The sequence below is a fragment of the Anomaloglossus baeobatrachus genome, chromosome 12 (genome assembly GCF_048569485.1).
Source record: "Anomaloglossus baeobatrachus isolate aAnoBae1 chromosome 12, aAnoBae1.hap1, whole genome shotgun sequence".
Classification (NCBI taxonomy): Eukaryota; Metazoa; Chordata; class Amphibia; order Anura; family Aromobatidae; genus Anomaloglossus; species Anomaloglossus baeobatrachus.
Window position 1 is genome coordinate 12,646,866 of NC_134364.1, and position 72,089 is coordinate 12,718,954.

General features: G+C 51.7%; 1 protein-coding gene and 1 long non-coding RNA gene across 2 annotated transcripts; one reads left to right on the forward strand and one right to left on the reverse strand.

Moving 5' to 3' along the window:
* Nucleotides 1–9,919: 9,919 nt before the first annotated feature.
* BTBD7 (BTB domain containing 7) lies at nucleotides 9,920–56,019 on the reverse strand. Its single transcript, XM_075330548.1, has 11 exons — nucleotides 55,903–56,019; nucleotides 28,444–28,630; nucleotides 25,419–26,498; nucleotides 21,595–21,803; nucleotides 21,218–21,293; nucleotides 16,782–16,942; nucleotides 16,437–16,580; nucleotides 14,950–15,139; nucleotides 14,360–14,538; nucleotides 13,851–14,282; nucleotides 9,920–12,945 (listed from the first exon to the last, which is right to left on the reverse strand). Exons 2-11 carry the CDS (start codon nucleotides 28,523–28,525, stop codon nucleotides 12,157–12,159), a joined length of 3,342 nt encoding a protein of 1,113 aa, XP_075186663.1. The 5' UTR covers nucleotides 28,526–28,630; nucleotides 55,903–56,019; the 3' UTR covers nucleotides 9,920–12,156.
* A 9,150-nt stretch (nucleotides 56,020–65,169) lies between these two features.
* On the forward strand, nucleotides 65,170–70,444 carry LOC142257970 (uncharacterized). The gene is made up of 2 exons (XR_012727685.1): nucleotides 65,170–65,324; nucleotides 70,109–70,444. It is a non-coding gene; the product is annotated as an uncharacterized LOC142257970 (long non-coding RNA).
* Nucleotides 70,445–72,089: the final 1,645 nt, after the last annotated feature.

A 72,089-nucleotide genomic window follows, 5' to 3' on the forward strand; every position in this document is an offset into this window, starting at 1 on the left:
CAGCTGGACGGTTTATTTCAGTGGTTTTATCTGTGTGATCTCATTCCAGAAGCTGTGAGGAGGGCGCAACAAAGTAGCTTAATGAGACACGGACGCTGCGCACACCCCCCCCACTCCCGCGGACGCTGCGAGCGCCCCCCACCCCCACGGACGCTGCGTGCATGCCCCCCACTCCCACGGACGCTGCGTGTACGCACATGCGACCCACTCCCACTACACACGCCCAGTGGTTTTATGTGTGATCGCTCATTCTCAAAGCTGTGCAGCTGACCCACTCCTTTGGAAACAAGTAATTAAAGAGCATCCCCTAAGGCCTCCTTCACACATCGATATCTCCAGTCTAATGGATGCACCACTCGTGGTGCAGCTGTGAGCTGCTATTTTTAGGCTGGGGAAACCCAAATAGCCATAGACCTTCCCAGACTGATAATATTGGTCCCCAGCTGTCTGCTGTACCTTGGCTGGTTATATATAATAAATAAAAAAAAAAATGGGGGGGTTGGGCACCCCCTCCATTTTATTCAAGTTATTTTTTTTTTTTTTTTTTTTTTGAAGAATTGAAAAATGTGTGTGAGCCCCTCTTTTTGATAACCAGTCAACGTACAGCTAGATACACACACAGTACAGACGACATATGGATGTCCAAAACTGACTGTGCAATATGTGCATTTTTTCACGGACGTGTGAATGCAGCCTAAGGGGTAGCAGATGTGAGCCCAATCTCAGCTTGAATGGCGAGATTTATGACCAGTAGAGATAAGATCAGCTAGACTAGAACACTCCAGAGCACATTAGAATCCCTTTATCTGCCTTAGAGAAAATTATGAATTGAGATTTTATGATCAGCAGTGATATAAGATAGGAAAGACATTTTCAAATTTGTGATCAAGTGCTGAACATAAAACGTCATTTTGAGGCTCTGGACAATGGCTGGGGTTCTGACAAATGGATATCGGCCAGATAGAGGACAATATCTGTGTCATGTCTCCTATCTGTGAACAAAGAAAACCATGATAGGAAAGGTGACAGTAATATCTCCCACCTGGGAAATTCAGGAGCAAAGATACCGTAAAAGTTGGAAATCTCAATTTCCAAAGACAGAGACACATCTTATAGTTCTCTGAAGACCAGACCTGTTAGGAGTCACCAGAGGGGAGGTATGAGGGGACAAATACCAAATTCTGGTTCTGGTCAGTCCTGGAGGTGCAGCTTGCTGTGATTCTGTCCAGTTTTGTGAGAATCACCTCCCTCCACTAAGCTCTGATGCCATCTCCGTGACACAGGTTTAGTAATTTTCCTTCATTATTCCTTTCTATTCTATGTAATTCTATCTGCGTATTCTGTTTGTCCCCTTTGTTGAAAAGCGGTAGAGAACAGGAGAGACAAGAAAAGCGCATAAAGGATCTTATCCAGGTGGCACGTACAGAGACCAAGGTAAATGTGCTCACCTTTCATGGTTGTGCAAGTCACCGCCACTGTAATAGCATGAGAACAGCTGCAGCAGCCCCACATGGAATAAGACGCTGAAATGAAGAAGGGGTTAATCCATGGTGCCGTAAAAAGAAGAAATGATGAGACCAGGATCCTTAACTGAGGAGCTGTGACTCCAGAAAACCGTCCATCCAAAAATATAGCCAACTGTAGATATACATTTTCGGACTAAATAAAGAAAATGTAAAAGCTTAATTCCTCTTGCTCTATAATTCACATCCCTGAAGCCGTGTGCTGCCTGTAACAGGAGAGCAATCCATAGTCAATTGCGTATTGCCCTGACAACTGGAGGCAGCAGAGCGCTTTCCTCGAGAGATCCGTGTAATCTTCCGGGCTGTGCTAGTGACTTTCATACCCCAAAACTTTACAATCCTATAAAGGGACTTAAGTGAGATTCCTCGTTGCACCATGACCCAGGGGCGCAGTGCATTGCTCCGCTCCCTCAATCTCCTTGCTACACCTCTCATGTTGATTGACAGTGCTCGACTGCTCATAGCAAACATCGGCAGCAATGAATCCCAGGCCCTGAGTGCGCGCTCATCCTTCACTCCTACCTTCAGCTGTCACTCATTACATGAAAGTGTGGCAAACGGTCTCTGCAAACAGGAGGAGGGTGCACTCACACGGACACTGTTACCTATAGACCAATGCTATTATAGACTTGCAAAAATTTGGGCCCTTATTGGGTTTTTGTACTGGGGCCCAGGAGCCTCAAGTTACGCCCCTGGTAATCACTTCAGTTTTTTATTTTTCTAGGGGATAAGTCCCCCATTGGCAGTTTAATTGTGAGTTTTGGGAGTTGAGACTGTTTTTAAAGTTGCTGATCCTCCATGCTTTACACTGCAGCTTTCCCATTAAGGAATATCCATGTTCTGAGAGTTCAGCGCTGCTAATTTTTCTATTGGATCAGGAAGCTGTCTGACGTACTTTTCTCAAAGGTTCAATGTGCTGCAGTTCTCAGTACTTTACACTGCAGCTTTGCTTGTTCAACATAAACGCATGTGAGATTAAAGTTAGCTACTTCTATAATAAATCTCACAGTCACACAGAGGGGAGGTGGGTGGTGTGTGTGTGGCGTCTCGGGGAGGTGGGGGGGGGGGGGGGGTGGGGAGTGTTTTCTGGGGGTGTGGTGTCTCAGGATGCCTGAGGGGGAGGGGAGAGGGATGCCTCAGAAGGAGGGAGAAGGGAGAGGGATGCCTCAAAAGGGGTGAGAAGGGAGAGGGATGCCTCAAAAGGGGTGAGAAGGGAGAGGGATGCCTCAGAAGGAGGGAGAAGGGAGAGGGATGCTTCAAAAGGGGGGGAGGGGAGAGGGATGCCTCAAAAGGGGGAGAAGGGAGAGGGATGCCTCAAAAGGGGGGAGAAGGGAGAAGGATGCCTCAAAAAGGGGGGGGGGGGGGAGAAGGATGCCTCAAAAGGGGGGGAAGGGAAGAAGGATGCCTCAGAAAGGGGGGGAGGGGAGAAGGATGCCTCAGAAAGAGGGGGGAGGGGAGGATGCCTCAGAAGGGGGGGGGAGGGGAGAAGGATGCCTCAGAAAGGAGGGGGGGAGAAGGATGCCTCAGAAGGGGGGGAAAAGGATGCCTCAAAAGGGGGGGAAGGGAAGAAGGATGCCTCAGAAAGGGGGGGGAGGGGAGAAGGATGCCTCAGAAGGGGGGGGAGGGGACAAGGATGCCTCAGAAGGGGGGGGAGGGGAGAAGGATGCCTCAGAAAGGAGGGGGAGGGGAGAAGGATGCCTCAGAAAGGGGGGGGGGGGAGGGAAGAAGGATGCCTCAGAAAGGGGGGGGGGGGGAGAAGGATGCCTCAGAAAGGGGGGGGGAGAAGGATGCCTCAGAAAGGGGGGGAGAAGGATGCCTCAGAAAGGGGGGGGGAAGGGGAGAAGGATGCCTCAGAAGGGGGGGAGGGGAGAAGGATGCCTCAGAAAGGGGGGGAGGGGAGAAGGATGCCTCAGAAAGGGGGGGGGAGGGGAGAAGGATGCCTCAGAAAGGGGGGGAGGGGAGAAGGATGCCTCAGAAAGGAGGGGGAAGGGAGAAGGATGCCTCAGAAGGGGGGGAGGGGAGGATGCCTCAGAAGGGGGGGAGGGGAGAAGGATGCCTCAGAAAGGGGGGGGAGGGGAGAAGGATGCCTCAGAAGGGGGGGAGGGGAGAAGGATGCCTCAGAAGGGGGGGGGGGGGAGGATGGATGCCTCAGAAAGGGGGGAGGGGAGAAGGATGCCTCAGAAAGGGGGGAGGGGAGAAGGATGCCTCAGAAGGGGAGGGGGGGGGGGGGAGAGTGATGCCTCAGGACCGGGGGGGGGGGGGAGAGGGATGCCTCGGGCGGGGGGGGGGGGGGAAGGAAGAGGGATGCCTCGGGGGGAAGGGGGATGCCTCAGGACCGTGGGGGGGAGGGGGAGAGGGATGCCTCGGGGGGGGGAGAAGAGGGATGCCTCGGGGGGGGGGAAAGAGGGATGCCTCGGGGGGGGAAAGAGGGATGCCTCGGGAGGGGGAAAGAGGGATGCCTCGGGAGGGGGGGGGGGGAAGTGGGAAGCCTCAGAATGGGGGGGGGGAGGGGAAGAGGGATGCCTCAGAATGTGGGGGAGGGGAAGAGGGATGCCTCAGAAGGGAGGGGGGAGAGAAGGATGCCTCAGGACGGGGGGGGGGGAGGGAGATGGATGCCTCAGGATGAAGGGGGAGGGATGCCTCAAGGATGGGGTGGGGGGGGGAGAGGAGTGATGCCTCAGGACCGGGAGGGGGAGAGGGATGCCTCAGAAGGATGGGGGGGGGGGGGGAGAGGGATGCCTCAGGATGAAGTGATGCCTCAGGACCGGGAGGGGAGGGGGAGAGGTATGCCTCAGAAGGGAGGGAGAGGGATGCCTCAGAAGGATGGGGGGGGGGATGCCTCAGAAGGGTCATTATTTTTTCATTGTCCTGAGGAAGGGGGCAGAGACCCTGAAACGCGTAGAGTTTGTTAATGTTCCCAAATAAATGACTTGGAATAATAATTCTTTGGATTGAATGGTGACTAGCGCTGCGATGATCCCCGATTTCCTATAGAAGTCTCTGTTTCCATTTTACGTGGTCCGCAGCGGTCTCCTCCAGCGTTTATGCTTCAATTGGTGTTGTGACTTCTCACATCTATAGGTGCGTGCACCCTATTAATCCTTTCACTGTTTTTATCAGTTAAGACCCTATATGTGCCTGTTTTTTCCTCCACAGTCCTTGATTTCAGAAGTGTGTGGGGGGGGGGTGATGCTTCAGAAGGGGGGGGGAGGGATGTTGTGGGGTCTGGAGATTGGCCGGAATGAAGCGCGGAGACGCACAGATTTTCTATACAAGCCATTTATTTCTGAAATGCCAATTATAATGTAGGATAAAGTCGCCGTTACATGCTTGTCAGTAACCGTAGAAAAATAGAACAAGTGAGAAAACCTTTGTACAACAGCAATGACAGAGAAGAGGCGTCGTACTACGTATCATCATCATCATCATCATCGTCGTCACACGAGACACGGATTCAAGTCTGGAGGTACCTAAATAAAAATACTATTCGTTAAAAACCCCGTTATGTACAAGAGTCATAAACAAAGCGTAGAAAGTGACGGGTTATGCAGGTCGTAGAAAACACTTGCATAGGACGTGGAGTCTGACGGTCGCTGCGCGCTGGATCGCGCTTTCTGAGCCTTTAGCGGTGAAGGCACTTATAGACTTTTAGGTTTTTTTATTTTTCTTCGTTAATGAGATTTACAAAAACTGCGGATCGCCACGAACATTCACAATGGAGACGCATCGCCGCCCCGGACAGACAGATGGTGGCAGAGAACGGAGACAGACGTCAGAGGCGGAGACCGAAAGAGGGGAACTAAGGGAGGCCAAGAGCTGCACGATTAAAGGGCCGGCGACCGAGCAAAAGTATTCCCCTACCGCTCAGATACAGGTCACCGGTACATTATCATCTGATCGACTTTCAATCTCCTGAACGGCCGAGACACGAAAAACGAAGAGGTAAATTATTCTCCAAGCTAAGACTGACCGTGTCATCCATCACATGGGTATTTATGCGCTGTTCCCCTTTAAAATGTGCCGCAACATCAGAACTATAAAACCCCAAAAACCTTCAGAACTGAACATTTAAACAGCCGTTTGGTGTTTCCAGCTGCGGTGCAGACCTATGTGTCTCCATGGTAACAGACCACAAACAAAGCTCTGCGTAGTCTGACCCCGCAGTCTCTAACTTTTTTTTTTTTTTTACTTCTTGCCAATAGGTCAATGTACATTAGGCTAGTTTCACACTTGCGTTGAACGGCATCTGTTGCATTGCGTTGTGTGACGGATGCAACGGATGCGTGGCATGCAACGGATCGTACAAAACAACGGAAATTTTTTTTCTTCTTCTTTACAGTTTTACCGGCAGCAGACTATTGTGAACGATCAGCTGATCGCTCAGCCGCCGAGAATGTGTGCGGGGGCGGAGTGCGGAGTGGGTGGAGCTGAGCGGGCCATGGCGCTGAGGACAGCTGAGTGTGTGTGTGTGTGTGTGTGTGTGTGTGTGTGTGTGTGTGTGTGTATGTATGTATGTATGTATGTATGTATGTATGTATGTATGTATGTATGTATGTATGTATGTATGTATGTATGTATATGTATATATATATATATATATATATATATATATATATATATATATATATATATATATATATATATATATATATATATATATATATATATATATATATATATATGTATGTATATGTGTGCGTGCGTGCGTGTACGTACATACATGCATGTGGAGTGCAGGAGGGGGTGGACCAAGCGGGGAAGTGTCGGGCTCCCTGCACACGTAGCGAGGGTAAATATCGGCAAAGCACTTTGCTTGGTTACCCGATATTTACCTTGGTTACAGGGGCAGGGAGCCAGAGAGAGCATGCGCAGTGAAATCCTACGGATTGCGCTGCTCAAAAAAACGTTACATGCTGCGTTCCTCCTGCCCGGCGCAGCGTCAAAATAACGACGCTGCGTCGTCCAGCGGATGCAACGCTGACACTTGCGTTACAGTGCGTCGTCCATACAAGTCTATGGAGAATAGTGCAGTGCGTTAACGGACTGCGCTATTCTCCATAGTGACGGACTGCGCTGAACGCAAGTGTGAAAGTAGCCTTAGGAAGAAGTAGAGGACGAATGTGACAAGTGCACAGGGCGTTTGTTGTCGGTTACCATGGAGACACATAGATCTGCACAAGAGCTGAAAACACAGACGGCTGGGAAATATCTCATAACGCTGCAGGGCAGATGCATTGGGGGCAAAAAAAAAAAGCGGTTGCAAATGTGTCATCTATTATGAAGGGTTAAAATGTGCAGGAAACACAAGACTCTTCATGATCTGATTTTGCTTTGATGTTAAGTTTTTAAACTTTGTAAAACTCTTCTCACTGTTTAAGATCTCCAATGGCTGCGGGGCCGAGGCTACGTCCACATTTGCAATTAATTTTGTTTTTTATATTGTTCAATGCATCTAAATTGAAAAGTAATTTTGCAAATTATCTTTGTAACAAACATTTTATATTACATTGGAATGTTTTTTTTTTTTAGAAGGAGAATTTGAGCCGAAAGTGCAAAAACCAGAGGGGTAGGAATAAATATATATATATATATATATATATATATATATATATACACACGTGGAGGAATGAGAACACGTCCTCGTGTCCATCGACAAGCATGCGCTTCACTTCCGAGCAAACACCAAACCACGTGCATCACATTACAGCCCCCCCTTCCCCGGGGAGGGAGGAGACAACAGCGTACGGATTCATCAAAGCTTTTTGTCCCTCCGGGTTTCCGTAGGGAACTTTACATCATCATATCTCTAAACACGCACAATCCTATCACGAGAACAACACAGTCTGAAAACGGCCTACGATTGTCGGCGAGGACCTGATTGTCGGGGGGAGGGTCCCGGCTGCCCCCTCTTGGAGGGAGGTAGCAATGCAAAAAAAAAATAATAATTTTTTTTTTTTTAAAGAGACAGGCACAAAAAAAAATCTCATAAATCACTGTTCACGTACAGCACCAGGTCACGACACACACGGGACACGACAAAACGCCACAAATGGATCAATACTAGATAAAGCCGACATGAACGATAGCAAAAAAATTCTATAACTCATTGTGTTACTGTACTGAAGCTGGACGGGGACGGATGGAGACGCCGCCATTTTGCTGGAGTCCAATGAAGGAGCGTTGTCAGGAAAGCAGCGGACGGGACGAACGCTCGTTACATGGGGATGCAGGAGCCCTTTATACCTCCCCTCCCCCCACAGCAGCAGGAATAGTGAAGGCAAGGCAGGAATGTTAGCACCTCGGATGAACGTGATCTGGTATGAAGCACAGCAGACGTGTCGTGACAGTGTCACAGAGAAGATCTACAGCTCTGCTGCAAGACGAGAAGCGCACGGTGCAACAAGCGAGAACACAAGCGAGTGCGGCAGCTCGAGGACGGCGACGGAGGGGGGGAGGCGCCCGCTCTGGACGCCATATTTGGTCCATACGGAGGAAGGATACAGCAATTGTGTGTGAACGAGGCCTAACTGATTACACAGGACTTTGCCCGGACGCATCAAACCTCCCCTATTCCATAAGTTTCCCCCCTGTAATTCCTCAATGCGGGACTTTTTGCCTCTCCTGACACTTCACTTTCAGTAAATACTTTATTCTTCATGACATATCAATTCTGGATAATAATTCCTCTATTATTCCTCCTGGAAATATATAAATATAATAACAGAGGGATCTCTACATAGCCAGACACAGTCCAATGAAGGCAGTCTGTGACAAAAGGGAGAGGGCTGTCTATTCATTCATACATTTCCAGGAGGGATAACAGAGGGACAACACAATGCATAGTTCTAAGATCTACAAAACACAACAGGTTGGGGGCCGCCATACCTTCCTGGAAAAGTAGAGGTGAAGCAGCTGTCCCTTTAAATAGCATGCAAGAAAGCAGACAATCTCCAGTTAAGGACCCTCGTGCTCCCTAAAGATACAGCTCCGTCACCCAAAAACTCACAGCAGATCCAGTCTAGAGGCCAAGTACGTTCACTGGTGCGGACAGGGGGGCACAGAGCGGCTTTATACATACACATGCATGGCGGCCATCGCACCAGGAGGTGGCACGGACCCCGGATTAGGGTGACCGTCCACCAATATGAGGAGTGGTACTGAGGCCGACATCAACATCAGTACTGAGGCAGGTGATGGACATGTCGGAGCACTCGCTGCTGTGGATCCGACACATAGAAAGGGGCTGCTACCATCCCGAAACGTATGGCTACGGGACACGAGGCTGCACGGGGGTCTCCCCTCCCCCGGCTTGTGCTTGGATAACACAAACCCCCCCCAAAACAGAGCTCATAGGAGGTAGGTGATGCGGCTGCTGCTAATATCGAGGATCTCATGGGTGACTGGGACCACCAGGACCCATGTAAAGTAGAGGAGCACCAGGAGGGGTGCGGTGAATTCAGCGGCCTCTGTGCCAAGAGCGACTTTCCCACACCGCCGCCCGGTGCCGAGACTTTCCCACACCGCCGCCCGGTGCCGAGACTTTCCCACACCGCCGCCCGGTGCCGAGACTTTCCCACACCGCCGCCCGGTGCCGAGACTTTCCCACACCGCCGCCCGGTGCCGAGACTTTTTCATGGCCCAAACTGAGGAAGAAAAACTTGCTGACTCCACAAAAGTATAAAAGGAAAAAAAAAAAAAATGATTGTGGAATATTTGGAAGGGGCGCATCGGACAACGGGTGGATTTGTTTAATAATAAGTGTTGCCCTCAAAAACGTTGCAGCTTTTGGAGCAACTCCTCCCCCGCAGATAGGAAGAAGTGTGGATTTCACTTTAGGGAGCGCAAAATGCATCAATCCAATTAGAATTGTGCAAAAAAACGTAATAAATCTTCCCCTTGTGTTTCCATTCCGTCAAGATCTCTGCTTGCTGCCAATTCTTACCCACATCCAGGGGCTAAAAAGCTCTTATAGAGCTAATATTTTTCACAGCGGAGGGTTTGCTACAATCGTATCTGATCTAGGTAGGTAAATAAGGCGGCTTTCACACTACGTTTTTTTAACATGCGTCCTGAACGTTTAACGCAAAAACGGATCCAGTGCAAATGCATTTTCATTTCAATGCATTTGCAATGGACTCGCGTTCACATGCGTTTGCATGCGTTATAGTGAGGATCCAGCGACTTGCAGTTTTTTATCATTTTTCAAAAACGCTACTTGTAGCGTTTTTGAGCTGCGTCCAAATACTGCAAATTGCTGGATCCTGACAATACTGCACGCAAACGTATGTGAACGCTGGCATGCTGATAGACAGGATCCTGCTTGCTCTACTGAGCATGCCCAGAAACCAGCCTCGGGTGATCAGTCTCTCTCTCCAGCTCCCCCTCCCTCTCTCCCCCTCCCTCTCTCCCCCGCCTGAGAGCTGCGGACACTCATAACCAAGGTAAATATCGGGTAACCAAGCAAAGCGCTTCTCTTAGTTACCTGATCGTTTGTTACGTGTGCAGGGAGCCCTGCTCCTAGCAGCTGCGGATGCTCGTAACCAAGGTAAATATCGGGTATCCAAGCAAGTTACCCGATGTTTACCTTGGTTACAAGCCTCCGCAGATGTCAGATGCCGGCTCCCAGTCTCACGTTCAGTTCCACTGACTCCCGATCACATGACTCCAATGCCCGCCCATAAACTTAAAGTGACAGGATCCTGCAAAATAACACATGCGTTTGCATGCGTTATTTTGCTGTAAATGCAGGATCCGCTTTTACAGCAAAAAAAGTTCATGACGCATGCTAAAAAAACGTAGTGTGAAAGCCGCCTAAAACAAATAAATTGTTGCGGCTTATACATTGCATCTTATATGAGGCTATTGATGTATTTAGCTCAGAGGATTGTCTAGACTGGACTGTGACGAACCCTCAGCAGTGAGACATGTTAACTCTAAAGCGGTGTGCACACACTGTTTTTTGATGCATTTTTTTCTTGCAAGGGATACCGCATCCCAGAAAAGTCTAAGAATCCTGAAGTGCTGCGCCGAAAAAAATCTGCACCAAACAATTGACATGTCCAATTGTTTCAGCTTTTTTTTCCCACGATGCATAAAAAAGCATAGAAAAAGGCATTAAAAAACAAACGCATTTTTTCCGCAGCATTTTTCTTGCCAAGAGATGCAGTTTTTTTATGCAGAAAATCTGCAACGTGGGAACGTACACGAAGGGTGAATTCACACTGAGGATTTTCTGTGCAGTTCTGGATGAGAGGAAAAAAAATAAACAAATAAAAATGTTTTTGTTTGATTGTTTTTTTTAGAACAGCAAGTAGACATCTCAAAAAAGAGGAGTAGGTATATTAAAAAAGCTGCAGAACAATCCCTTAAAAGCGCCAACAGTTGGGCCGATCCTCGCATGCCCCGATTCCTCTGCATCCTGGGGTCCCTACAACCCGTCCAGTCGCCCTCTAAGGAATAAAATATCACACGAGTATGGCAACCCCCGGGGTACAGCACAAATCGCTGCTGTAAGCAGTCACCAAAACTCCATCTGGTCCAAAGGAGAGTACAATCTGCTGCGTTTTACTGACCATTGTGGTCAGCAAATTATGTGCATCAATGCTTGTTCAACCAATAAGCCGTCAGTCCTTCAAGAATCCCCGCCCCCGAGGAGCCACAGACGATACACCTGCAATGAAGACATTAAACAGCTAAACCTTGGACGTCATCTCCCAAAAATCACATCTTGTATAAGAGCAATTGACCCGTCCTCCATAAATTAGAAAATGTGGCTGCAGATGCGATGCGACAGTAGTGCCATACGCGATGTAGTAAATTGGCAATGCTTGAAATCTACAGTCAGTGCTGTAAAAAATAAATAAATGCATGTTATACGCGGCCACTATAGACCCTATCGGTCGGGACAAAGCGCTGTACAGATGCAGCAGGCCTAACATTGTCACGGAACGCTTAGTTGCTAATGCGTTGTAGCAAATAAGAGTTTATGGGGGGGGTACAATGCACAGAGAGGACGGGTCCCACCAGCTACGATCTGGTCTGTTTGTATTGGGAGGTCAAGACCTGTCCCCCACATGACAACCTCAGCTCTGCTACTTCAGGTATGTCGGCGGGAATGACCTTTTGCAGAGACGTGACCGGGGGTCAAGACGCGATTCTAATGCCAAACAGGAGACATCGGAGCTTATCTGGCCCCTGGCGGAGGAGACACTGAACCCTACGTGTGCTTCTTTGGATTGCTCGATTATTACAAAATAAACCCTTTTCTGTCTCGTATTAAAATATCGTTAGTGAAACCCAAGACAAGAGCAGAAATAAAAAATAAGAATTATACAAATACGTTGTTCCCGTAAGTAACCGGCGCGCTGCAAATCAGAAGAGGCAAAGAACGTATTCAGGTGCAAAAAGGCTGCAAAATAAAAGCAAAAGGTGCCAAAGAAAGAAGAGCAACGTCCATCGTATATAAAGGAAGCCGCCATGGAGCATGCAGCCGCCGTGACGCAGCGCAGAACGCAGGCCGGGGCACGTGCCCGGTAAAGCATAGATTGACACGGCTCAGAAAAGTGTTGTACTCCACAAGTTTTAGGCACAGAGATTATGTTGAGAGGTTACTCCATATTTTTGTATGTTGTCCTCAGAGAGCGGATTTCTTGTAGAGAAAGTCGGGCTTATTGGGCGACCGTCGCTCCCGGCCCATGGTGTCCTCCCGCTCCAGGTCGGCGCCCCGCTGGTCGCTGTCTGCGATCCTCCGGAACACGCGCTCGTCCTGTCGGTCGGAGCTGTAGGCGGAGTGCGAGGGTCTGCTAGAGGTCAGGCCGTAGGTCAGGTCCGATTCCATTTTCGTACGCCCCCGGCTGTGGTGAGAACCGTGGCTGGTGCCCTCCTGGGCGGCGAGGGCGAGGTCAAGTCTTTGAGGAGGCTGTTCTAAGACATCGAGGTGTAAGGGTTCATTCTTTTGCCTGTGCGGGTGGCTGTCCTGGGAGAACAGGTAGTCTCTCCGGGGGTCGTCTTGCTTTTTTGGAGACATCTGGTTGGAAAGATAGGAGGACTTTAATCCACTTGGAGGGGGTTTGCTGTGACTGTACAAATCCGGGCCAAAATAAACACCCTGCGAGGCCAAAGGCGAGTGTCTGCTGGGGACCGGCGAGGAGGGCCGGCAGGCGGAGTTGGAGAAGTCGTAGAAGTCGGGGTACTCCGGCTGGCTTTCGCGGGAATCTATTTTGGGTTCTGCAGTTTGTTTCTTCCGTGAACTGTGCATATGTCGGCTGGGGATGCAGGCGTGGTGCTGCGGGTGGAGCGGCAGCATGTCCGTCACTTGCTGGCTGTCAATGGTCAGCTCCGGCAGCCTCCGATCCTTCAGCGACATGGACGAGACGCCCATTGCTATATCTGGCATAAATTCATTCAGGACCGGTTCCCCGCACTGCCGGAGAGAAGAAAGAAGGTAGAATAATAAGATTAGGCGATAGGCGAGGTAGAAATCACTGAAATTAATGTTATTCATGATGCTACATTGGGGGCGGACTCGTTCCCTATCCCCCAATCTGGAAATTTGGGCTTACTTGGTAAGAGGGAAAAAAAAAAAAAAAGTTTACTACGAGACCGGGCCATTGTACTGCACCACTGCCCGAGTCTGCATCAGCCACGGGATGTCCCCCAACAGAAGAGAAAGTGAGGATATCAGGGGGGAACCAGGCAGTGGTGCAGGAAACAGCAGGGAGCCGATAAGTACCGGATTTTTTCGCTATATAAGACGCACTGGATGGTGTCTTATATTATCTCACCAGGGGCAAGCGGCTCAGAGGGGTCACAGGAGACCGGGTCGGCAATGCTGCGGGCTCGGAGAAGGGGGTGTCACGGCTCAGGAGGGTCACAGGACGGAGGGTTAGAGATACTGCGGGCTCAGGGGTGTTGGGGAGCCGGGCGCCATCAAAACGGCCGTGGTTGATGAGATGGACTTCAAGAAAATGGACGCAGAGGAGACGCATGCGCAGATAGGACTTTGCGGCCATATTGTTAAAGTCCATTGTGTCAATCATGGGCGAGTCAATGGCTCCTGCCGCCGCGACACCCTCGAGCCCTCAGTATCACCAACCCTGCCTCCTGTGACCCCACCACTGCCACCCTGGTTAGCCATATCTGGATTATAAGACGCACCCCCATTTTTCCCCAGTTTTTTTGGGGGGGAGGGAAAGTGCATCTTATAATCCACAAAATACGGAAGTTAAAATAGGTTATTAAAAATAAGTGTTTTTAGAAACAAGACACGAGAAAGCAGAATATACAGGGCAGGAGCCACGGGATACTGCCCACGTCACACGGACTCACCGCCTGCTGTTCTGCTGCCAGGGCGGCTGCTGCGGCCGCTGCTACGGTCTGCCTTCCAAAGCCGGTATTGTTAGTGCAATCAGGGGGAACAGTTTTGACACCGGGTAGGTAGGAGGGTGGTGTGGCTTTGGGGATGGTCCTGGAGTGGAACACTGTGTGGTTGCAGGGGTAGGAGAAGGAGCGGGCCGGGTGTTGGCTAGGCACGCGGTGCTTCCAGCCCACCTTGAACTGATTGTGAATGGGTGTAGCCGGCGGGTGATAAGGGGGCGGTGGAGGGGGCAGCGGAGGATGGAAGGCCACGTAAGAGTCTATGTCTGTAAACATATTTTCCGTAGCGGGGGTGCTGTTGATCCTGCACCTCCCAGACTGGCGCAGGGTCAGGAGCGGACTCTCATCACCAAACCTTTCATCCGGGAAGAACTTGTGAGGATTCTGCAAAGTACAATATAGGCTGTAAGTATTCTGCCCCAGGGAACACGAAGACGGTGTAACGTATAGACGTCACTGACCTGTAACAGCTCCGCCGCAGAGTCCGACAGCCCAAACTCCCTCAAGACGCGGATCTGGATCTCGTAGCTGACAGTAGCACCTTCTCCACAGTTTAAGGCGTACGCGCGCTGCACCTGCTCCGTGTGCCGGAGCTCCTGCAGGCGTCGGATCATCTCCTTCACCACCACCAGAGGAGGAACTGGCGGGACAAAGTGAGTGGAAACTGTCAGTAAGGAATATTGTGGGGGGGTTCTACCTTAAGAGTTTACTATTAAAGGTTATTATCCAGGAAAAAAGAAAAAAAAAAAAAAGTTGAAAAAAAAATTAAGTTATCCCCTATGACCAGGGTAGGAGCCCCCCAGCCATTGTGAATGGAGCGTGCACACATGGCTGGCCTCTGCTCCATTCATTGTCTATAGGACTGATGGAAGTCGCAGAGTGGTGTGATTGCATTCCCACTGACAATGAATGGCGCAGACTCTGGTCATGCACATCTCCGCTACATTCAGCACAGAGTCGTTCTCAGATTCCCAATGCTCCATCCTCAAGATCTGTGAGAGTATATAATATATATCTTACAGAAGACCCCCATTATGGGATTATGCATCACCTGGGATTTCATTGGCTACAACGGTGGGGGGGCTTGCTTGGCTGCTGCTCATTTGCTGGTGATTGATCATGTGACAGCACTGCGGCACGGCGTTGTTCACCATGTACAATGTGTCGGGAACGTTGGACATTCGCACCATCCTCAAACGAACCAGATCTGTCTGCTCCACCATCATTTCATCCAGCACGGACTGCGAGGAGGAGAAGGAAGGAAAGAAAAGGAATTTATTTTTTTCTGCAATGATAAAAAGATTTCCTAATTCATGGGGGTTCTCAAGGTCTTCACAATTAATGTCGGACCCCGGGGGGCTTCTACCCCATTATACAGCTGATGGGCCGGGGCGCAGAGTTGGCTGTCAATATGGAAGTCCTGGATAAACCTTGCGCTGTTGATACTAGTCGAGCTGTAGTCCAGAAGAGCGACATATAGGGCTGACTCCACACAAATCGTGACTGTGCTCTCATTGCGACTCTCGGGTAACCGCAGCCCAACAGCAGCACCCCAACCCTGCTGGATTTTTCACCACATTCACAATCATTACTTTTGGCAGAAGTCGCTGTGTAGTCCTTGCCTAAATGTCAATGTCTAATGACAGGCTCTAGAACGTTCATGATTTCTACTTCATGTCTGTGAATGGAAACTTCCAAAAGTGAAAGGCACTGTCCAAGATGAAGATATTGATTCCCTATTCTTAGGAGAGGTCATCAATATTAGGTCGCGGAGGTGTGACACCCGGTATCCGCACCCATCAGCTGTTTGCAGGCTCCATATCGGCGGATGTGCAAATTTTATGATGGTCGGACACCCCAGCTCTGTAGACTGTAATGTCCGCATTCTGGATACTGCAGCTCCGATCACACTGAAATGAATGGGAGCTGAGCTACAGTACCCGAGATTTGGACACGTATTTTAGCTTTGGACAAGCCCTTTATTGCTATGTGCATATGTATCCGCTGGTACGAGCGCATGTTTCCCGCAGCTGCCCGCCGGCGTCCGCAGCTATTTTTAGCTGCGAGATTACAGCGGAATAGCTGCGGGAAACATGCGGACATTCATGCGAATTACCTGCGGACGTTCCAGCCTCTATCTCCATAGCAGAGGGCCGGGACATCCGCAGGTAATTCCACATGAATAATTGACATGCAATTATACATGCGGATGCGGACATCCGCAGCATGTTCGGCAGCCGCACTTTCCGCAGCGTGGACACCGCACTCCCCATGTCCCATAGGATAAAATGGGGAGTGACTGTACATGCTAAAACCTGCGGATTTATCTGGAAAATAAAGAAAAATCCGCAGGTTTTCTGCAGCAAAATCCACAGATGCAAGCTCCCATGGGCAAATAGCCTATAAATCTGGGTTTGCAGAAAGTCTGGAAAGACTTGTGATAACTAAATGCATCAGCAGCAGAGGGTTTGTTACAGTGTACCAGCCTTAAGTCCAGTCAGTTTCAGCCATTGATGAGGGTCGGGGCGGCGGTGTTACCTTTGCTTCCTCCACGTACGGCGAGAACAGTCTGGGCCTGACGTAAATGCCGGCGTTTTTTTGCCGCAACCAAGAGTTTGACTTGCCGCTCTCAGACGTTGGTAGCATATCCGCAGGGGGGGTGCTGATCAGACCCCGCTTCATCTACAAATACAACAGTAAACAACATATCGCATATAAAAAAATCAAATTACAAAAGTCAAAACACATATACAAGGTGTCGTGGTCCCCAAGGTCTTGAGGCAACCGCCGTACAGCAAGACGTGAGGGGTGTACTGAATTCTGCACATCCATGGGGCCCCCCCCAGTTCTGGGTAATCTGCTGAGTAAAGGTAGGATACTCACAGGGTCGCTCAGCACGTCGCTGTTCATGGGTAAGATGTGCTCGATGCGGACGAAAGGCAGCAAAGGACACAGGATCTCCCTCAGCTCCTCCACGTCCAGGTCCCTGCGCTTCACCCCTCGCTTGTTCACACTGTGCGCCGTGCCGCTCAGCAGATTCGGCTCTGAAATAGAAAAGGAAAAAAAAAACATTTTACTTACTGCATGAAATTGAGCTTTAAAGTTCAAAAATTATTTCTAAAAAAAATAAATAAAAAATATACATACATACATACATAGTGCCTTTCGAAAGTATTCGCCCCCCCCTTGAATTTTTCAATCTTTTCCCACATTTCAGGCTTCAATCAAAGATAAAATGTTAATGTTCTGGTGAAGAATCAACAAGTGAAGGAAATGTATTGCTTACTTTAAACTTTTGTAAAAAAATAAATAACTGAAAATTGTGGCGTGCAATATTATTCATCCCCTGTAAGTGAATACTTAGTAGCGCCCCCTTTTGCTGCGATTACAGCACAAGTCTCTATCAGTTTTGCACATGGAGAGGCTGAAATTCTCGCCCGTTCTTCCTATGTAAACAGCTGGAGCTGAGTGAGGTTGGATGGAGGCGTTTGTGAACAGCAGTTTTCAGCTCTTTCCACAGATTCTCGATTGGGTTCAGGTCTGGACTGTGACTTGGGCCATTCTAACACCTGGATACGGTTATTTGTGAACCATTCCATTGTAGATTTTGCTTTATGTTTAGGATCATTGTCTTGTTGGAAGACAAATCTCCGTCCCAGTATCAGGTCTTTTGCAGACTCCAACAGGTTTTCTTCAAGAATGGTCCTGTATTTGGCTCCATTCATCTTCCCATCAATTTTAACCATCTTCCCTGTCCCTGCTGAAGAAAAGCAGGCCCAAACCATGATGCAGCCACCACCATGTTTGACAGTGAGGATGGTGTGTTCAGGGAGATGAGCTGTGTTGCTTTTACGCCAAACATATCGTTTGGCATTGTGCCCAAATAATTCAATTTTGGTTTCATCTGAGCAGAGCACCTTCCTCCACATGTTTGGTGTCTCCAGGTGGCTTGTGGCAAACTTTAAACGGCACTTTTTATGGCAATCTTTGAGAAATGGCTTTCTTCTTGCCACTCTTCCATAAAGGCCAGATTTGTGCAGTGTAGACTGATTGTTGTCCTATGGGACAGACTCTCCCACCTCAGCTGTAGATCTCTGCAGATCATCCAGAGGGATCATGGGCCTCTTGGCTGCATCTCTGATCAGTCTTCCCCTTGTGTGAGATGATAGTTTGGGTGGAGGCCGGGTCTTGGTAGATTTGCAGTGTATGATTCTCCTTCCATTTCAATATGATCGCTTGCACAGGGCTCCTTGGGATGTTTAAAGTTGTGGAAATCTTTTTGTAACCAAATCCGGCTTTAAACGTCTCCACAACAGTATCACGGACCTGCCTGTTGTGTTCCTTGGTCTTCATGATGCTATGTGTGCTTTACACAGAACATGAGACTATCACAGAGCAGGGGCATTATACGGAGACTTGATTACACACAGGGGCTTATATTTATCATCATCAGTCATTTAGGACAACATTGAATCATTCACAGATCCTCAATCAACTTCTGGAGGGAGTTTGCCGCACTGAAAGTAAAGGGGATGAATAATATTGCACGCACCAATTTTCAGTTATGTATTTTTTACAGAAATTTAAAAGAAGCAAAAAATATCATTCACCTTCACAATTGTGTCACTTGTTGTTGATTCTTCACCAGAACATTAACATTTTTATCTTTATGTTTGAAGCCTGAAATGTGGGAAAAGGTTGAAAAATTCAAGGGACTGAATACTTTCGCAAGACACTGAGATATAGAGATATATATATATATATATAGAGATATATATTATATATATATATAAATATATATATATATATATATATATATATATATATATATATATATACACACACACACACACATATATATATACATATATATATATATACACATATATATATATACACATATACACATATATATACATACATATATATATACACATATACACATATATATACACACATACACACATATATATATACACACACATATATATATATATATATATATATATATATATATATATATATATATATATATATATATATATACACACATATATATATATATATACACACATATATATATACACACATATATATATACACACATATATATATATATATATACACACATATATATATACACACATACATATATATACACACATACATATATATACACACATACATACATACATACATACACACACACATACATACATACATACATACATATATATATATATATATATATATATATAATCCCTCTATCCATCTATCTATCTTTGCTTACATGTTATAAACCATAAAGAAAAATTTAAAGGAGTTGTCCGACATAACAAAAATGTTTGAGTGTAAGCTAATCTGTGCTGTATTGTCATATTAATCACCCCTACATTGTTATTTTTTGTTTTCTAACTTTTGTTCCTCTTGAATTATACCTTTATTCTGTGCAGCTTCTTGTTTACATTCAGCTCCAGCAAACATGACCACTTCCTGTGCAAAACCTCCCAGTCACAGCTGGCACCGCCCGGCCCAGTGTCCAGCCGCACCCCAGTGTCCAGCCGCACCCCAGTGTCCAGCCGCACCCCAGTGTCCAGCCGCACCCCAGTGTCCAGCCGCACCCCAGTGTCCAGCCGCACCCCAGTGTCCAGCCGCACCCCAGTGTCCAGCCGCACCCCAGTGTCCAGCCGCACCCTCTGCCCGCCCCTGCACACACATTCCCTGTCAGTATATTCTGCCCCAGCACTGACCTCTCATCACTACACGGCAGGACACTACACGGCAGCACACTACACGGCAGCACACTACACGGCAGCACACTACAGGGCACTACAGGGCAGCACACTACAGGGGCACTACAGGGCAGCACACTACAGGGCACTACAGGGCAGCACACTACAGGGCAGCACACTACAGGGCAGCACACTACAGGGCAGCACACTACAGGGCAGCACACTACAGGGCAGCACACTACAGGGCAGCACACTACAGGCAGCACACTACAGGGCAGCACACTACAGGGCAGCACACTACAGGGCAGCACACTACAGGGCAGCACACTACAGGACACTGCAGGACAGGACACTACAGGGCAGCACATTACAGGACACTACAGGACAGGACACTGCAGGGCAGCACAGTACAGGACAGGACACTGCAGGGAAGCACAGTACAGGACAGGACACTGCAGGGAAGCACAGTACAGGACAGGACACTACAGGGCAGCACAGTACAGGACACTACAGGGCAGTACATTACAGGGCAGGACACTGCAGGGCAGCGCACTACATGGCAGATCACTACAGGACACTACAGGGCAGGACACTACAGGGCACCACACTACACAGCAGCGCACTACACTACAGCATTGCAAATAACAGCCCCACATCGGGCTCTGCACCCCACACCACATCGGTCTCTGCACCGCATACACAAACATGCATACACATACATACACACACACACACACACACACACACACACACCACCCCCATAGGGAGTACATACTCACCCGTCATCGGTCCCCCGCCGCTCCTGCACGTTCGTCCGCTGTCTGTGCTCTAGACATATCAGCACAGTGGTGACTTCACCGCTGTGCTGAAGAGAGCTCAGACAGCGTGCAAGATGAGAAGCAGCGCTGCGCTGCTTCTCATCAGCACTTTCAAATGTACCGGCATCTGTGATGCCGGTATATTTGAATGTGTGATCCTGAGCAGGGGGCCCGGTGCTGGAGCTGACACCACGGCAGCCGCCGCCAGGCCCCTCCCCCAGGTCACGGACCCCCACAGCAGTGCAGGGGGAGGGTGCAAGGGAATGTGTGGGAGGGTGCAGGGAAGGGGGCGGGGCTCATCGCACTGTACAGCCCAGCAGGGAGGCGACATGCTGTTCCAGATTTGCATGTCAACATGGCCCTGCCCATGTAGACATGAAATGACCGGAAGCAGCAAAATCGCGGCAGGAGCGGTCACATGACCGCTCTGAGCCGGGGGAGAGGGGCTGACAGCAGGGCAGGTAAGTGGTCTCTATCTACTTACCTGCCCCAATGTAGCCCCATAGGGAAATAATTAAAAAAAAAGCCATTAAGCCGGATAACCCCTTTAAAGATATGTTTAACCCTTTCACTCCTGAGCGATTTGTCTTTTTTGTGCTTTTGTTTCTCCTCTTGTTGCAAGATGCATAACTTTTTTTTATACTCTGCAATGTTGACTATTAAATCAATTCCTTGCATTGTGAAATGTCTCAGCTTAGCCGAGACCTAAGAAAAAGGATGGGATGAAATATCTGGGCTTTCTTTGTGAAGGCCCCGGGCAGGCCCTTACCTCGGTCCGCTATCCTCCTCATTAGCTGGTATTCTCCCCACTTGATGAGATATTTCAGAATATCCTGCTCACTTGACTGGAAAAGAAAAAAAAAATAAGAAAAAAAATTAAACATTTTTGCAGGAGGCTCCCAGTAATGTGCGACTTGCATTGAATTCTGTTGCCAGGCCTCCAGCAGAATGCCCTGCAGGCTGGTAACGTGCCGACTGCGGCAGATCACAGGACGGGTGCGGGTCCCAGCAGTCAGCTCCCGCTCCTATACCCGGGTGCTCACTGCATTTTTGGTACAATCCCTTTAAGAAGCGTCTGCATTTTCAGTTTGATTTCAGACTAAAAAGTGGAGAATCCCATCGATGTCATAGGGAGACGAGCGGTACCTGCAGATAGTCAGACTGGATGACGCTCAGCAGATGGTCCTTATTCAGCTCATAGAAGACGTCTGAGGTCATGACCTGGCTGAACTCCTCGCACAGGAAGTGCAGCGCCTGGCGGTACACCCAGCGCGAGCCGTAGGGCTGCGAGCTCCACTTCAAGATGGCGAGTAATGTGTCTAGAGAGATGCTCTCCGCTATGATATCCTCACAGCCTGAAAGAAAGGAAAGAGTAAGGCCACGTGCGCACTTTGCTTTTTCAACTGCAGCGTTTTCATGCCAAAATGCTTGCGCTATGCTTTTCAAGCAAAGTCAAGTCAATGGTACATTGAGCTTTCTTGTGCACGTTGCTGCGTTTAATTTGCATACATTTGGGCAAAAACTCAGCGTTTAACACTAGAACTACTGAGGTAGTCATTTTGACTACTTTGCACCATGTATTTCTATATAGGTGTCACGAGTCCAGTAGTTCTAGTGTTAAAGAAGCAGCATGTAAATTGTTTTTGCCATTTTGGCTGCATTTCCCATCCATTCCATTTAATACAAAACTGCAGCGTTTCTAAAAGCACCGGAAAAGCACTAAAAACAGCAAGGTGCGCATAGGCTACTTTCTTTGTGTTTTTCATGCATTTTTAAAGCCAAAAGCTGCCAGAGGATGCTTTTTGAACTGCAACTACCTCAACGCAAAGTGCGCACATAGCCTTAATACGCCGTGAGGGAGAGATGGCAGATTCCACTGCCCCCAGAGTCTCCCGCACCCCCTCCGTCAGCCTCGCCTGCCCCCAGAGTCTCCCGCACCCCCTCCGTCAGCCTCGCCTGCCCCCAGAGTCTCCCGCACCCCCTCAGTCAGCCTCGCCTGCCCCCAGAGTCTCCCGCACCCCCTCCGTCAGCCTCGCCTGCCCCCAGAGTCTCCCGCACCCCCTCCGTCAGCCTCGCCTGCCCCCAGAGTCTCCCGCACCCCCTCAGTCAGCCTCGCCTGCCCCCAGAGTCTCCCGCACCCCCTCAGTCAGCCTCGCCTGCCCCCAGAGTCTCCCGCACCCCCTCCGTCAGCCTCGCCTGCACCCAGAGTCTCCCGCACCCCCTCCGTCAGCCTCGCCTGCCCCCAGAGTCTCCCGCACCCCCTCCGTCAGCCTCGCCTGCACCCAGAATCCACCCCATGTCGGCCTCGCCTGCCCCCAGAATCCACCCCATGTCGGCCTCGCCTGCCCCCAGAGTCTACCCCATGTCGGCCTCGCCTGCCCCCAGAGTCTACCCCATGTCGGCCTCGCCTGCCCCCAGAATCCACCCCATGTCGGCCTCGCCTGCCCCCAGAATCCACCCCATGTCGGCCTCGCCTGCCCCCAGAATCCACCCCATGTCGGCCTCGCCTGCCCCCAGAATCCACCCCATGTCGGCCTCGCCTGCCCCCAGAATCCACCCCATGTCGGCCTCGCCTGCCCCCAGAATCCACCCCATGTCGGCCTCGCCTGCCCCCAGAATCCACCCCATGTCGGCCTCGCCTGCCCCCAGAATCCACCCCATGTCGGCCTCGCCTGCCCCCAGAATCCACCCCATGTCGGCCTCGCCTGCCCCCAGAATCCCTTCTGTTGCCATCCCTGTCCCAAAACGCACTTTCTCTGCCCCCAAAACCTTGAGTCCCCCCTTGGAGCATAACATTATCAGCATAATATTACTACACCCAGGTTTCGGCCACAGAAGGGAACATTGTACGGAGAAATTACCGACACTCTCACAGGGAAATTAAAGAGAAAAAATAACCGAAAAAGAAAACGGAGTCACTTCTTCATTCTTAAAAAATATATGAGCCCATGGAAAAATAAACCTGAAAGTTAGCATTTCTACCCCACAAATAACTTGTTACCCGATGCTTCACTCTCAGCTGCAGAGCAGCGCTCCACAAAATAAATCCCCACCATCCGTGACAAGAAAAGGCAGATTCCCAGCACCGACTGCAGCTGGGTTAGGCCAGAAAGAAATGGGGGCCGCAAACAGGAGCCCGGACCCCCAGCTCCCCGCAGCTATGATTTAAGGAAAGGGGACGACAGGATTAGGATTTACTGTAGTCTTATTGTAATGGCGTTATGTCACCTCCAGCAGAGATTTCACCCCTAATAAGTGCCGAAAAGAGGCAAAAAGTGGAAAAATAAGGACAAACATCAAAGCAGCACAGCAAGGGTTAATTTATAGGAAAGCTGGATGTTTATTGTGAATGTGCGACAGGAGGATTTACAGGAGGACACCGGAAACACTGACCGGGCTAAACACACAAGAGCAGCCCAGAGCCAAACAGACGTCTGTTTATTTGTCCGTCCGTCTCCTTCCGTGTGCTGTCTATAACCAGTAAATCAGTCCCATATGTGCTCCCCGCATACAGACACGGCAAACAGAGCGACGCCGCGCAGGATCCGAGCAACACGGGAGCACTACAGCACTGCTTACTATACAGCTCTCACATACATCACTAACCCTGTATTATACTCCAGAGCTGCACTCACTATTCTGCTGGTGCAGTCACTGTGTACATACATTACATTACTGATCCTGAGTTACCTCCTGCATTATACTGCAGAGCTGCACTCACTATTCTGCTGGTGCAGTCACTGTGTACATACATTACATTACTGATCCTGAGTTACCTCCTGCATTATACTGCAGAGCTGCACTCACTATTCTGCTGGTGCAGTCACTGTGTACATACATTACATTACTGATCCCGAGTCACCTCCTGTATTATACTTCAGAGCTGCACTCACTATTCTGCTGGTGCAGTCACTGTGTACATACAATACATTACTGATCCTGAGTTACCTCCTGCATTTTACTCCAGAGCTGCACTCACTATTCTGCTGGTGCAGTCACTGTGTACATACATTACATTACTGATCCTGAGTTACCTCCTGTATTATACTCCAGAGCTGCACTCACTATTCTGCTGGTGCAGTCACTGTGTACATACAATACATTACTGATCCTGAGTTACCTCCTGCATTTTACTCCAGAGCTGCACTCACTATTCTGCTGGTGCAGTCACTGTGTACATACATTACTGATCCTGAGTTACCTCCTGTATTATACTGCAGAGCTGCACTCACTATTCTGCTGGTGCAGTCACTGTGTACATACATTACTGATCCTGAGTTACCTCCTGTATTATACTCCAGAGCTGCACTCACTATTCTGCTGGTGCAGTCACTGTGTACATACATTACTGATCCTGAATTATCTCCTGTATTATTCTCCAGAGCTGCACTCACTATTCTGCTGGTGCAGTCACTGTGTACATACATTACTGATCCTGAATTATCTCCTGTATTATTCTCCAGAGCTGCACTCACTATTCTGCTGGTGCAGTCACTGTGTACATACATTACTGATCCTGAATTATCTCCTGTATTATTCTCCAGAGCTACACTCACTATTCTGCTGGTACAGTCACTGTGTACATACATTACATTACTGATCCTGAGTTACCTCCTGTATTATACTCCAGAGCTGCACTCACTATTCTGCTGGTACAGTCACTGTGTACATACAATACATTACTGATTTCGAGTTACCTCCTGTATTATACTCCAGAGCTGCACTCACTATTGGTCAGCAGTAACATGCATGGATACTTCTAATACTACCTCATACAGTTGGGCCATAGTCAGGGTCTGGCATTTTTGCGCTGCAGACATAAGTAGATGCTGCGGATGTGTTTTTGGCTATACATTTGTTACTTTTTGGGTTGATTTGGCTTTCTGCAGTATATAATAATCTCAGGAGCAATCCCCCACGTGTACGCTCTGTAGGCGACCGTTGTGTAAGCCCCCCTCCCGTGCACCCACCTTGTGCGAGCATATTAAACTCCAGGAACAGTGCTATGTGGTAGAGCTCCATCGCCTCCTCCGGCCGGGTCATGTTTGGCTTTCCTGCCACCAGAGCCTGCACTTCGCTCAGACTCCCGATGGATGGGCTGCCGTGCAGGACGTAGGACAGGTCCACCAGATCCGTGTACATGCAATGCAAAATGACTTTTGCATATTTTTTTGGTATTATGGATTCATCTAGAATGATTCTGGTTGGAGTCCTTAGTGTCCGGTCGGTAATCTCCTCCCCGGTCCGGATTCTCCTTTGCAGCAGGTTGCGGAAGAACGGAGAGCGTGCGGAGAGGATGGCCTTGTGAGCCTGCAGCTCCTCCTCCAGGCAGCTCTGCGCCCCGTACTGCTCCACCAGCTCGGCGTCGGAGGAGAAGCTCAGCACCGCGTCGTAGTAGCACATGTAGTCAAACAGCCCCCGCATGTCGAAGTCCAGAGAGTTTGGTGTGCCGAATTCCTCGCTAAGCTGCACAAGAATATCCACGTTCTGAAACCTGGAGTCCTCGATGCCAAACTCCCCCGTGTACAGGTAGTGTAGCAGTGCGGAGAACATCAGCATGTCGATACCCGCCGTATTGATATCCATGATGATTTCCGCCCCATACTCCGGAGACGACGACAGCAGCTTCTTAAAGAAAGGACACCTGGCCGCCAAAATTGCGCGGTGCACGGGAAAGCAGGTCTCCTGGAATATCAGATCCACGTCCGTACAGTACTTGTACTCGTACAGGTCGGCCATGTCTTTCTGTAAAGTCCTAGTCTCTGGACGGGACACGTTGGCCTGCAGAGACAGTTCCTTTAAGGCCGCCGTCCCCTCGTACTCCTCCACCAGAGCGTTGACGTCCCGGACGTCCCAGCCGCACAGCAGTTCTCTCATCTGTTTGGCGTGATCCGCCGACCTGCTCGACTTCCGACGCTTGATGAATTTCTTTTTGAGCGTGGCGAGGCCGGAGGTTTTCTTTTTCTTGTCTTGTGGTTTTTCGTGGCCATGTTCAAGGCTGTATAGCTTGGAGTCGTAGCCATATCCTTGGTGAGAGTAGGAGGAAGTTCCTAAGGAAGAAAGGAAAAGGAGGAGATGCTAGTAAAAAGGTCTGAACACGGCGGTATTTTACCAGTATTGGCCCATATAATGCTTCTAGAAATCCCACTGGTCTGGAAAGGTAAGAGCCGCCGTGATAACCGGCCGGCTCGCAATGCACCCCTCTGAGCAGCACTTTAGGGGACACATCATTAGCGCCCCTCACTTCCCGGGCTTCGGGTGTGTGCATCACGGCTCATTCATAGTGAATCGGTGGAGGTCCAAGCTGTCGGACCAACAAAGATCATCACCTGCTAGTTTGAGAAAACCCCTTTAAGGCCCTGTGCGCACTGGAAAACGGAATTTTCTTAAGAAAATTCCGCAGGGTCTGAAAGATTACCGCACCCGCGATAAAAAAAAAAAAACGCGGCAAACCGCACCCGAAAACCGCATGCGGTGTGCGGGTTGGTACATGTGTTTTAATGCATTCAATGCAGTAAAGCACATTGGGGGGAAAAAAAAAAGTAATTTCAGAGCGAGGGATAGAGCGAGGGATAGAGCGAGGGATAGAGCGAGGGATAGAGCGAGGGATAGAGCGAGGGATAGAGCGAGGGATAGAGCGAGGGATAGAGCGAGGGATAGAGCGAGGGATAGAGCGAGGGATAGAGCGAGGGATAGAGCGAGGGATAGATAGTAAGATAGATTCCCTGTGAGCACACGCTGCTTTTCTCCCGAGGGGTAATGTGAGTTCACATTACCGGCCGTGGGAAATGCCCTGTGGTTACCTCTGCTGTCTTGTTGCGAGGCTGCATTCAGCGCTGTGTGTCAGTCGCAACTGGATGCAAGCATCGCAGGACGTGGATTACGCCGGAGCGGTGTGTTTCGGGAGGGGTTAATAAAGGGGTGAAACAGGGGCTTTTTTGTGTTTTATTTAAAATAAAGGATTTTTCAGTGTGTGTGTTTTTTTCACTTTACTTATGGGTTGATCATGTCAGCTGTCACATAGACACTGCCATGATCAAACCTGGACTTAGTGACTGCGATCCGCCGCCATTAACTCCTTATATTACCCTGATTGCCACCGCATCACGGCAACAGGAAGAGCCGGGGACACTCCGGTACTGCCGCATAATGGATGCGACAGTCCCGGGGAAGCTGCGGGCTGATATTCTGGGCTGCGGGAGGGGAGGGGGGAGGGAAGGCATTAACCGTGCCCCTCGCCCTCCCCAGCCTGAGAATACCGGGCCGTTGCTGTGTGTTTACCTCGGCTGGACGGTAAAAATACGGCAGAGCCCGTGTGGTTTTTTTTCTATATGTCCGTTTGATGTGTGTGCGTGCGCGTGTGCATTCTATGTCTGTGATCTGTGTGTGTTTACTCTCTGCTCTGCTTCCTCTTCCTGTCATAATGACATCACTTCCCTGCAAAACCGCAGACAGCGATGAACATTATGTCCCGAAACCGCAAAATACCGGAGGGAATAACGCAGGAAAACGCAGTGATCCGCACAGAATTTGCTGCCTGCGTTATTCCCTGCGGGATTTCACGATTACATTACAGTCAATGGAGTGAAATCCCGCAGAGACGTGTGGAAAAGAAGTGACCTGCAATTGTTTTTGCTGCGGGAATCCCACAGCAAAACATGCAGCTGTCAAAATCCGCATAGTGCGCACAGCATTTTTTTTTCCCATAGGATTTGCTGGTGATTCACTGCAGAGATGTTATGAACATTTTCTGCAGCGAAACATGCACCAAAACCGCAGGAAATCCACGGGAAAAAACAGAAAGTGCGCCAGGGCCTAAAACCGCAGGAAATCCACGGGAAAAAACAGAAAGTGTGCCAGGGCCTTAATACTCATAACTCAAGCACAGAGTCTAACAAACCAATGTTAAATTTCCAGAATTTGGAGCCGCACACGGGAGCTCACACTGCAGATACAAAGGGTGACAAGTGCTAGAATAGTCCGGTGATACGTTACCTATGAAGGTCTGCTGCGTCTGCGAGTTTCCCCCTACCCTCGGGGAACACGAGTGGGGGTAGCTTGAAGCATTCACACCCATATCGTCAGTCACTCAGACATCTTGCCTGACCGCTGTCCAAAGGTTTATCCCACATCGCTGTGTAATTCCGAATCCCAGGTTCTCCTGTGAGACGAGGATCCATGTCTGGAAGGAAAGAAAGGACAGTGAGGACAAGTCATCTCTGCAGCATCATGGGGGTCTTCTGATATTGCTAGGACATCGCTCACCCTGACCGCTCCGGAGATAACGGGACCGATTTATTGCTATAATTTCCATGTACAATGGTGGCCTGGCCGTCTACTGTGCAGGGAATGGGGTCAGATACAGATCTATGGAAGTCAGGAAGCTGCCGTGCCTCCACTATACGGCCTGCTGGGGGTCCCAGACGTAGGACCCCACAATCACAGCACAGCCGATAACCCTGATCACTAGGGGTTTGATCAATGAGGCCCCCTCAAGTCCTGTGTGAATGGAGCAGTACTGTGATCGACCATTGCTCCGGTCACCTCTGCTGCCCATAGAAGTGAATGGAGCAGCGGTCCCACACATGATCATTGAATGCACACAAAAGGCCTTGGGACCCCCGTTATTGGGAATTAGCTTGTATGACTGACAGCTCTCTCTCTCTCCAAATCCCCCCAGAAACGAGTATGCTAAACTAACAGTCAGGAAGCCCCCTTGAGCACCAGATGGATGGCCGGTCCCATTGAATCAATGTGTTCAGATGATACATGCATCTCATTTCTACCATTTCTATTTGAGACAGGGGTGTGAAGACATTCGCAACTAAAATACCAGTAAGAAACGAAGTACGTCTGCATTGCCAATCATCTTTCCATTTTGTGGCAACAGCTCCTATGCAGAGCAATGAGTGCACACAAACCCTACAGACAAGGCCTTCTTCCTGCGGGATCAGGCTGCGCAGAGGTGCGTTTTGCAGCCATTGAGACACATTGTTCTGCATGTGACCTGTGGATATAATACGGGGGGGGGGGGGGGCAGGGAGGTTTGAAACACTGATGACTTATTTCAGAAGTATTGGAGCTTAATGGTGGACGTGCAGTGATACTTTCCTAGATACTCCTCACCACTGTAGTATGAATGGGGGCATTGTCTAGATGCGGAGCAGGAGGTGCCGCTTTGTTATATTGAGCGCTGGGTATTACAGGTGAGTGCTCAGAGTATTCAGGGTGGATGGTGCAGAGATAATCTGCAGTTACAGAGGAAGGATTAATCCGCAGCATAAAGAGCGCTGCTCTGCAGAGCTGGAAGGTGAAGGGTAATCTGTGCCGAGTGCACGTAGCCCAGCGCTGAATACACACGGTGCGGCCTATTAAACCGCTGAGCAAGCTATAATACCGACAGTCATTGGCGGCATCCGACAGATCGACCTCGCCAATCACACCAGCACCCGACTGCTTTACTCAACACAGCGCCCCCCACTGCACCCAGCATGTCAAGTCCATTCTGCGACGTCTAAGCCGCCATCCCAACAAACTAATCAGCTGAACGCAGTCTCCGAGATGAAGAAACCAGAACATCTGGAGAACATATGCAACAAAACAAGAGAAAACCACAGAGCGCCAACCCTAACACCGCGGCTATAAGGGGGTCTCCGACTGCAAGGAAATAATAGGCGTCTACAAAACATAGCCTGTGCTTTAAAGGGAACCTGTCAGGCGCAATATGCAGCCACAACCACGATATTGCTAACCCCTGCATCTAGTAGCATATATAATCAGATCTATAGCAAAAGTATTTCTAAAGATCTTTTATCATATGCTAATGAGTGAGGGGACTAGTCCCCTGGGCGTTATATCCCCCCAACTAGCCGCCCTCTTAGGCTACATGCGCACGCTGAATCTTTTTGTGTTCACAAACTGCAGCAAAAACTGCAGCCAAAACTGCACCTTGTCAGAGAGAGCCTGGAAATGTCACAAAAAACGCATGTAATTTTAGGTGCGTTTTTGGTGCGTTTTCGGTGCGTTTTTCACACCCTGCGTTTTTGTGACAAATGTTGACAAAAACGCAGGAAGAATGAACATGCTACATTTTATTTGTCACAAACCTTTGACAAATAAAACACTGACAAATAAACTTCAACGTGCGCAGCAAATCTGACTTCTCATAGACTTTGCTGGGAAGTCAAATGTCAGAAAGTTCTGCTGACAAAACTGCAGCCAAAAAAGCAGGAAAAAAAAACAGCGTGCGCATGTAGCCTTAAGGCTACATGCGCACGCTGCTTCTTTTTCGTGTTCACAAACTGCAGCCAAAACTGCAGCCAAAACTGCACCTTGTCAGAGAGAGCCTGGAAATGTCACAAAAAATGTAGGTGCTTTTTTGGTGCGTTTTTGCTGCTTTTTTGGTGCGTTTTTGGCTGCAGTTTTGTCAACAATTGTTTCATGTATTTTTCAGTTCAAACAAGCCCATAAAGCTTGTTGAATTGAAAAAAAAAAAATTAGAAATAAATAAATAATTAAAAAAAACTGGCGTGCGGTCCCCCCCAATTTTAATGCCAGCCAGATAAAGCCATACGGCTGAAGGATGGTATTCTCAGGATGGGGAGCTCCACGTTATGGGGAGCCCCCCAGCCTAACAATATCAGTCAGCAGCCGCCCAGAATGGCGCATACATTAGATGCGACAGTTCTGGGACTGTACCCGGCTCTTCCCGATTTGCCCTGGTACGTTGGCAAATCGGGGTAATAAGGAGTTATTGGCAGCCCATAGCTGCCAATAAGTCCTAGATTAATCATGTCAGGCGTCTATGACACACCCTCCATGATTAATCTGTAAATTACAGTAAATAAACACACACCCGAAAAATCCTTTATTAGAAATAAAAAACACAAACATTCCCTCATTACCAATTTATTAACCCCGACAAAGCCCTCCATGTCCGGCGTAATCCAGGATGGTCCAGCGTCGCATCCAGCTCTGCTGCATGGAGGTGACCGGAGCTGCAGCAGACACCGCCGCTCCTGTCACCTGCACGCAGCTAATGAAGAGAGCCGTGCGATCAGCTGAGCTGTCACTGCATCCAGCGGTGGCCGAGAGTAACCTCAGTGACAGCTCAGCTGATCGCGCTACTGCGTGGAGCTGACAGGAGCGTGGAGGATGGGACTTTCAGCGGTGGCGGTGGCGGTGAGAGGGGTCCATCATCTCCCCTGTGCGTGCACGCTGGGGACAGCGGTACTTCGGGAAACTCGTGGAGGACGGGACTATCAGCGGCGGCAGCGAGAGGGGGACGGACATTGGCAGCTAAAAACATTGATTTTTCCCTCTCGCTGCCGCCGCTGATAGTCCCGTCCTCCACATCATCTCCCCTGTGCGTGCACGCTGGGGACAGTGGTACTTCGGGGAACACGTGGAGGACGGGACTATTAGTGGCGGCAGCGAGAGGGGGATGGACAATGGCAGCTGAAAACATTGATTTTTCCCTCTCGCTGCCACCGCTGCTGATAGTCCCGTCCTCCACATCATCTCCCCTGGGGACAGCGGTACTTCGGGGAACACATGGAGGACGGGACGGGACCACTTGCCTGACCTCACTTCCTGACAAATCACCTGCGTATTTGGTACCAAAAACGCAGGTAAAAGGCAGGTAAAATGCACCACTTTTGATTAGCATGCATTTTTCCTGCGTTTTTGATGCCCTCATTGATTTCAATGGGTGACAAATGTTGACAAAAACGCAGGAAGAATGAACATGCTGCATTTTTTTTGACACAAACTTTTGACAAAAAAAACGCTGACAAACTGCAATGTGCGCAGCAAATCTGACTTCTCATAGACTTTGCTGGGAAGTCAGATGTCAGAAAGTTCTGCTGACAAAACTGCAGCCAAAAAAGCAGCAAAAAAAGCAGCGTGCGCATGTAGCCTTAACATGTTAGTACACCCACAGGAGCACACAGGGGAGTACTAACATGCTATTCAATTCAGCATCACTAGTGGTGCCGCGTGTCCTGTGTTCGCAGTGACCGCGCTTCTGAATGCCGGGCACTTCCGGTCATGTGCAGTCGACCTCTCTGAAGCCGGGACGTGTACACTCTGCTTCATACTGCGCATGACCGGAAGTGCCCGGCGTCCAGAACCGCTGGAGTCACTGCATTGAATAGCATGTTAGTACACCCCTGTGGATGTACTAACATGCTAAGAGGGCGGCTAGTTGGGGGATATAACGCCCTTGGGACTAGTCCCCGCGCTCATTAGCATATGATATAAGCTCTTTAGAAATACTTTTGCTATAGATCTCTTTATCTATACTAGTGTATACAGGGATTAGCAATATGCACTCAACTGCTCGTGGTCCGGGGGGCATATTGCACCTGACAGGTTTCCTTTAAAGGGAACCTGTCACCAGAAATTTTGCGTTAAACCTAAAAGTTTCCCCTTCTGCAGCTCGTGGGCTGCATTCTAGCAGGTTCCTGTAGTTTTGTGCCCCCTTTTAGACCAAATTAAATACTTTATAAAGTTGTACCTTTTGGTATGCAAATCTTCTAAATTATCCATGGGGGCGGGCTGTCTGGTGTCCGTTACTGTCCCTCCTGCCGATTTACGCCGTCCCCCAACGCTCCATTTCATACTTCAGGACGCCGCCCAGTGCGCCCGTGGTCCCATGCATGCGCCGTGCTACTGTACCGGGACTGTGCACTGTGTGCACAGTGTGACCGCTGGTGACGTGTTGCGCAGGCACGAGATTATGGGCGGCGCTGTGATTGTCATCAGCAAGTGCCCGCCCATAATCTCGTGCATGCGCTTTCCCCTCTGCCTCCAGCGTTCTGCGCAAGCGCTGGCCAGATGACCCGACGTCACCTCTTTCCCATCTTGCCCTGGAGCAGGAAATAGATGGGAGGAGCGGAGCAGGACACCACCGGTTACGAAAGGTGATGTCGGGTCATCTGGATAGCGCTTGCGCAGAACGCTGGAGGCAGAGGGGAAAGGGCGGGCACGAGATTATGGGCGGGCACTTGCTGATGACAATCACAGTGCCGCCCATAATCTCGTGCCTGCGCAACACGTCACCAGCGGTCACACTGTGCACACAGTGCACAGTCCCGGTACAGTCGCACGGTGCATGCGCGGGACCACGGACGCACTGGGCAGCGTCCTGAAGTATGAAATGGAGCGTTGGGGGACGGCGTAAATCGGCAGGAGGGAGAATAACGGACACCAGACAGCCCGCCCCCATGGATAATTTAGAAGATTTGCATACCAAAAGGTACAACTTTATAAATATTTAATTTGGTCTAAAAGGGGGCACAAAAACTATAGGAACCTGCTAGAATGCAGCCCACGAGCTGCAGAAGGGGAAACTTTTAGGTTAAAGCTAAATTTCTGCTGACAGGTTCCCATTAATGTCTCCTCACTATAAGATCACTGCTTACAGCCAGGAAATAGCACCCTTATTGTCTATATAGGAAGCTAAACAGCCGAGCAGCACAGATGTGGCACCGCTCTAAGCTGAGGGTATGAGACAATTGCACCCAGCCTTGGAGGCCCGATGCAATCACATGTGCAGCATGAATCGGTTTTCCAGAATTCAGAAAAAAGTAAGACGTTAAAAAAAAAAAAAAAAAAAAAAAAGGTCCGTCCCAGTGCTGTCCTTAAGGTGTGACCGCTGCAGGCAATCTGAGAAAAGCAAGAGGCTGTCGCTTTCATATGCACATTTTCAGCTCATTAATATTGCAGGAAAGCGTTGAGAATAAAGGGGGCAGTGGGATATTCGCTAAGATTCAGCAGATTTGTAACGAACCCTCAGCTGTGAGAAGTAATAGATCAGGTCTCAGAATGTACTGAACGTCTCCATATTCACTAACAGCAAGCAGAGATATTAAAACTAAAAGAGGGAAGCAAAAAAAAAAAAAAATTCCAGAAAACCCCCTTTATTCTGAGCGGCTCCTTCCTCGTTGGCCATACACACTCCATATTGTATTATTTCGAGGGACAGGAGATCAGCAGCTGCCGGACACATCTGCAGCCACTTATCCGCTGAGGTGCAGTACACATCGCGGACCCATCGGCTTCCCACCACCAATGTGTTAAATATGGCTGATGTGGTTCTCTCCCCCAAATTGAGGTCCTCGCTCAGGGAGGAGGGTGACGAGACGCCGCCGCTTCTGTTCTCAGTTACTGGAAAGGAGCGTAAGAAACATGAAAGGACGAGGAGTGGATCCTGCAATGACGAGGCTGCGCTCCTACCCCTGTAATCAGTGCCGTCACCGACAACTATATATCCTACTGACCGACAGTCACCCATCCCTCCGTCACCGACAACTATATATCCTACTGACCGACAGCCACCCATCCATCCCTCCGTCACTGGCAACTAAATATCCTACTGACCGACAGTCACCCATCCCTCCGTCACCGACAACTATATATCCTACTGACCGACAGCCACCCATCCATCCCTCCGTCACTGACAACTAAATATCCTACTGACCGACAGTCACCCATCCATCCCTCCGTCACTGGCAACTAAATATCCTACTGACCGACAGTCACCCATCCCTCCGTCACCGACAACTATATATCCTACTGACCGACAGTCACCCATCCCTCCGTCACCGACAACTATATATCCTACTGACCGACAGCCACCCATCCATCCCTCCGTCACTGACAACTAAATATCCTACTGACCGACAGTCATCCATCCGCCCGTCACCGGCAACTAAATATCCTACTGACCGACAGTCACCCATCCCTCAGTCACCGACAACTAAATATCCTACTGACCGACAGTCACCCATCCGTCCCTCCGTCACTGGCAACTAAATATCCTACTGACCGACAGTCACCCATCCGTCCCTCCGTCACTGACAACTAAATATCCTACTGACCGACAGTCACCCATCCATCCCTCCGTCACCGGCAACTAAATATCCTACTGACCGACAGTCACCCATCCGTCCGTCACTGACAACTAAATATCCTACTGACCGACAGTCACCCATCCCTCCGTCACCGGCAACTAAATATCCTACTGACCGACAGTCACCCATCTGTCCGTCACCGGCAACTAAATATCCTACTGACCGACAGTCACCCATCCATCCATCCTTCACCGGCAACTAAATATCCTACTGACCGACAGTCACCCATCCGTCCGTCACTGACAACTAAATATTCTACTGACCAACAGTCACCCATCCGCCCGTCACCGGCAACTAAATATCCTACTGACCGACAGTCACCCATCCATCCATCCTTCACCGGCAACTAAATATCCTACTGACCGACAGTCACCCATCCGTCCGTCAGTCACCGACAACTAAATATCCTACTGATCGACAGTCACCCATCCGTCCCTCAGTCACCGGCAACTAAATATCCTACTGACCGACAGTCACCCATCCGTCCGTCACTGACAACTAAATATCCTACTGACCGACAGTCACCCATCCCTCCGTCCGTCATTGGCAACTAAATATCCTACTGATTGACAGTCACCCATCCGTCCGTCACTGGCAAACACTATCAGCCATAGCCCCGGTCAGCAATAAGTTGCACATTGAAGGGGTATTCACTAGAGTTGAGCGAGTACCTAACTATTGGCACTCGCTATACTGATAATGAGCGCTGTCTAATAGTCGCCTATTTGTTCTGAATAGTGCGTGTAATGCAAGTCAATGGGGAAAAACTTGTAAAGTAATGAGTAACCCGAATGCTGTACTATGCTGTACTATTCGCGCGAATAGTGCAGAATTCGGGTTACTTGTTACATTGCAAGTTTTCCCCATTGACTTGCATTGCACACACTATTCAGAACACATACGCGAGTATTAGACACTGCTCGTTATCAGTATCGTGAGTGCCAACAGTTAGGTCCTGTAATATTGTGGTGGTGATGCCGGCGGCTGGGAATGACCTGATGCTGCAGCTCACGATCAGGACAGTCAGCGGCAGATTCATCACAAATCCAAAGAACGGAGACATCGACCGCACCCAGCAACACCAGGCGATGACGTTCCAGGGCTGTGGAGATGGAGTCGGTATAAAATGCACCGACTCCGAAAACATATAATAAATTGAGTCCAGCGTGCAATGCAGAATGTGCTGAATATGTTTTCATAGGAATTTGGGAAAGTTATGAAATGTCCTATAAATGTCTGTTCTATTCCGGATCTAAGGCTACATTCACACACAGCGTTTTTGCTGCGTTTTTTGAGGATACGTTTTTTAGCTGCAAAAGCAGATCAGCTTTTTATAAAAACCGCATCATCTGTAAGGTTTCTGAGCTCATAGGTAATCCTTTCAATAGCAAAGCAGATTAGAAAAATAACAGACAATGCTTCAAACATGATAAGTTCAATTAAACTGATGAATGAGAGGAATGAACAACAGCTAGAAGAAAATTTAGGATTCAGTATGTGTGAGATAGAGCCACAGCGCTGCTCATGTAACTGAGGAACACACAGATATTACAACAGAAGCACAGCAAAATGATACTTTAGGATTAGATGATCTTGTTTCCTATTCATCACATGCGCTGTGTTGTGCACACGCTGCAGCAGGCAATAAGAGTCTGCAAGAGGGACATGCTGGAAATCTGATTGGAAAAGTGAGGAAATTGGTTATTGCCGCCAGAACCCCTAAAATTGATTCCATCTTGAAGAGACGTGCTGGGAAAGGGGCAATTGTTGATCAAGCCACTCGGTGAGGCAGCACTTATTTAATGATTGAGCAATTGCTTGAACCAAAACCATTTCTTATAGATATGGCGAACCCTAATGTAACCCTAAATGAAGGTCAAAGGACAAAGGTGGCTGAATTGAAGGAATTGCTTAATCAACCATTTACCGTGACTAAAAGATTACAAGCTGAGGATTTAACGCCTGGCATTTTCATAAGGGAGTGGAAGAACTTGCTATTTTGCCTGTCCCAAAGAGGAGGTTTAATCGCAGGTGGCCTTTCTGCTTCAATGAAACGGAGAGAGACACAGCTATTGGAAAATAAAATTCTTCTGGCAGCTGTTTATGTGGACCCAAGTCATCGTATACTGCTTGATGATCAACAGCTTTAAAAGGAAAAAAAGCTTTGACTGAGGTAGCAGTTAGAATGAGCGGCTACAGGACTGCCAGGCGCAAGAGGACTTGGGGCCTGAAAGTGCTACTGCTGCCATATCTTCATCCTCATCAGATGAGGAGTTTAACTTTGACAAGTATTTGAAGGACATGGAGCAGCAAAGCGTTACCGCAAAGGAAAAAGATTTCACTCCGTCTCCTATAGCAGCAGATTGGCCAGATGTCACTGCGTCTCCTATAGCAGCAGATTGGCCAGATGTCACTGCGTCTCCTATAGCAGCAGATTGGCCAGATGTCACTGCGTCTCCTATAGCGGCAGATTGGCCAGATGTCACAGAGTCTCCTATAGCAGATTGGCCAGATGTCACTGCGTCTCCTATAGCGGCAGATTGACCAGATGTCACAGAGTCTCCTATAGCGGCAGATTGACCAGATGTCACTGCGTCTCCTATAGCAGCAGATTGACCAGATGTCACAGAGTCTCCTATAGCAGATTGGCCAGATGTCACTGTGTCTCCTATAGCAGCAGATTGGCCAGATGTCACTGTGTCTCCTATAGCAGAAGATTGACCAGATGTCACTGCGTCTCCTATAGCGGCAGATTGGCCAGATGTCACAGAGTCTCCTATAGCAGCAGATTGGCCAGATGTCACTGCGTCTCCTATAGCGGCAGATTGACCAGATGTCACAGAGTCTCCTATAGCAGCAGATTGACCAGATTTCAGTAACATTTTTCACTTGCTTTCAAAGAAATAGAAAAATTCAACCGTTCATCAAAACTGACTGTGCACGAGGCAATTCCTTTATACCCGGAGATTGTTAGAGATGTTCCCATGTGGTTACGGCTTTGCCTCCAACCCAAGTTACCGTAGAGAGGTCGTTCTCCAGCCTTAACATTATTAGGTCAGATTTGAGGTCATCTGCGAAGAAGGATCTGATGGAGGCAATTCTATTCTTACATCAAATTCATGCACAAATGTTATTTACTATGTTTTTGTTGAAAACTGTTTTTTTGCCACTTACATAGTGTTTACATATTTGTATGTAATCTATATTACATAGTGTATTACATATTTACAAATTTATTACAGTTTTTTGTGTTCTAAAGTTGTATCCAATAAATATATTTTATGTTCTTTTTAAATATCTTGATTATTGTATCATAAAAGTGATTAAATGACTGATGTTCACATTGTACTACAATACATTTTTCACTTAATATATGTGGGAGTCGCAGTCGGTGCAAGGGAACTTGAGGGCTCGGAGTAGCAGGTTTGGCTTTCCGACTGCACAGCCCTGTGACATACTACAGTGAAACGCGGAGAAAATGTCCAGAACGTCCCCGACTGCACCGCTCATCTGCTGCTTCGTGTACGCAGGAAATCAGAAAAATCAAGAAACAGGCACGATGCCAGAATGTGGGGTCACAACCGCCCCTCTCCGAGACTGAAATAGGAATCAACAATTCCCCAGCCCACCCCCACCATGAGCCGATATATTCACTGCAACGGGCATCACCCGACTACTGGAGCAGCACCAGACTGCAACATAGAGAACTAAACCTGCCAGAAGAACCGGATCAAAACATATCCGAGCAGAATAGTGAGTGCAGCTCTGGAGTATAAGGCTACGTGCGCACGTTGCGTTCTATTCCGCTTTGCATGTGAGTCTCAGAACGTAGCCGAAAAGCTGCGTTCTGAGACGCATTGTTACTGCAGAATTCATGCATTCTGGATGCTTTCTCTGCCATAGAGTGGAAAGCATCCAGAACGCACTTTTTTGACAGTGCGGTCCCACTCGGCTCTGCTGCATCCCCATAGTCTTGCAGCAGAGACGAGTGGGACCGCACTGTCAAAAAGATCATGGCTGGCTGCGAGACAGTGCCGCGCTATCAGAATGAACTCGGATGAACTTCACCCGACTTCATTGTGGTTGCGCGGCTCTGTGCGTGTGCCGCAGCTTGATTTGCGATCACAATTGAAGGACTCACCGGTGACCACAAATCTCCTGAGTGACTGCAGTGAGCCGTGCGATCAGCGGTGCCGTCACTCAGGTTACCCGCGGCCAGCTCGAGTCCTCCACCCGAGAATTGTGGCCGTGGGTAACCTGAGTGATGTCCCCGCTGACAGCGCGACTCACTTCAGTTTCTGCATGGAACTGACAGGAGCGGCGGTGATCTACGGCCGCTCCTGTCAGCTTCATGTAGCAGAGCTGGATGCGGCGTGGGACCTCGTGAGGATTACACCCGACCTGGAGGGGTGTTTGGGCATTTTAATAAAGTGGTGAAAGAGGGTGTTTTTTTTCCTTTTATTTCAAATAAAGTATTTTTTCGGGTGATTGTGTTTATTTACTTTCACTTACAGGTTAATCACTGGGGGTGTCTCAGACGCCTGCAATGATTAACATAGGACTTAGTGACAGCTATGGGCTGCCATTAACTCCTTATTACCCCGATTGTCAGCGCACCAGGGCAATTCTGGATGAGCCGGGTAGAGTCCCGGGACTGTCGCATCTAATCGATGCAGCAATTCCGGGCGGCTGCTGGCTGATATTTTTAGGCTGGGGGGCTCCCCATAATGTGTGGCTCCCCATCCTGAGAATACCAGCCTTCAACCGTGTGGCTTTATCTTGGCTGGTATCAAAATTGGGATGACCGCACGACGGTTTTTTTTTTTAAATTATTTATTTTACTGCACTACGTAGACCCGTCCACCAGCGACTGTGATTGGTTGCAGTGAGACAGCTGTCACTCAGTGTGGGGGCAGGTCTGACTGCAACCAATCATAGGCGCCGGTGGGCGGGGGAAGCAGTGAATAAGAGATGGAATAATGAGCGGCCGGCATTTTCAAAAGCTAGAGAAGCCGCCGGAGCAGTGTGACAGCCGTGCAGCGCCACGCCGGTGATCGGTCAGTATGAGAAAGGGAAGGAGGGTGGGGAATAGACCGACATTGGCAGACAGAGAGAGAGAGTGGAAAATGCAACCAAAACGCACAAAAGTAGTGACATGTTGCATTTTAGAACACAGCGTCTTGGCAGCAGCCGAAACGCTGCGTTCTAAAACGCAACGTGTGGATGGAATTTGCACAATCTTCATAGATTGTGCTGGGGACGCAGGACGCATGCTTTTACGCTACGGTGCAGAACGCAGCGAAAAGAAGGGAATTTTGTTACTTACCGTAAATTCCTTTTCTTCTAGCTCCTATTGGGAGACCCAGACGATTGGGTGTATAGTACTGCCTCCGGAGGCCACACAAAGCATTACACTAAAAAGTGTAAGGCCCCTCCCCTTCTGGCTATACACCCCCAGTGGGATCACTGGCTCACCAGTTTTAGTGCAAAAGCAAGAAGGAGGAAAGCCAATAACTGGTTTAAACAAATTCACTCCGAAGTAACATCGGAGAACTGAAAACCATTCAACATGAACAACATGTGTACCCGAAAAACAACCAAAAATCCCGAAGGACAACAGGGCGGGTGCTGGGTCTCCCAATAGGAGCTAGAAGAAAAGGAATTTACGGTAAGTAACAAAATTCCCTTCTTCTTCGGCGCTCCATTGGGAGACCCAGACGATTGGGACGTCCAAAAGCTGTCCCTGGGTGGGTAAAGAAATACCTCATGTTAGAGCTGCAAAGACAGCCCTCCCCTACGGGGAGACAACTGCCGCCTGCAGGACTCTTCTACCTAGGCTGGCGTCCGCCGAAGCATAGGTATGCACCTGATAATGTTTGGTGAAAGTGTGCAGACTCGACCAGGTAGCTGCCTGGCACACCTGTTGAGCCGTAGCCTGGTGTCGTAATGCCCAGGACGCACCCACGGCTCTGGTAGAATGGGCCTTCAGCCCTGATGGAACAGGAAGCCCAGCAGAACGGTAGGGTTCAAGAATTGGGTCTTTGATCCATCGAGCCAGGGTGGCTTTTGAAGCCTGCGACCCTTTGCGCTTACCAGCGACAAGGACAAAGAGTGCATCCGAGCGGCGCAGGGGCGCCGTGCGGGAAATGTAGATTCTGAGTGCTCTCACCAGATCCAACAAATGTAAATCCTTTTCATACCGATGAACTGCATGCGGATAAAAGGAAGGCAAGGAGATATCCTGATTAAGATGAAAAGAGGATACCACCTTAGGGAGAAACTCCTGAATGGGGCGCAGCACTACCTTGTCCTGGTGGAACACCAGGAAAGGAGCCTTGGATGACAGCGCTGCTAGTTCGGACACACTCCGAAGAGACGTGACCGCTACCAGAAAGGCCACTTTCTGTGAGAGTCGAGAAAGTGACACATCCCTCAGAGGCTCGAAGGGCGGCTTCTGGAGAGCAACAAGGACCTTGTTTAGATCCCACGGATCTAACGGCCGCCTGTACGGAGGTACGATATGACAAACCCCCTGCAGGAACGTGCGCACCTGAGAAAGTCGTGCTAGACGCTTCTGAAAAAACACGGATAGTGCCGAGACTTGCCCCTTAAGGGAGCCGAGCGACAAGCCCTTTTCCAACCCAGATTGCAGGAAGGAAAGAACGACAGGTAACGCGAATGGCCAGGGAGATACTCCTTGTGCAGAGCACCAGGATAAGAAAATCTTCCACGTTCTGTGGTAGATCTTAGCAGAAGTGGACTTCCTAGCCTGTCTCATGGTGGCCACGACCCCTTGGGGTAATCCTGAAGACGCTAGGATCCAGGACTCAATGGCCACACAGTCAGGTTCAGGGCCGCAGAATTCCGATGGAAAAACGGCCCTTGGGACAGTAAGTCTGGACGGTCTGGCAGTGCCCACGGTTGGCCGACCGTGAGATGCCACAGATCCGGATACCACGACCTCCTCGGCCAGTCTGGGGCGACGAGTATGACGCGGCCGCAATCGGATCTGATCTTGCGTAACACTCTGGGCAAGAGTGCCAGAGGTGGAAACACATAAGGGAGCCGGAACTGCGACCAATCTTGCACTAAGGCGTCTGCCGCCAGAGCTCTTTGATCGCGAGACCGCGCTATGAAGGTCGGGACCTTGTTGTTGTGCCGAGACGCCATTAGGTCGACGTCCGGCACCCCCCAGCGGCGGCAGATTTCCTGAAACACGTCCGGGTGAAGGGACCATTCCCCTGCGTCCATGCCCTGGCGACTGAGGAAGTCTGCTTCCCAGTTTTCTACGCCCGGGATGTGAACTGCCGATATGGTGGATGCTCTTTCCTCCACCCACATCAGAATCCGCCTGACTTCCTGGAAGGCTTGCCGACTGCGTGTCCCTCCTTGGTGGTTGATGTATGCCACCGCTGTGGAGTTGTCCGACTGAATTCGGATCTGCTTTCCTTCCAGCCACTGCTGGAAGGCTAATAGGGCAAGATACACTGCCCTGATTACCAGAACATTGATCTGAAGGGTGGACTCCTGCTGAGTCCACGTCCCTTGAGCCCTGTGGTGGAGAAAAACTGCTCCCCACCCTGACAGACTCGCGTCTGTCGTGACCACTGCCCAGGATGGGGGCAGGAATGATCTTCCCTGTGATAATGAGGTGGGAAGAAGCCACCATTGCAGAGAAACCTTGGCCGTCTGGGAAAGGGAGACTTTCCTGTCTAGGGAAGTTGTCTTCCCGTCCCATTGGCGGAGAATGTCCCATTGAAGTGGGCGCAGATGAAACTGCGCAAACGGGACTGCCTCCATTGCTGCCACCATCTTCCCTAGGAAGTGCATGAGGCGCCTTAAGGGGTGCGACTGGCCTTGAAGGAGAGACTGCACCCCTGTCTGTAGTGACCGCTGCTTGTTCAGCGGAAGCTTCACTATCGCTGAGAGAGTATGAAACTCCATGCCAAGATACGTTAGTGATCGAGTCGGTGCCAGGTTTGACTTTGAAAAGTTGATGATCCACCCGAAAGTCTGGAGAGTCTCCAGCGCAACATTCAGGCTGTGTTGGCATGCCTCTTGAGAGGGTGCTTTGACAAGTAGATCGTCTAAGTAAGGGATCACCGAATGTCCCTGAGAATGCAAGACTGCTACCACTACAGCCATGACCTTGGTGAAAACCCATGGGGCTGTCGCCAGACCAACTGGCAGAGCTACGAACTGGAGATGGTCGTCTCCTATCACGAAACGTAGAAAACGTTGGTGCTCTGTAGCAATCGGCACGTGGAGATAAGCATCTTTGATGTCTATTGATGCAAGGAAATCTCCTTGAGACATTGAGGCAATGACGGAGCGGAGGGATTCCATCCGGAACCGCCTGGCGTTCACATGCTTGTTGAGCAGCTTTAGGTCCAGAACAGGACGAAACGAGCCGTCCTTTTTTGGAACCACAAAGAGATTGGAGTAAAAACCTTGCCCTTGTTCCTGCAGAGGAACAGGGATCACCACTCCTTCTGCTTTTAGTGAGCACACCGCCTGCAGAAGGGCATCTGCTCGGTCGGGATGTGGGGAGGTTCTGAAGAACCGAGGCGGAGGACGAGAACTGAACTCTATCCTGTACCCGTGAGACAAAATGTCTGTTACCCACCGGTCTTTGACCTGTGGCAGCCAAATGTCGCAAAAGCGGGAGAGCCTGCCACCGACCGAGGATGCGGAGGGATGAGGCCGAAAGTCATGAGGCAGCCGCCTTGGAAGCGGTTCCTCCGGTTGCTTTCTTGGGGCGTGAGTGAGCCCGCCAGGAATCTGAGCTCCTTTGCTCCTTCTGAGTCCCTTTGGACGAGGAGAATTGGGTCTTGCCGGAGCCTCGAAAGGACCGAAACCTCGACTGCCACTTCCTCTGTTGAGGTTTGCTTGATCTGGGCTGGGGTAAGGAGGAGTCTTTACCCTTGGATTGTTTAATGATTTCAGCCAATTGTTCACCAAACAGTCTATCTACAGATAGTGGCAAGCTGGTTAAACATTTTTTGGAAGCAGAATCCGCTTTCCATTCCTTTAACCACAAGGCTCTGCGCAAAACCACAGAGTTGGCAGACGCCATTGAGGTACGGCTTGTAGAGTCCAGGACAGCGTTGATAGCGTAAGTCGCAAACGCAGACATTTGCGAGGTTAGGGACGCTACTCGCGGCACTGCTGGACGTATGATAGAGTCCACCTGTGCCAGGCCAGCTGAAATAGCTTGGAGTGCCCACACGGCCGCGAATGCTGGAGCAAACGACGCGCCGATAGCTTCATAGACAGACTTTAACCAAAGGTCCATCTGTCTGTCATTGGCATCTTTAAGTGAAGCCCCATCCTCCACTGCAACTATGGATCTAGCCGCAAGCCTGGAGATTGGGGGATCCACCTTTGGACACTGGGTCCAGCGTTTGACCACGTCAGGGGGAAAGGGATAACGTGTATCCTTAAGACGTTTGGAGAAACGCTTGTCTGGGTAAGCATGGTGTTTCTGGACTGATTCTCTGAAGTCAGCGTGGTCCAGAAAAGTACTCAGTTTACGCTTGGGATACCTGAAATGGAATTTCTCCTGCTGTGCAGCTGCCTCCTCTGCAGAAGGGGCTGGGGGAGAAATTTCCAATAGACTATTGATGGCCGCTATAAGGTCATTTACCATGGCGTCACCATCAGGAGTATCCAGATTGAGAGCGGTTTCAGGATTAGACTCCTGATCACCCTCCTCTGTCTCATCATGTAGAGACTCTTCTCGCTGAGACCCTGATCCGCGTGATGACGTGGAGGGTCTCTCCCAGCAAGCACGCTTAGGCTGCCTGGGACTGTCATCTGAATCAGAGCCGTCAGGCTGAGATGCCTGGGACCCCCTTGAATCACGGATTAACTCCAACTGAGGGGGACCGGGGAACGTTGCCGCAGCAGTGTCCATGGTCTGAGTAACTGGCCTGGCCTGCAAGGTCTCTAGTATCTTTGTCATAGTGACAGACATCTTATCAGCAAAAACTGCAAACTCTGTCCCCGTCACCGGGACAGGGTTCACCGGCGACTCTGCCTGGGCCACTACCACCATAGACTCCGGCTGACGAAGTGGCACAGGGACCGAACATTGCACACAATGGGGGTCATTGTAACCTGCCGGTAGATCAGCCCCACAAGCGGCACAAGTAGCGTATTGCTGTGCAGCTGCAGCCTGTGTCTTGGCACCCTTGCGTTTTGCGGATGACATGTTGTCGTCTCCTCAGAGCAAGATAGGGTATACAGCCAAGAAGCGACCTTACAGTGCAATATATATATACATATATATATGGTATAGAGAAAAAAAAAGGTACACCAATATAACACTGTGGCACTAGTGGGGCCAGCACTGAAAGTGCTGCTTACCGCCCGCTTAACGCGGGTGTGTGGTCGCCAGAAATCCCTTGTCTGGGTCTCCCAGAGCCGGTGTCCGTTCTCCAGCCAGACTGCATGTAGGAATGGCTGCCGGCGTCCTATGGAGAGGGGCGGGCCCTGGGCGTGTGCAGACAAAGAGCGGGAAACCAGCGTCCCCCTGTGCCTAGTGAGAGGGCTGGAGCATGTAAATAAGACTCCAGCCCTCGGCGCTGATTACTCATACAGCGTCTCTCCCTTGCCCTGATTGACAGGGTGGGGGCGGGAACGAAGCGGAGCTAGGCCGCAGAAGCCGGGGACTAAATTTATAAGCGACGCCGTCGTAAAAGCACGGTCGGCGCTAAGTCCCCGGCGCACTACAAGTCGCAGCCGCGCCGCCGCTCCAGGGGCGGTCGGCGCGGCAGTCCCCAACACATAAAGTCACTCAGAAAAACTGTAGTGACTGTAACCCCAGCGCGCAGCGCTACTGTCCCCGGCGCACTAGCACACCCAGCAAGTCTGGAATGTGCGCGGCCTGTTTGGGACACAGAGTACCTGAATGTCGCAGGGCCTTGTCCCTGAACGGTACCCAGCTCCGTATCCAGCAGGTTCTATGGGTCTGTGGAAGGAGTCCGGCCTCAGGGCTTGGGGGCCGGTAAGATCCCACTTCCTCAGAGCCCCTCAGGGGGATGGGGAAGGAAAACAGCATGTGGGCTCCAGCCTCCGTACCCACAGTGGGTACCTCAACCTTAACAAACACCGCCGACATAAAGTGGGGTGAGAAGGGAGCATGCTGGGGGCCCTAGTATGGGCCCTCTTTTCTTCCATCCGACATAGTCAGCAGCTACTGCTGACTAAACAGTGGAGCTATGCGTGGATGTCTGACCTCCTTCGCACAAAGCAGAAAACTGGTGAGCCAGTGATCCCACTGGGGGTGTATAGCCAGAAGGGGAGGGGCCTTACACTTTTTAGTGTAATGCTTTGTGTGGCCTCCGGAGGCAGTGCTATACACCCAATCGTCTGGGTCTCCCAATGGAGCGCCGAAGAAAGCATGATAACACGCAACGTGCGCACACAGCCTAATACAGGAGGTAAATCAGGATCAGTAATGTATGTACACAGTGACTGCACCATCAGAATAGTGAGTGCAGCTCTGGGGTATAATACAGGAGGTAACTCAGGATCAGTAATGTAATGTATGTACACAGTGACTGCACCAGCAGAATAGTCAGTGCAGCTCTGGGGTATAATACAGGAGGTAACTCAGGATCAGTAATGTAATGTATGTACACAGTGACTGCACCAGCAGAATAGTGAGTGCAGCTCTGGAGAATAATACAGGAGGTAACTCAGGATCAGTAATGTAATGTATGTACACAGTGACTGCACCAGCAGAATAGTGAGTGCAGCTCTGGAGTATAATACAGGAGGTAACTCAGGATCAGTAATGTAATGTATGTACACAGTGACTGCACCAGCAGAATAGTGAGTGCAGCTCTGGGGTATAATACAGGAGGTAACTCAGGATCAGTAATGTAATGTATGTACACAGTGACTGCACCAGCAGAAGAGTGAGTGCAGCTCTGGGGTATAATACAGAAGGTAACTCAGGATTAGTAATATAAGTAACTGATTATGAGCATCAGCTATTTAAAGAATATCATGAGGTCAACGTCCATTGTAATTGACAGAACCTATGATCCTCCAGCACAGGAACGTCTCCGCCACAGATTATGTAAACTCATCATAACAAATGCAAATCAATAAGTTATCCATTACCCATGAAACACACAGCACAGCCTGTTATCACGGTAAAGAATATAATAATTCTTGAGCATTTGTTTCCTATCAGTGAGAGGAAGTAACAATGGAAACAAAGACACTGACGTCTGATCCAACAATGCACTCCTCGCTTATGGGTAAATTACATCTATTATTAGTGATGAGCGGGCACTACCATGCTCGGGAACTGGGTACTGGTAACTAGTGATGAGCGGGCACTACCATGCTCGGGAGCTGGGTACTCGTAACTAGTGATGAGCGGGCACTACCATGCTCAGGTGCTCAGTACTGGTAACTAGTGATGAGCGGGCACTACCATGCTCGGGTGCTCGGTACTGGTAACTAGTGATGAGCGAGCACTACCATGCTCGGGAGCTGGGTACTCGTAACTAGTGATGAGCGGGCACTACCATGCTCGGGTGCTCGGTACTGGTAACTAGTGATGAGCGGGCACTACCATGCTCGGGTGCTCGGTACTGGTAACTAGTGATGAGCGGGCACTGCCATGCTCGGGTGCTCAGTACTGGTAACTAGTGATGAGCGGCACTACCATGCTCGGGTGCTCAGTACTGGTAACTAGTGATGAGCGGGCACTACCATGCTCGGGTGCTCAGTACTGGTAACTAGTGATGAGCGGGCACTGCCATGCTCGGGTGCTCAGTACTGGTAACTAGTGATGAGCGGCACTACCATGCTCGGGTGCTCAGTACTGGTAACTAGTGATGAGCGGCACTACCATGCTCAGGTGCTCAGTACTGGTAACTAGTGATGAGCGGGCACTACCATGCTCGGGTGCTCAGTACTGGTAACTAGTGATGAGCGGGCACTACCATGTTCGGGTGCTCAGTACTGGTAACTAGTGATGAGCGGGCACTACCATGCTCGGGTGCTCAGTACTGGTAACTAGTGATGAGCGGGCACTACCATGCTCGGGTGCTCAGTAGTCGTAACTAGTGATGAGCGGGCACTACCATGCTCGAATGCTCAGTAGTCGTAACTAGTGATGAGCGGGCACTACCATGCTCGGGTGCTCAGTACTGGTAACTAGTGATGAGCGGGCACTACCATGCTCGGGTGCTCAGTACTCATAACTAGTGATGAGCGGGCACTACCATGCTCGGGTGCTCAGTACTCGTAACTAGTGATGAGCGGGCACTACCATGCTCGGGTGCTCAGTACTGGTAACTAGTGATGAGCGGGCACTACCATGCTCGGGTGCTCAGTACTGGTAACTAGTGATGAGCGGGCACTACCATGCTTGGGTGCTCAGTACTCGTAACTAGTGATGAGCGGGCACTACCATGCTCAGGTGCTCAGTACTGGTAACTAGTGATGAGCGGGCACTACCATGCTCGGGTGCTCGGTACTGGTAACTAGTGATGAGCGAGCACTACCATGCTCGGGAGCTGGGTACTCGTAACTAGTGATGAGCGGGCACTACCATGCTCGGGTGCTCGGTACTGGTAACTAGTGATGAGCGGGCACTACCATGCTCGGGTGCTCGGTACTGGTAACTAGTGATGAGCGGGCACTGCCATGCTCGGGTGCTCAGTACTGGTAACTAGTGATGAGCGGCACTACCATGCTCGGGTGCTCAGTACTGGTAACTAGTGATGAGCGGGCACTACCATGCTCGGGTGCTCAGTACTGGTAACTAGTGATGAGCGGGCACTGCCATGCTCGGGTGCTCAGTACTGGTAACTAGTGATGAGCGGGCACTACCATGCTCGGGTGCTCAGTACTGGTAACTAGTGATGAGCGGGCACTGCCATGCTCGGGTGCTCAGTACTGGTAACTAGTGATGAGCGGCACTACCATGCTCGGGTGCTCAGTACTGGTAACTAGTGATGAGCGGCACTACCATGCTCAGGTGCTCAGTACTGGTAACTAGTGATGAGCGGGCACTACCATGCTCGGGTGCTCAGTACTGGTAACTAGTGATGAGCGGGCACTACCATGCTCGGGTGCTCAGTACTGGTAACTAGTGATGAGCGGGCACTACCATGCTCGGGTGCTCAGTACTGGTAACTAGTGATGAGCGGGCACTACCATGCTCAGGTGCTCAGTACAGGTAACTAGTAATGAGCGGGCACTACCATGCTCGGGGGCTCTGTACTGGTAACTAGTGATGAGCGGACACTACCATGCTCGGGTGCTCAGTACTGGTAACTAGTGATGAGTGGGCACTACCATGCTCGGGTGCTCAGTACTGGTAACTAGTGATGAGCGGGCACTACCATGCTCAGGTGCTCAGTACTGGTAACTAGTGATGAGCGGGCACTACCATGCTCGGGGGCTCTGTACTGGTAACTAGTGATGAGCGGGCACTATGCTCGGGGGCTCTGTACTGGTAACTAGTGATGAGCGGGCACTACCATGCTCGGGTGCTCAGTACTGGTAACTAGTGATGAGCGGCACTACCATGCTCAGGTGCTCAGTACTCGTAACTAGTGATGAGCGGGCACTACCATGCTCGGGTGCTCAGTACTGGTAACTAGTGATGAGCGGGCACTACCATGCTCGGGTGCTCAGTACTGGTAACTAGTGATGAGTGGGCACTACCATGCTCGGGTGCTCAGTACTGGTAACTAGTGATGAGCGGGCACTACCATGCTCGGGTGCTCAGTACTCGTAACTAGTGATGAGCGGGCACTACTATGCTCGGTAGTTGCAGCCAGCAGTCGGATGCTCGGATAGGCGTGACGCGAGTAAATGAAAGTCAATAGGAGACTTAGGCTCTGTTCACACTAGAAAAAGGATTTTTCTCAAGAAATTTCTTGAGTCTAAAAGATTAGCGCACTTGCGGTAAAAAAAAACAAAACAAAACAAAAAACGCACCAATACCGCACCGAAATCCGCATGCGTTTGTACCGCGTTTTTGGTGTGTTATTTCCCGCGGGTTGGTCCCTGCGGATTTGTACCATTATCTATGGCAAAAAACGCAGGTACCTTCAGAAAAGAAGTGACTGCTCATTCATTTTCTCAGGAAATTCTGCAGTGTGCACAGCCATTTTTTTTTCCATAGGTGGTGCTGGGAACTTCTGCAGAAAGGTTACAGCCATTAGCTCAAGAAATTTCTGCAGCAAAAATGCAAAAAACCACGGGTAACAACGCAGTGTGCACAGGGCCTAAAGCATATTCCTGGGACATCTAACGGGAAACTGCTGCCATTATAGTCAGTACGAGAATCGCAGCTAAGCGTCCGACAACTGGTAACAAGCACAGAGCGCCCGAGCATGGTAGTGCCCGCACGCTCTCTAGTTACCGGGGAGAGGGGGGGCAGCAGCGTACAGTATACACGGGGGGGGGGGGCAGCAGCGTACAGTATACACGGGGGGGGCGCAGCGTACAGTATACACGGGGGGGAGGCAGCGTACAGTATACACGGGGGGGAGGCAGCGTACAGTATACACGGGGGGGAGGCAGCGTACAGTATACACGGGGGGAGGCAGCGTACAGTATACACGGGGGGGGAGGCAGCGTACAGTATACACGGGGGGGGAGGCAGCGTACAGTATACACGGGGGGGAGGCAGCGTACAGTATACACGGGGGGAGGCAGCGTACAGTATACACGGGGGGGAGGCAGCGTACAGTATACACGGGGGGGAGGCAGCGTACAGTATACACGGGGGGGAGGCAGCGTACAGTATACACGGGGGGGGAGGCAGCGTACAGTATACACGGGGGGGGAGGCAGCGTACAGTATACACGGGGGGGGAGGCAGCGTACAGTATACACGGGGGGGAGGCAGCGTACAGTATACACGGGGGGGGAGGCAGCGTACAGTATACACGGGGGGGGGGAGGCAGCGTACAGTATACACGGGGGGGGGAGGCAGCGTACAGTATACACGGGGGGGGGGAGGCAGCGTACAGTATACACGGGGGGGGGGAGGCAGCGTACAGTATACACGGGGGGGGGAGGCAGCGTACAGTATACACGGGGGGGGGAGGCAGCGTACAGTATACACGGGGGGGGAGGCAGCGTACAGTATACACGGGGGGGGGAGGCAGCGTACAGTATACACGGGGGGGGGGGAGGCAGCGTACAGTATACACGGGGGGGGGGGAGGCAGCGTACAGTATACACGGGGGGGGGAGGCAGCGTACAGTATACACGGGGGGGGGAGGCAGCGTACAGTATACACGGGGGGGGAGGCAGCGTACAGTATACACGGGGGGGGGGGAGGCAGCGTACAGTATACACGGGGGGGGGGAGGCAGCGTACAGTATACACGGGGGGGGGGAGGCAGCGTACAGTATACACGGGGGGGAGGCAGCGTACAGTATACACGGGGGGGAGGCAGCGTACAGTATACACGGGGGGGAGGCAGCGTACAGTATACACGGGGGGGAGGCAGCGTACAGTATACACGGGGGGGAGGCAGCGTACAGTATACACGGGGGGGAGGCAGCGTACAGTATACACGGGGGGGGAGGCAGCGTACAGTATACACGGGGGGGAGGCAGCGTACAGTATACACGGGGGGGAGGCAGCGTACAGTATACACGGGGGGGAGGCAGCGTACAGTATACACGGGGGGGAGGCAGCGTACAGTATACACGGGGGGGAGGCAGCGTACAGTATACACGGGGGGGAGGCAGCGTACAGTATACACGGGGGGGAGGCAGCGTACAGTATACACGGGGGGGAGGCAGCGTACAGTATACACGGGGGGGAGGCAGCGTACAGTATACACGGGGGGGAGGCAGCGTACAGTATACACGGGGGGGAGGCAGCGTACAGTATACACGGGGGGGAGGCAGCGTACAGTATACACGGGGGGGAGGCAGCGTACAGTATACACGGGGGGGAGGCAGCGTACAGTATACACGGGGGGGAGGCAGCGTACAGTATACACGGGGGGGAGGCAGCGTACAGTATACACGGGGGGGAGGCAGCGTACAGTATACACGGGGGGGAGGCAGCGTACAGTATACACGGGGGGGAGGCAGCGTACAGTATACACGGGGGGGAGGCAGCGTACAGTATACACGGGGGGGAGGCAGCGTACAGTATACACGGGGGGGAGGCAGCGTACAGTATACACGGGGGGGAGGCAGCGTACAGTATACACGGGGGGGAGGCAGCGTACAGTATACACGGGGGGGAGGCAGCGTACAGTATACACGGGGGGGAGGCAGCGTACAGTATACACGGGGGGGAGGCAGCGTACAGTATACACGGGGGGGAGGCAGCGTACAGTATACACGGGGGGGAGGCAGCGTACAGTATACACGGGGGGGAGGCAGCGTACAGTATACACGGGGGGGAGGCAGCGTACAGTATACACGGGGGGGAGGCAGCGTACAGTATACACGGGGGGGAGGCAGCGTACAGTATACACGGGGGGGAGGCAGCGTACAGTATACACGGGGGGGAGGCAGCGTACAGTATACACGGGGGGGAGGCAGCGTACAGTATACACGGGGGGGAGGCAGCGTACAGTATACACGGGGGGGGAGGCAGCGTACAGTATACACGGGGGGGGAGGCAGCGTACAGTATACACGGGGGGGGAGGCAGCGTACAGTATACACGGGGGGGGAGGCAGCGTACAGTATACACGGGGGGGGAGGCAGCGTACAGTATACACGGGGGGGGAGGCAGCGTACAGTATACACGGGGGGGGAGGCAGCGTACAGTATACACGGGGGGGAGGCAGCGTACAGTATACACGGGGGGGGAGGCAGCGTACAGTATACACGGGGGGGGAGGCAGCGTACAGTATACACGGGGGGGGAGGCAGCGTACAGTATACACGGGGGGGGAGGCAGCGTACAGTATACACGGGGGGGGAGGCAGCGTACAGTATACACGGGGGGGGAGGCAGCGTACAGTATACACGGGGGGGGAGGCAGCGTACAGTATACACGGGGGGGGAGGCAGCGTACAGTATACACGGGGGGGGAGGCAGCGTACAGTATACACGGGGGGGGAGGCAGCGTACAGTATACACGGGGGGGGAGGCAGCGTACAGTATACACGGGGGGGGAGGCAGCGTACAGTATACACGGGGGGGGAGGCAGCGTACAGTATACACGGGGGGGGAGGCAGCGTACAGTATACACGGGGGGGGAGGCAGCGTACAGTATACACGGGGGGGGAGGCAGCGTACAGTATACACGGGGGGGGAGGCAGCGTACAGTATACACGGGGGGGGAGGCAGCGTACAGTATACACGGGGGGGGAGGCAGCGTACAGTATACACGGGGGGGGAGGCAGCGTACAGTATACACGGGGGGGGAGGCAGCGTACAGTATACACGGGGGGGGAGGCAGCGTACAGTATACACGGGGGGGGAGGCAGCGTACAGTATACACGGGGGGGGAGGCAGCGTACAGTATACACGGGGGGGGAGGCAGCGTACAGTATACACGGGGGGGGAGGCAGCGTACAGTATACACGGGGGGGGAGGCAGCGTACAGTATACACGGGGGGGAGGCAGCGTACAGTATACACGGGGGGGAGGCAGCGTACAGTATACACGGGGGGGAGGCAGCGTACAGTATACACGGGGGGGGAGGCAGCGTACAGTATACACGGGGGGGAGGCAGCGTACAGTATACACGGGGGGGAGGCAGCGTACAGTATACACGGGGGGGAGGCAGCGTACAGTATACACGGGGGGGAGGCAGCGTACAGTATACACGGGGGGGAGGCAGCGTACAGTATACACGGGGGGGAGGCAGCGTACAGTATACACGGGGGGGAGGCAGCGTACAGTATACACGGGGGGGAGGCAGCGTACAGTATACACGGGGGGGAGGCAGCGTACAGTATACACGGGGGGGAGGCAGCGTACAGTATACACGGGGGGGAGGCAGCGTACAGTATACACGGGGGGGAGGCAGCGTACAGTATACACGGGGGGGAGGCAGCGTACAGTATACACGGGGGGGAGGCAGCGTACAGTATACACGGGGGGGAGGCAGTGTACAGTATACACGGGGGGGAGGCAGTGTACAGTATACACGGGGGGGAGGCAGTGTACAGTATACACGGGGGGGAGGCAGTGTACAGTATACACGGGGGGGAGGCAGTGTACAGTATACACGGGGGGGAGGCAGTGTACAGTATACACGGGGGGGAGGCAGTGTACAGTATACACGGGGGGGAGGCAGTGTACAGTATACACGGGGGGGAGGCAGTGTACAGTATACACGGGGGGGGAGGCAGTGTACAGTATACACGGGGGGGAGGCAGTGTACAGTATACACGGGGGGGAGGCAGTGTACAGTATACACGGGGGGGGAGGCAGTGTACAGTATACACGGGGGGGGAGGCAGTGTACAGTATACACGGGGGGGAGGCAGTGTACAGTATACACGGGGGGGAGGCAGTGTACAGTATACACGGGGGGGAGGCAGTGTACAGTATACACGGGGGGGAGGCAGTGTACAGTATACACGGGGGGGAGGCAGTGTACAGTATACACGGGGGGGAGGCAGTGTACAGTATACACGGGGGGGAGGCAGTGTACAGTATACACGGGGGGGAGGCAGTGTACAGTATACACGGGGGGGAGGCAGTGTACAGTATACACGGGGGGGAGGCAGTGTACAGTATACACGGGGGGGAGGCAGTGTACAGTATACACGGGGGGGAGGCAGTGTACAGTATACACGGGGGGGAGGCAGTGTACAGTATACACGGGGGGAGGCAGTGTACAGTATACACGGGGGGAGGCAGTGTACAGTATACACGGGGGGGAGGCAGTGTACAGTATACACGGGGGGGAGGCAGTGTACAGTATACACGGGGGGGGAGGCAGTGTACAGTATACACGGGGGGGAGGCAGTGTACAGTATACACGGGGGGGAGGCAGTGTACAGTATACACGGGGGGAGGCAGTGTACAGTATACACGGGGGGGAGGCAGTGTACAGTATACACGGGGGGGAGGCAGTGTACAGTATACACGGGGGGGAGGCAGTGTACAGTATACACGGGGGGGAGGCAGTGTACAGTATACACGGGGGGGAGGCAGCGTACAGTATACACGGGGGGGAGGCAGCGTACAGTATACACGGGGGGGAGGCAGCGTACAGTATACACGGGGGGGAGGCAGCGTACAGTATACACGGGGGGGAGGCAGCGTACAGTATACACGGGGGGGAGGCAGCGTACAGTATACACGGGGGGGAGGCAGCGTACAGTATACACGGGGGGGAGGCAGCGTACAGTATACACGGGGGGGAGGCAGCGTACAGTATACACGGGGGGGAGGCAGCGTACAGTATACACGGGGGGGAGGCAGCGTACAGTATATACACACGTCAGCGCTCCGGGGTCTCAGGGCCGCAGTCGGTGACAGAGCCCCTCGCTGAGGCCTTCCTTCTCCTTCCTCCGTCGCCTGCTCCCCCGGCCCCGGCCGCCTCCTGTCTCCCGGGCGGACACTCACCTCCCGGCGGCTCAGCAGCTCCCGGCTCCTCCCGTCCTTCTCCTGGGCTCCGCAGCCATTATCCCGCTAATAGCGGCCCGGAACTCCCCCTCCGCCTCAGAGCCCCGCCGCCGCCATCTTGTCTCTACCCCCTCCCTCTACTACGTCACCAGCCGAGGAAACACGTGACCCAGAGTGACGTCACCCGTGCGTCTCCGGAGAGATCCATAGAGCCCAAAGTATCTAATCCTCTCCTGTGTGATACTGTCTGCTGAGCTGTGTATCTAATCCTCTCCTGTGTGATGCTGTCTGCTGAGCTGTGTATCTAATCCTATCCTGTGTGATGCTGTCTGCTGAGCCGTGTATCTAATCCTCTCCTGTGTGATACTGTCTGCTGAGCCGTGTATCTAATCCTCTCCTGTGTGATACTGTCTGCTGAGCCGTGTATCTAATCCTATCCTGTGTGATGCTGTCTGCTGAGCCGTGTATCTAATCCTCTCCTGTGTGATACTGTCTGCTGAGCTGTGTATCTAATCCTCTCCTGTGTGATACTGTCTGCTGAGCCGTGTATCTAATCCTATCCTGTGTGATACTGTCTGCTGAGCTGTGTATCTAATCCTCTCCTGTGTGATACTGTCTGCTGAGCCGTGTATCTAATCCTCTCCTGTGTGATACTGTCTGCTGAGCCGTGTATCTAATCCTCTCCTGTGTGATACTGTCTTCTGAGCTGTGTATCTAATCCTCTCCTGTGTGATACTGTCTGCTGAGCCGTGTATCTAATTCTATCCTGTGTGATACTGTCCACTGAGCTGTGTATCTAATCCTATCCTGTGTGATACCGTCTGCTGAGCTGTGTATCTAATCCTCTCCTGTGTGATAGTCTGCTGAGCTGTGTATCTAATCATGTTCTGTGTGATACAGTCTGCTGAGCTGTGTATCTAATCATGTTCTGTGTGATACAGTCTACTGAGCTGTGTATCTAATTCTCTCCTGTGTGATACAGTCTGCTGAGCTGTGTATCTAATCCTCTCCTGTGTGATAGTCTGCTGAGCTGTGTATCTAATCATGTTCTGTGTGATACTGTCTGATGAGCTGTGTATCTAATCCTCTCCTGTGTGATACTGTCTGCTGAGCCGTGTATCTAATCCTCTCCTGTGTGATACTGTCTGCTGAGCCGTGTATCTAATCCTATCCTGTGTGATACTGTCTGCTGAGCTGTGTATCTAATCCTCTCCTGTGTGATACTGTCTGCTGAGCCGTGTATCTAATCCTATCCTGTGTGATACTGTCTGCTGAGCTGTGTATCTAATCCTCTCCTGTGTGATACTGTCTGCTGAGCCGTGTATCTAATCCTCTCCTGTGTGATACTGTCTGCTGAGCCGTGTATCTAATCCTATCCTGTGTGATACTGTCTGCTGAGCTGTGTATCTAATCCTCTCCTGTGTGATACTGTCTGCTGAGCCGTGTATCTAATCCTATCCTGTGTGATACTGTCTGCTGAGCTGTGTATCTAATCCTCTCCTGTGTGATACTGTCTGCTGAGCCGTGTATCTAATCCTCTCCTGTGTGATACTGTCTGCTGAGCCGTGTATCTAATCCTATCCTGTGTGATACTGTCTGCTGAGCTGTGTATCTAATCCTCTCCTGTGTGATACTGTCTGCTGAGCCGTGTATCTAATCCTCTCCTGTGTGATACTGTCTGCTGAGCCGTGTATCTAATCCTATCCTGTGTGATACTGTCTGCTGAGCTGTGTATCTAATCCTCTCCTGTGTGATACTGTCTGCTGAGCCGTGTATCTAATCCTCTCCTGTGTGATACTGTCTGCTGAGCCGTGTATCTAATCCTCTCCTGTGTGATACTGTCTGCTGAGCCGTGTATCTAATCCTCTCCTGTGTGATACTGTCTTCTGAGCTGTGTATCTAATCCTCTCCTGTGTGATACTGTCTGCTGAGCCGTGTATCTAATTCTATCCTGTGTGATACTGTCCACTGAGCTGTGTATCTAATCCTATCCTGTGTGATACCGTCTGCTGAGCTGTGTATCTAATCCTCTCCTGTGTGATAGTCTGCTGAGCTGTGTATCTAATCATGTTCTGTGTGATACAGTCTGCTGAGCTGTGTATCTAATCATGTTCTGTGTGATACAGTCTACTGAGCTGTGTATCTAATCATCTCCTGTGTGATACAGTCTGCTGAGCTGTGTATCTAATCATGTTCTGTGTGATACAGTCTACTGAGCCGTGTATCTAATCCTCTCCTGTGTGATACTGTCTGCTGAGCCGTGTATCTAATCATGTTCTGTGTGATACTGTCTGATGAGCTGTGTATCTAATCCTCTCCTGTGTGATACTGTCTGCTGAGCCGTGTATCTAATCATGTTCTGTGTGATACAGTCTGCTGAGCTGTGTATCTAATCCTCTCCTGTGTGATACTGTCTGCTGAGCCGTGTATCTAATCATGTTCTGTGTGATACTGTCTGATGAGCTGTGTATCTAATCCTCTCCTGTGTGATACTGTCTGCTGAGCCGTGTATCTAATCCTCTCCTGTGTGATACTGTCTGCTGAGCCGTGTATCTAATTCTCTCCTGTATGATACTGTCTGCTGAGCCGTGTATCTAATCCTCTCCTGTGTGATACTGTCTGCTGAGCCGTGTATCTAATCATGTTCTGTGTGATACTGTCTGATGAGCTGTGTATCTAATCCTCTCCTGTGTGATACTGTCTGCTGAGCCGTGTATCTAATCCTCTCCTGTGTGATACTGTCTGCTGAGCCGTGTATCTAATTCTCTCCTGTATGATACTGTCTGCTGAGCCGTGTATCTAATCCTCTCCTGTGTGATACTGTCTGCTGAGCTGTGTATCTAATCCTCTCCTGTGTGATATTGTCTGCTGAGCCGTGTATCTAATCCTATCCTGTGTGATACTGTCTGCTGAGCTGTGTATCTAATCCTCTCCTGTGTGATACTGTCTGCTGAGCCGTGTATCTAATCATGTTCTGTGTGATACTGTCTGATGAGCTGTGTATCTAATCCTCTCCTGTGTGATACTGTCTGCTGAGCCGTGTATCTAATCCTCTCCTGTGTGATACTGTCTGCTGAGCCGTGTATCTAATCCTCTCCTGTATGATACTGTCTGCTGAGCCGTGTATCTAATCCTCTCCTGTGTGATACTGTCTGCTGAGCTGTGTATCTAATCCTCTCCTGTGTGATATTGTCTGCTGAGCCGTGTATCTAATCCTATCCTGTGTGATACTGTCTGCTGAGCTGTGTATCTAATCCTCTCCTGTGTGATACTGTCTGCTGAGCTGTGTATCTAATCCTCTCCTGTGTGATACTGTCTGCTGAGCTGTGTATCTAATCCTCTCCTGTGTGATACTGTCTGCTGAGCTTCTGTATCTAATCCTCTCCTGTGTGATACTGTCTGCTGATCTGTGTACCTAATCCTGTCCTGTGTGATACTGTCTGCTGAGCTGTGTATCTAATCCTCTCCTGTGTGATACTGTCTGCTGAGCTGTGTACCTAATCCTGTCCTATGTGATACTGTGCTGAGCTGTGTACCTAATCCTATCCTGTGTGATACTGTCTGCTGAGCTGTGTATCTAATCCTCTCCTGTGTGATACTGTCTGCTGAGCTGTGTATCTAATCCTCTCCTGTGTGATACTGTCTGCTGAGCTGTGTATCTAATCCTCTCCTGTGTGATACTGTCTGCTGAGCTGTGTATCCAATCCTGTCCTGTGTGATATTGTCTGCTGAGCTGTGTATCTAATCCTCTCCTGTGTGATACTGTCTGCTGAGCTGTGTATCTAATCCTCTCCTGTGTGATACTGTCTGCTGAGCTGTGTATCTAATTCTCTCCTGTGTGATACTGTCTGCTGAGCTGTGTATCTAATCCTCTCCTGTGTGATACTGTCTGCTGAGCTGTGTATCTAATCCTCTCCTGTGTGATACTGTCTTTTGAGCTGTGTATCTAATCCTATCCTGTGTGATACTGCTGAGCTGTGTATCTAAACCTCTCCTGTGTGATACTGCTGAGCTGTGTATCTAATCCTGTCCTATGTGATACTGCTGGGCTGTGTATCTAATCCTCTCCTGTGTGATACTGCTGGGCTGTGTGCAATCCTGTAGCCTTTTCCTTAGATGCTGCGGTTCAGTGTGTGGCCACTAGTTGTCGCTCTCCTGATGTTGCTGATCCTTCGCTTGTTGCACCATCACTCCCATCGTTTCCTATGTTCGGGGGTTGTAGTGATTGGACACTGCTCTGGGTTGAGCTGATCGCAGTCTTTGTGTTGAAACATCATGGAGGGATCTTCACATGCTGAGATATATTGTGCTGCATCTATTGCTCCCTGTTATCTGTCATTTCTGGAGAAGAGCTGCGTTCCTCCCCTGGATGATTGATTCCTCGCTCCTTTATGTGACATATTTGCAGGGCTGAGATGTTCCCTTCTTATGTGGATCACACGCTGCTGGCTTTAGAGTGAGTGGCCCTTTAAGAAGCGGTGTGGGAGCGCATGTAGCAGAGCTGGAGCGGCGCAGTGTTCCCTCGTCTCTTCCCATGCACAATGTGGTTAAGTGAAGGGACCAGAAATGTGCAGAATGTTCCCCGTCCCGGCTCCATCTGGTAACGCGTCCGAGGTCATGGAAAACGCTCCTTGCCAAACAGCTGCTTTCATTTCTCGTAAATAATCGTATTTAGGGCCGCGGCGGTGTCAGTGCGCAGATCGGATCTGTGTCCTATGTCACGTTAGTGGGGGCTTGCTCTGCATCCCCCTATAATGTCCTGTTCTGTGACCCTCGTGCCCCCGGGCTCCACAGTCTGTGCCCCCTCCAGCCTGGCGCCCAGTTTCACACCCCCAGGGGCGGTAGATCACCAGGGGTCCGACTGCTGAGACCATCACCAATCCCAAGAACAGGGGTCACAAAGTCCCTTCTAGTGGAGCGGTGGTGGCACCCCCGCTCCACTCACACAGACGACGCTGGGACCCCCATTCTCTCATCCCACAGGACGCCCATCTCCCCTGCACTCTGTTTCCCCGGGCACAGAGGGCTTTTATCACTATTCATTTTCGGGGTGGTCCGCAGAATGCCCCCCTCCCCTGAACCTCTTCTCTCCGGGCACAGAGGGCTTTTATCACTATGCATTTTTGGGGTGGTCCACAGGATGCCCCCCTCCCCTGCACCTCTTCTCTCCGGGCACAGAGGGCTTTTATCACTATGCATTTTTGGGGTGGTCCACAGGATGCCCCCCCTCCCCTGCACCTCTTCTTTCCGGGCACAGAGGGCTTCTATTACTCTCCATTTTTGGGGTGGTCCGCAGGATGCTCCCCTCCCCTGCACCTCTTCTCTCCGGGCACAGAGGGCTTTTATTACTCTCCATTTTTGGGGGGTCCGCAGGATGCTCCCCTCCCCTGCACCTCTTCTCTCTGGGCACAGAGGGCTTTTATTACTCTCCATTTTTGGGGTGGTCCACAGGATGCCCCCCTCCCCTGCACCTCTTCTCTCCGGGCACAGAGGGCTTTTATCACTATGCATTTTTGGGGTGGGTCCACAGGATGCCCCCTCCCCTGCACCTCTTCTCTCCGGGCACAGAGGGCTTTTATTACTCTCCATTTTCGGGGTGGTCCGCAGGATGCCCCCTCCCCTGCACCTCTTCTCCCCGGGCACAGAGGGCTTTTATTACTCTCCATTTTCGGGGTGGTCCGCAGGATGCCCCCCTCCCCTGCACCTCTTCTCCCCGGGCACAGAGGGCTTTTATTACTCTCAATTTTTGGGGTGGTCCGCAGGATGCCCCCTCCCCTGCACCTCTTCTCCCCGGGCACAGAGGGCTTTTATTACTCTCCATGTTTTGGGGTGGTCCGCAGGATGCCCCCTCCCCTGCACCTCTTCTCTCCGGGCACAGAGGGCTTTTATCACTATGCATTTTTGGGGGGTCCGCAGGATGCCTCCTCCCCTGCACCTCTTCTCTCCGGGCACAGAGGGCTTTTATCAATATGCATTTTCGGGGTGGTCCGCGGGATGCCCCCTCCCCTGCACCTCTTCTCTCCGGGCACAGAGGGCTTTTATCACTATGCATTTTTGGGGGTCCTCAGGATGCCCCCCTCCCCTGCACCTCTTCTCTCTGGGCACAGAGGGCTTTTATTACTCTCCATTTTTGGGGGGTCCGCAGGATGCCCCCCTCCCCTGCACCTCTTCTCTCCGGGCACAGAGGGCTTTTATTACTCTCCATTTTTGGGGGGTCCGCAGGATGCCCCCCTCCCCTGCACCTCTTCTCTCTGGGCACAGAGGGCTTTTATTACTCTCCATTTTTGGGGGGTCCGCAGGATGCCCCCCTCCCCTGCACCTCTTCTCTCCGGGCACAGAGGGCTTTTATCACTATGCATTTTCGGGGTGGTCCGCAGGATGCCCCCCTCCCCTGCACCTCTTCTCTCCGGGCACAGAGGGCTTTTATCACTATGCATTTTTGGGGGTCCTCAGGATGCCCCCTCCCCTGCACCTCTTTTCTCCGGGCACAGAGGGCTTTTCTTACTCTCCATTTTTGGGGGGTCCGCAGGATGCCCCATCCCCTGCACCTCTTCTCTCCGGGCACAGAGGGCTTTTATCACTATGCATTTTCGGGGTGGTCCGCAGGATGCCCCCCTCCCCTGCACCTCTTCTCTCCGGGCACAGAGGGCTTTTATCACTATGCATTTTCGGGGTGGTCCGCAGGATGCCCCCTCCCCTGCACCTCTTCTCTCCGGGCACAGAGGGCTTTTATCACTATGCATTTTCGGGGTGGTCCGCAGGATGCCCCCTCCCCTGCACCTCTTTTCTCCGGGCACAGAGGGCTTTTCTTACTCTCCATTTTCGGGGTGTTCCGCAGGATGCCCCCCTCCCCTGCACCTCTTCTCTCTGGGCACAGAGGGCTTTTATCTCTCTCCATTTTTGGGGGGTCCGCAGGATGCCCCCCTCCCCTGCACCTCTTTTCTCCGGGCACAGAGGGCTTTTCTTACTCTCCATTTTTGGGGTGGTCCACAGGATGCCCCCCTCCCCTGCACCTCTTTTCTCCGGGCACAGAGGGCTTTTATTATTCTCCATTTTCGGGGTGGTCCACAGGATGCCCCCCTCCCCTGCACCTCTTCTCTCCGGGCACAGAGGGCTTTTATCACTATGCATTTTTGGGGGGTCCGCAGGATGCCTCCTCCCCTGCACCTCTTCTCTCCGGGCACAGAGGGCTTTTATCAATATGCATTTTCGGGGTGGTCCGCGGGATGCCCCCTCCCCTGCACCTCTTCTCTCCGGGCACAGAGGGCTTTTATCACTATGCATTTTTGGGGGTCCTCAGGATGCCCCCTCCCCTGCACCTCTTCTCTCTGGGCACAGAGGGCTTTTCTTACTCTCCATTTTTGGGGTGGTCCGCAGGATGCCCCCCTCCCCTGCACCTCTTCTCTCCGGGCACAGAGGGCTTTTATCACTATGCATTTTCAGGGTGGTCCGCAGGATGCCCCCCTCCCCTGCACCTCTTCTCTCCGGGCACAGAGGGCTTTTATCACTATTAATTTTCGGGGTGGTCCGCAGGATGCCCCCCTCCCCTGCACCTGTTCTCTCCTGGCACAGAGGGCTTTTATTACTCTCCTTTTTTGGGGTGGTCCGCAGGATGCCCCCCTCCCCTGCACCTCTTTTCCCCGGGCACAGAGGGCTTTTATCTCTCTCCATTTTTGGGGTGGTCCGCAGGATGCCCCCCTCCCCTGCACCTCTTCTCTCTGGGCACAGAGGGCTTTTATTACTCTCCATTTTTGGGGGGTCCGCAGGATGCCCCCCTCCCCTGCACCTCTTCTCTCTGGGCACAGAGGGCTTTTATTACTCTCCATTTTTGGGGGGTCCGCAGGATGCCCCCCTCCCCTGCACCTCTTCTCTCCGGGCACAGAGGGCTTTTATCACTATGCATTTTCGGGGTGGTCCGCAGGATGCCCCCCTCCCCTGCACCTCTTCTCTCCGGGCACAGAGGGCTTTTATTATTCTCCATTTTTGGGGGGTCCGCAGGATGCCCCCCTCCCCTGCACCTCTTCTCTCTGGGTACAGAGGGCTTTTATTACTCTCCATTTTCGGGGTGGTCCTCAGGATGCCCCCTCCCCTGCACCTCCTCTCTCTGGGTACAGAGGGCTTTTATTACTCTCCATTTTTGGGGGGTCCGCAGGATGCCCCCCTCCCCTGCACCTCTTCTCTCTGGGTACAGAGGGCTTTTATTACTCTCCATTTTTGGGGGGTCCGCAGGATGCCCCCTCCCCTGCACCTCTCCTCTCTGGGCACAGAGGGCTTTTATCTCTCTCCATTTTTGGGGGGTCCGCAGGATGCCCCCTCCCCTGCACCTCTCCTCTCTGGGCACAGAGGGCTTTTATCTCTCTCCATTTTTGGGGGGTCCGCAGGATGCCCCCCTCCCCTGCACCTCTTCTCTCTGGGTACAGAGGGCTTTTATTACTCTCCATTTTTGGGGGGTCCGCAGGATGCCCCCTCCCCTGCACCTCTCCTCTCTGGGCACAGAGGGCTTTTATCTCTCTCCATTTTTGGGGGGTCCGCAGGATGCCCCCTCCCCTGCACCTCTCCTCTCTGGGCACAGAGGGCTTTTATCTCTCTCCATTTTTGGGGGGTCCGCAGGATGCCCCCTCCCCTGCACCTCTCCTCTCTGGGCACAGAGGGCTTTTATCTCTCTCCATTTTTGGGGGGTCCGCAGGATGCCCCCCTCCCCTGCACCTCTTCTCTCTGGGTACAGAGGGCTTTTATTACTCTCCATTTTTGGGGGGTCCGCAGGATGCCCCCTCCCCTGCACCTCTCCTCTCTGGGCACAGAGGGCTTTTATCTCTCTCCATTTTTGGGGGGTCCGCAGGATGCCCCCTCCCCTGCACCTCTCCTCTCTGGGCACAGAGGGCTTTTATCTCTCTCCATTTTTGGGGGGTCCGCAGGATGCCCCCTCCCCTGCACCTCTCCTCTCTGGGCACAGAGGGCTTTTATCTCTCTCCATTTTTGGGGGGTCCGCAGGATGCCCCCTCCCCTGCACCTCTCCTCTCTGGGCACAGAGGGCTTTTATCTCTCTCCATTTTTGGGGGGTCCGCAGGATGCCCCCCTCCCCTGCACCTCTTCTCTCCAGGCACAGAGGGCTTTTATCTCCTCGGCAGAGTCCCACAATGACATAATGAATGAGATTATTATTAGTGTCAATCAGCGGATGATCGCGCGGCCCCGGTCAGTGGGGTCCGGCGAGGGGGGGTCTGCGCTTCTCCTCCCAGCTCCTTCCATCTATTTCCCACATCTGTGGGAAGTCACATCACACAGGACCTGACACCAGTGACAGCGCCATGTCCGCCGGGGTCTACAGAGCCATGCTGAGACGTCCATGGTGGGCGTCCATCACTCCGAAAACTCTCCGCAGGTGTCACAGCAAGCCCCCCAAGGAGGAGGTCGGACCATTCGTGAGTATCCCCCCATTATCTGTTATAGGGGTACAGAGCTGACTTTGTCATTTCATTGCCTGACACCGGGTGTAAGATTCCGCAGGTTTACGTGCAGTCCTATGTAAATATGAGCGCGACAATGACAAACTCATCTCTGCTTCACATAACCAGTGATTATCTCACCTGAGATACACGCCAGCTCTGCTGGGATACACGCTGGCTCTGCTGGGATACACGCTGGCTCTGCTGGGATACACACCGGCTCTGCTGGGATACACGCCGGCTCTGCTGGGATACACGCCGGCTCTGCTGAGATACACGCTGGCTCTGCTGGGATACACGCCGGCTCTGCTGGGATACACGCTGGCTCTGCTGGGATACACGCCGGCTCTGCTGGGATACACGCTGGCTCTGCTGGGATACACGCCGGCTCTGCTGGGATACACGCTGGCTCTGCTGGGATACACGCTGGCTCTGCTGGGATACACGCTGGCTCTGCTGGGATACGCGCCGGCTCTGCTGGGATACACACCGGCTCTGCTGGGATACACGCTGGCTCTGCTGGGATACACGCTGGCTCTGCTGGGATACACGCTGGCTCTGCTGGGATACACGCCGGCTCTGCTGGGATACACGCTGGCTCTGCTGAGATACGCACCGGCTCTGCTGGGATACACACCGGCTCTGCTGAGATACGCACCGGCTCTGCTGAGATACGCACCGGCTCTGCTGAGATACGCACCGGCTCTGCTGGGATACACGCCGACTCTGCTGGGATACACGCTGGCTCTGCTGAGATACGCACCGGCTCTGCTGGGATACACGCTGGCTCTGCTGGGATACACGCTGGCTCTGCTGAGATACACGCTGGCTCTGCTGGGATACACGCCGGCTTTGCTGGGATACACGCTGGCTCTGCTGAGATACGCACCGGCTCTGCTGGGATACGCACCGGCTCTCCTGGGATACACGCCGGCTCTGCTGGGATACACGCCGGCTCTGCTGGTATACACGCCGGCTCTGCTGGGATACACGCTGGCTCTGCGGTGATACACGCCGGCTCTGCTGGGATACACGCCGGCTCTGCTGGGATACATGCCGGCTCTGCTGGGATACACGCTGGCTCTGCTGTGATACGTGCCGGCTCTGCTGTGATACGCGCCGACTCTGCTAGGATACACTCCGGCTCTGCTGGGATACACGCCGGCTCTGCTGGGATACACGCCGGCTCTGCTGGGATACGTGCCGGCTCTGCTGTGATACACACCGGCTCTGCTGTGATACGCGCCGGCTCTGTTGTGATACACGCCATCTCTGCTGGGATAGACGCCGTCTCTGTTGGGATACGCGCTGACTCTGCTGGGATACGCGCTGGCTCTGCTGTGATATGCGCCGGCTCTGCTATGATATGCGCCGGCTCTGCTATGATATGCGCCGGCTCTGCTGTGATATGCGCCGGCTCTGCTATGATATGCGCCGGCTCTGCTGGGATACACACCAGCTCTGCTGGGATACGCGCCGCCTCTGCTGGGATACACACCAGCTCTGCTGGAACGCGCTCCGCCTCTGCTGGGACTCGCACCGCCTCTGCTGGGACTCGCACCGCCTCTGCTGGGATACGCGCCGGCTCTGCTGGGATACGCGCCGCCTCTGCTGGGATACATGCCGGCTCTGCTGAGATACGCGCCGCCTCTGCTGGGATATACACCAGCTCTGCTGGGACACACACCGGCTCGGCTGTGATACACACCAGTTCTGCTGGGATACACGCCGCCTCTGCTGGGATACACGCCAGCTCTGCTGTGATACACGCCGGCTCTGCTGTGATACACGCCGGCTCTGCTGTGATACACGCCATCTCTGCTGGGATAGACGCCGTCTCTGTTGGGATACGCGCTGACTCTGCTGGGATACGCGCTGGCTCTGCTGTGATATGCGCCGGCTCTGCTATGATATGCGCCGGCTCTGCTGTGATATGCGCCGGCTCTGCTATGATATGCGCCGGCTCTGCTATGATATGCGCCGGCTCTGCTGGGACACGCACCGGCTCGGCTGTGATACACACCAGTTCTGCTGGGATACACGCCGCCTCTGCTGGGATACACACCAGCTCTGCTGGAACGCGCTCCACCTCTGCTGGGACTCGCACCGCCTCTGCTGGGATACGCGCCGGCTCTGCTGGGATACGCGCCGCCTCTGCTGGGATACATGCCGGCTCTGCTGAGATACGCGCCGCCTCTGCTGGGATACACACCAGCTCTGCTGGGACACACACCGGCTCGGCTGTGATACACACCAGTTCTGCTGGGATACACGCCGCCTCTGCTGGGATACACACCAGCTCTGCTGGGATGCGTGTCGCCTCTGCTGGAACACGCTCCGCCTCTGCTGGGACTCGCACCGCCTCTGCTGGGATACGCGCCGACTCTGCTTGGATACGCGCCGGCTCTGCTATGATACACGTAGCCTCTGCTGGGATACACGCCGGCTCTGCTGTGCTACATGCCGGCTCTGCTGGGATACATGCCGGCTCTGCTGTGCTACATGCCGGCTCTGCTGGGATACATGCCGGCTCTGCTGTGCTACATGCCGGCTCTGCTGGGATACGCGCCGGCTCTGCTGTGCTACATGCCGGCTCTGCTGGGATACATGCCGGCTCTGCTGTGCTGCATGCCGGCTCTGCTGGGATACACGCCGGCTCTGCTGTGCTACATGCCGGCTCTGCTGTGCTACACGTCGGCTCTGCTGTGCTACACGTCGGCTCTGCTGTGCTACACGTCGGCTCTGCTGTGCTACACGCCGGCTCTGCTGTGCTACACGCCGGCTCTGCTGTGCTACACGTCGGCTCTGCTGTGCTACACGTCGGCTCTGCTGTGCTGCATGCCGGCTCTGCTGGGACACGCGCCGGCTCTGCTGTGCTACATGCCGGCTCTGCTGTGCTACACGTCGGCTCTGCTGTGCTACATACCAGCTCTGCTGGGATACACGTCGGCTCTGCTGTGCTACACGTCGGCTCTGCTGTGCTGGGTATTTCCACGTCTTATTTCTAGTGGAAATTCCCTTATTTTGGGATTTCTCGGGTGGAGGGAGATGTTGTAACCTGATATTGAGGGCACAATGAGAGTGACGGTGTGATCGGGTGGTGGGGATAGGACGGATATTTCCAGGGTCTCCCCCAGAGAGAGTCACTAGCTCTTCAATGCTCATAGACCAATGGTTATAAAAACTCATCTGCCGGCCACAGCAATACAGCCCAAAATCCCTCCAAGTTCAACCACTAGATGGCGCCCTTCTGTGGAATGTCACTGAGTAATGCGCCTGCTGCAGCAGACACCAAGACGGGTTACAGGAGGCGGGGGCGGAACTGTCTCTGTATAAGGAGTGGGGGGGGGGACTTTGTCTCCATATAGGGAGTGGGGGTGGGACTTTGTCTCCATATAGGGAGTGGGGGTGGGACTTTGTCTCCATATAGGGAGTGGGGGTGGGACTTTGTCTCCATATAGGGAGTGGGGGTGGGACTTTGTCTCCATATAGGGAGTGGGGGTGGGACTTTGTCTCCATATAGGGAGTGGGGGTGGGACTTTGTCTCCATATAGGGAGTGGGGGTGGGACTTTGTCTCCATATAGGGAGTGGGGGTGGGACTTTGTCTCCATATAGGGAGAGGGGGTGGGACTTTGTCTCCATATAGGGAGTGGGGGGTGGGACTTTGTCTCCATATAGGGAGTGGGGGGTGGGACTTTGTCTCCATATAGGGAGTGGGGGGTGTAACTTTGTCTCCATATAGGGAGTGGGGGGTGGAACTTTGTCTCTATATAGGGAGTGGGGGGTGGGACTTTGTCTCTATATAGGGAGTGGGGGTGAGACTTTGTCGCCATATAGGGAGTGGGGGTGGGACTTTGTCTCCATATAGGGAGAGGGGGGTGTAACTTTGTCTCCATATAGGGAGTGGGGGTGGGACTTTGTCTCCATATAGGGAGTGGGGGGTGTAACTTTGTCTCCATATAGGGAGTGGGGGGTGTAACTTTGTCTCCATATAGGGAGTGGGGGTGGGACTTTGTCTCCATATAGGGAGTGGGGGTGGGACTTTGTCTCCATATAGGGAGTGGGGGGTGTAACTTTGTCTCCATATAGGGAGTGGGGGGTGTAACTTTGTCTCCATATAGGGAGTGGGGGTGGGACTTTGTCTCCATATAGGGAGTGGGGGTGGGACTTTGTCTCTGTATAAGGAGCGGGGTGGGGAATTGTATAAGGAGTGGTGGCAGAACTTTGTCTCCATATAAGGAGTGCGGCAGACTTTGTCTTCGTATAAGGACTTGGGGGGGCGGGACTTTGTCTACATATAACAAGTGCGGTGGGGCACTGTCTGTAGAAGGAATGGGGCGGGACTTTGTCTTCATATAAGGAGTGGGACTTTGTCTCTGTATAAGGAGTGGGGGTGGGACTTTGTCTCTGTATAAGGAGTGGGGCGGGACTTTGTCTTCATATAAGGAGTGGGGGCGGGACTTTGTCTCTGTATAAGGAGTGGGGCAGGACTTTATCTTCATATAAAGAGTGGGGCAGGACTTTGTCTCTGTATAAAGAGTGGGGCAGGACTTTGTCTCTGTATAAGGAGTGGGGCGGGACTTTGTCTCTGTATAAGGAGTGGGGCAGGACTTTGTCTCTGTATAAGGAGTGGGGCGGGACTTTGTCTCTGTATAAGGAGTGGGGCGGGACTTTGTCTCTGTATAAGGAGCGGTGTGGTGCTGCAGACCCACTGATGACTCCGCTCGCCAGCTCACAAGCATCCGCTCTTGTCTTGCAGGAAACCATTGTGGCATTTTCAGTTTTATCCCTCGGCCTCCTGTCCCCGGCGGCGTGGATTCTGTGCCACCTCCCCGCGCAGCAGAAACACTAGAGGGGGAACGGCCATATTCACCAGTGACATCACGATGACATCATCATACATGGTGATACAGCACGATGACATCATCATACAAGGCGATACTAATCCAGAGACTGACAGTGAATGATCGCCAATGAACTAAGGTGGAAGAGAAGAGATCCAGCAGATCACCACAGGAAGTGATGTCACTAAACTGTATACGCCGTATTTACTGCACTGTGTGTACCGCAGCCCCAATTATATGTATCTCATCAACGCACGTGTGATTTCTGTCTCTTCTGCGGGAGTATTTCTACTGAACCATTAACTGAGACAGTATCACACATAGGATTAGATCCGCCACTCAGAAGACGGTATCGGAACAATAGGATTAGGTACATGGGTCAACAGACAGTATTGGATTAGATACATAGCTCAGCAGATGATATGACATAGGAGAGGATTAGATACAGCAGCTCAGCAGACAGTATCACACAGGAGAGGATTAGATACAGCAGCTCAGCAGACAGTATCACACAGGAGAGGATTAGATACACAGCTCAACAGACAGTATCACACAGGAGAGGATTAGATACAGAGCTCAGCAGACAGTATCACACAGGAGAGGATTAGATACACAGCTCAGCAGACAGTATCACACAGAAGAGGATTAGATACACGGCTCAGCAGACAGTATCACAGAGGAGAGTATTAGATACACAGCTCAGCAGACAGTATCACACAGGATAGGATTAGATACACGGCTCAGCAGACAGTATCACACAGGATAGGATTAGATACACAGCTCAGCAGACAGTATCACACAGGAGAGTATTAGATACACAGCTCAGCAGACAGTATCACACAGGATAGGATTAGATACACGGCTCAGCAGACAGTATCACACAGGATAGGATTAGATACACTGCTCAGCAGACAGCATTACACAGGATAGGATTAGATACACTGCTCAGCAGACAGTATCACACAGGAGAGGATTAGATACACAGCTCAGCAGACAGCATCATGCAGGATAGGATTAGATACACGGCTCAGCAGACAGTATCACACAGGAGAGGATTAGATACACAGCTCAGCAGACAGCATCATGCAGGATAGGATTAGATACACGGCTCAGCAGACAGCATCACACAGGAGAGGATTAGATACACAGCTCAGCAGACAGTATCACACAGGATAGGATTAGATACACTGCTCAGCAGACAGCATTACACAGGATAGGATTAGATACACAGCTCAGCAGACAGCATCATGCAGGATAGGATTAGATACACGGCTCAGCAGACAGTATCACACAGGAGAGGATTAGATACACGGCTCAGCAGACAGTATCACACAGGAGAGGATTAGATACACTGCTCAGCAGTATACATTGGATACTGTGTGTCTTTGGATGATATTGATTGAGTGTTATCAGACATTTCTGGGTATTGATGATGTCTGCACCTCCCGGGGCTGTGACTGCGGCTCCGCTGTGATTTCGGTTCCCAGGCCATCCGGCTGGTGCTCTGCCAATACACCAGCTCCCAGAATGCTTTGCTGATTATTGCTGGCAGCGGCTCCGCTCCCAGTGTATTTACCGAGCAATACAATAAACATGGAGCCTTTCATGCTCGGTGCCAAGAAAAGTATCAGAAGGGGAAAGAAACTGCAGAAGAGGAAAGTATCAGAAGAGGAGAGACACTGCACAGCTGAGGAAAGTATCAGAAGAGGAGAGACGCTGCAGCTGAGGAAAGTATCAGGAGAGGAGAGACACTGCACAGCTGAGGAAAGTATCAGGAGAGGAGAGACACTGCAGAAGAGGAAAGTATCAGAAGAGGAGAGACACTGCACAGCTGAGGAAAGTATCAGGAGAGGAGAGACACTGCGCAGCTGAGGAAAGGATCAGGAGAGGAGAGAC

Bases quoted from the DNA above. Each gene is read 5' to 3' on its own strand.
- BTBD7 (XM_075330548.1), bottom strand. From the start codon at position 28,525: ATGGGTGTGAATGCTTCAAGCTACCCCCACTCGTGTTCCCCGAGGGTA. The intron at 21,804-25,418 runs GTGGGTGCACGG...CCTTTCTTTCAG, and splicing joins GTTTAATATGCTCGCACAAG to GCTGTGAGGATATCATAGCG. The intron at 12,946-13,850 runs GTGAGTCCGTGT...TCTCTCCGGCAG, and splicing joins TGGCAGCAGAACAGCAGGCG to TGCGGGGAACCGGTCCTGAA.